Below are 72089 nucleotides of genomic sequence, written 5' to 3' on the forward strand. Positions count from 1 at the left end.
CCAGCCCTTCTTTTAATCCCCATACTCCCAAGCCAATTTTAAAAAAAAAATTCATTATGAAGTTTTATTGACATATTTGCTATGTATTGTATGTGTGTGTTCTATGTTTACAAGAATCCACTTGCAATCACTTTCAATAAAAGGAATTCTGATAATAACTCCTCTCCAGAATATGAGATCATTACACTATTCAGTGTTAAGATAATCTCCTAGATACACATTGAATTTGATGTCCAATGTAGTTGTGACTGTTTTCAGGATACCCAATGCTGACTTCCAGCATAAGGGAGTCTTGTGTTTAGTTGCTTCGGGGGTAGCCGAGTTAGTCTGTTACAGAAAAAAACAACAAATGGTCTGGTAGCACTTTATAGACTAATGAAACATGTAGATGGTATCATGAGCTTTTGTGGGCATAGCCCACTTCTTCAGATGACCGGAGTTATGAGTTGGGGATATGAAAACTCGAAATAAATAGGAGAGGGGAAGGGGAGAGAAGGAAAAGGGAGAGGGGTGGGAGACAGAGCATCATTAAGTATCTGGAGAATGGGTACTTAAACCTAAGCAGATAAAAATCAAAGTCAATAGAAAGATTCATAAAACAGGAAGGATACCACTCCGGGAGCTGTTAGCACCTTCAGTGGTTATTAAGTAGGCAGAGTCCCCACCAGCCCATATCACGATTGAGTACATTAGCATGTGAATTGAATTTGTGGCTGAACTGGGATTCCAGGGCTTCTCTGTGCAGTCTGACAGACTTGCAAGTAGCTGTCTTGTCACAAACTAGCTCTACAAGCCAAATACACAGAGAAGCCCTAGAATCCCAGTTCAGTTCAGTCTATAAAGTGCTACCAGACCATTTGTTGTTTTTTTGTGTTTAGTTGTTAGTCAGCTTCCTCGCACTACCAGATAATAATATTTCTGATACCCTTGCCCTCAAGAGTCCAGACCATTACTGACTCCTGCAGTCAGATTAATCAATCAAGGGATTAATAAGTACATCAACACATTAGTAAGGTTACAGCTTCTTATGGTAAGGACCATGTCTGTCTATATTCTGTATGCCATTGAGTATGCTTGTGGTATTCATCAAATCATGAAAGAATTTCACCTTCACCTTCCTGTAGGCTGGTAATATCTTTGGTAGCAAAATACTGCCATTGGCTATTAATTCAACAGTCTACCTGCGATGTATGGTGCTCTGATTTTTGTGGAAAGTGTCATTGCCTCTTTAGAGCAGTGTCCATGATCTATTGTGTTACCTGATACTAAAAATCTAGGAAAGAAATGTAATTGAAGCCTTAAGAGCCCACATATTTGACCACTTGACACACAGTGCCCATTCCGTGGGAGTTCAATATGTATAGCAGCTATAAAACTGGGCCATAATATGTTTTTTTATTGTGCATAATGACCCAATGATATGCACCACTTAAGACTTCAAGAAATTTGCATAGATGCAAGGAAGTTGCTGCAGATGGAGAGACCACCTGAGGGGATATGTACTTCCCCAGTGCATTGTGGGGTAGGATCCTGTGGGCAGTAGGTGAGTGTGTAAAGTAGCTTGGGATAAGCTAAGAATAGGATCATTGGCCTATAACTATACAGATTCAGTTGCCCTGAAACCCCAGCAGGTGGCTGGGGAGAATGGATACTATTTTAGCCTGTCCAGAGGAATGGAATAACACTCAAAAAGGGCTTCATTGCAGCTCAACAGCCTCCATACTGACTGGAAAATAAATTCCCCACCACCGCCCCCAGCCCTCACAGAGATATGGTGATGTGATTTATGTAGGAAGGGTGAATTTTACCACACAATATCTGAACTATGTCAATGCATTCAGCTGTTCTCTTCTTTATCACCAATATAAGTTAAGGTCGTGAATTTGCTGCCTCCCAATGATTTAGTTTCAAACTCCCATTGTGTTGCATATTGCATTGTGCCAAATCATTTTATGCTTGTTAGAATGATATAGATATTAAAATGCTCTTCCAGCCCATGAATAATAAGTAAACATTTCTGGGTTTTTAGTATATATCTGTAATTCTGGCATTCCATTTTAGCTCTAACTGAGAAGTTCATTTTATTTTTCATGCTAGTTACCTGCCACAGTTTTAGTTATTTTTTAGCCATTTTTTGTGATTAATTAGCAAGCAGAAATCTTGATGAACAGCAGGTATTTTTATGTTACCCATGAATGGTTCTATCTACAGTGCATGCTTATTTCTATTATCTTCAAAAAATCTATGAGCAGAATGCAGCTGCATGCTGGGTTATTGACAGGATTAAAGGAAGCACACAGATAAAAGAAAACAATGTGCTTGGGGAAATAACTCTTTTTGCCCATAAAATATAAATCACATATTCATAATTGGAATGTGCTTGGGGATTTCTGTGCTTACTACTATATGTATATATCTGCAGCTTTATTGCATTCCTCCAGGAAAAAGGAAAGAAAATGACTTTTATAAGAGAACTATGAATTCCTCTCTCCCCACTGACTGGTATCGTCTTGTATAAATGGAGTCTAACTGAGGTACTTTACCTGCTTCTCAGGACAAGTGTTGTGACTCATTTCTGGGTTTAAAGAATTATGTTGCTATCAGAAAAGCCTGGGTAGTTTGATGAAAGATCATTTCAATTGTACTTCTGCTGCCAGGGCTAAGAAGAATGAGAGATTTGGTGCACCTCCAGCCAGTTCTGTTTTTGCTGTACCCTAATTTTTTCCCCACAAACCTATACAATTTCACAAAATTTACAATTAATTTAACAAACGGCTACAATTAAGAATTTGCAAATTGCTTTTGGGGTTTTTTTGCCAGAAAATAAAGCCACACATTTTTCCAAGTTATTTCCCCAGCTCTCAATACAATTATTAGACAATTATTCTGCAGATATTTTATGGGCTTTTATCTCTCTGCATTATGGCCAAAATTCTCAGACTTGATGTCTAAAGCTGGACACCCCATTGAATGGAAGCTGTAATATTCAATACATTCATGTGACCTACTATGAATGTAGGCACCCAAGTTTAGGTACCTGTCTTTGAAAGTTTTGGCCACAGTCCTCTCTGTCTCTTCATTTGCCTTTTATTTGGAAACTCTTTTTTTAAATAAAATGTTATACTGTGAGCATCCACACCAATGCTGCAATTTTTAGGGAGATATCAGTATTTTCATAATAATGACTTTGAGTGGTTAATAACAGAGTTGTTAGAAATGTGTTCCAAGTCAAAACATTGATATATAAGGTCTGCTCAGTCCACGGGGCAAGAGAATGTTCCAGTAAAACTTAATGCATTTTACTTTTTGTTAACCAAAGTTGTTGGGTATATCTGGGGAGTTTTTCAGGTCATCAAAAATGACAGGATAATGATGACCAAGATAACAGTTTTTTCCACTTTCCTTTGCCAGTGACAAAAAACCTTGACTTAAAACTGTATAGGTGCTTTTTTTTCCCCTAGCAGAAATTTACCAGTCATGCAAAATTATCCCAGAGATTATGGTGGAATAATGCCACAGCGAAAGTTAATAAATTGGGATCAGCGATCTGATTATTACATCTAACCAAGGGAAAATTTGACCTCTGGTCTCCAGATATGAAAGACAACTTAAAACTTATTCCATTTGCATTTTAATTGAAGAAAAAAAAGAATAAATGTGGTCCAATTTCTGACATTCTTTGAACTTTGTATTATTTTAAAATACAACTTGAAAACTAGACTCATTGAGTGAGATTCTCACCACTGCTTTGGATCCTGTGCTGGGTAAAAGGGTCAGACTGATGTGTACAGAGCCCTAGTCAACTAGATTCAGCTCAGGGAGGTAACTGCATTATGTCTTATTAAATCCCTTTGCAAGATCTAGCATGCAAGGGGCAAAAATGTAGCACGTGAATATTGAGGACAGATTGCTGTAACTGGCACAGCTCTGAGGGGCTAAGTTTTGCCTGGAGCTGCTCTGGCCCCTGGAACAGCCCAGCATCAGGGGTCCCATGGGGAATGTCTCCCCAGCAGTGTTATGTCATCATAACTTACGTTATTCAAAAATAACATAGTGCGTGTCTATACTACAAGTCTTTATTTCAAAATAATGTTGAACTGGAGGACTTCTTATTCTGACTCATGGTACCCCTCATTTCATGAGGAGTAAGGGAAGTTGAAGCAAGAGTGCTCTTCCTTTGACTTTCTGCTGTGTAAACAGTGCCAAAAGCCAAATTAAGCTATTTTGACTTAAACTACGCAATTGACATAGCTTAATTTGACTTTAGCCCTGCTGTGTAAATGTATCCATAATGACTTAAAACTACCTTAGCCTCCCTCTTCCTGGACTGTAAATGCTCTGCAGTGACTCTTAGAAGACCAATATATAATTTTGCCCATTGTATTTATAATTGAAATTAGTTAAGACACTTATTAAATGGTGTTTAATTTTATACTTTCAAGTATTTTGCTTTTGCTCAGCAAAATAAAACTCTGTTAGACAATTAGGCAAGGTCTACACTCTCAGGGTATGTCTACACTGCCATCCTAGTTCGAACTAGGGTGGCTAACATAGGCATTCGAACTTGCAAATGAAGCCCAGGATTTAAATATCCCGGGCTTCATTTGCATGTTCCCAGACGGGCACCATTTTTAAATGCCCATAGTTCAAACTACCTGCCCACGGCTACACGCAGCACAGGGAATGTCAAATCAAGATACGCAACTTCAGCTACATTAATTGTGTAGCTGGAGTTGCTGTACCTTGTTTTGTGTTTCCCCACCACCCATACAGCAAGAGGCCAATGGGAACAAATGTTCCTGTCAGTTTCCCTTAATCCTTGCACAAGCAGGAGTACTGACAGCTGGCAGAGGTGCCCTCTGAATGAGTTTGATTTAGCGAGTCTTAACTAGGCTTACTAAATTGAATTTCGGAAGATTGATCATGGCAGCGTTGATCTTCTGTCTAGTGAAGACATAGCCTTAGAGTCATTTCATGTACAGCTAAATCCCAATTGGATCTAAAGAAGATTCAGACAGTAGAGGTCAAATTCACACCTCCGGTAATTCAGGTTGAAGGCAGCACCATCTGGCAGAACCTAGAGAGTGTTGGCATTGTGAATTCTGTGACAAATGTCAGGAAAGGTGATAAGATGTATTTTATATATAGGGTTGTTGAAAGTAAAACCTGTGATTGGATATAAGCCAGAGATTTAACATCTGAGGACTCTGTAGAGGCCCACTATGTTGCTAAGAGACAGTTTAGCAAAGTCCAAGAGAAGGAAGAGAGGCTAGGATTACTACCAACAAGTGGGCTTTTTTTTTCCAGACTACTCCATTGGACACTGAATAAGTCCAGAAAAAGGGAAGGTGCACAAGGTCATTCAGGAAGTCAGCCTAATCCTTTGTGACTGTAACTGAATGAATGAAGCATCTCCCGATCTCATCGCAGCATATCTTGTCTTGGATCATGAACTGCATCTGTATCTCTCATGAGCTAACCAAGATTTCTCCTGCCTCCCAGGACCTTGCTTAGCTCATAAGAGATACAGATCCCTCACACCTCTTAGACTGCTTTCCTTGCCCAAGTACTGATCTAAGACATCTCCAGAGCAGCAACCTGATCCTCAGCACACGTTTACCACTCATTATACCACCAACCAGCAGGCAACAAGTGATGCAGTTCTTGGCAAAGTGGTCCTCCAGTCAGTGAATCCTTAACTCCAACCTCATCTCTGGAGTCAGCATGACCAAGTACTTGAAAAAGAAAAGATAGTTACTCACTTTTTTGTAACTATAGTTCTTCTAAATGTATTATTCACATCCATTTCAATACCCACCCTCCTTCTCTTCTGTTGGAGTAGTTGGCAAAAAGGAACTGAAGGTGGGGCCAAGAAGGAACTGAAGATTATATATTGAGCACCAATACTAGTCCAAAGGGTTCCACAACCCAGTAGGGGATGAGAGGGAGAAAATTTTTCTGTCGTCAGTGCATGCTATGTGCACGCACCTGATTGGAATGGATGTGAACATCAATCTCAAAGAACAATCATGAGAAGGTAAGGAACTGTCTTTTTTCTTGCAGTAAATAATTTTTATTGCTGTCAGGTAATAATACCATATCTATTCACAAAAATATTTTACAAATTTCAAAGTAAATATCTTTTCCACTAAAACTGCCTAAAATCTTGTAAGCAGCTACATTTAAAGTTGGCAAGAAATAGGACTGTAGCTGTTAACAGAGTGAAAGTAATTTCTGAAGCCCTTTGGTGTTGGTTGGCAGTTTTCTTCTACTGTGTGTTCATTTGGAAATCCCCCAACATGTCAACCTCCTCTGTGGCAATTGTGATCTGTGACTGGAAAGTATTCAACAAACTGCAGATACTAGCTATTTTGTCAACCGTAAATGCCAGCTCCAGCTGCTGCCTCAACTACTGTATTTTTCGTAAAGAATGTTTGAAAAAAATAAATTATGGATTACCTAGGCAATGTTTATAGTATAAGGTAGATATTTGTACATAAATTTCCATATATATATGGGTAATATTAGTTAGGTCTTATATATAATGCACATTGAAAAGACTGAGATCAACATTTTTCTGTTAATGCTTTGGCATACCATTGACAAAAAGCATGATCTCCAAGTTGTTTCTACGATTTCCACACCCATGTTGTATGTGTACTGCATTGCCTATGCTAGTACCAGTTGGAAAAGTATTTTAAATATGGCACCTTTTATATTTATTAATAGTCAGAAACAGGTCTTAATAATAAGCAGATGACTTTTCACTTGATCATAATAATGTGTAATATGGATGATCTTCAAGAAATTAATGGGTGGTTTCATAAATACAGTTGTCACCATTAGAATGTCACCAAGGGCCAACTGTTTGTCACCACACAATGGAATCTGTGATAGATACCACAGTTATATCCGACAATAAATATAGATGAATAGCTCTGGTGTCTCAGATTGCAATATGTGGTACCTTTTGGCAGAAGCTGACTTTTTAATAGCACTACAGAATCCCAATAAACATTTCATATCCTTCTATCACAATTGACACTCCTGCTGGCAGAGAAGAGAAGCCAAGGCAGAATAGTCATGGACTTGGAATCTTTACCACAATCCAACATAGCAACAACTCATGTTGGCAGGACAGTTAAAATAATCTCCCCCTATAGTAACACTGAGGCTCACAAAGGATCTTAGTACTTTGTAGTTACCTCATCAGTCGTGCAGATGAAAAATGACCTGGCCGTTCACCATCTCAGAAAGGAACAGCTGAAGTGACTACAGAATCTCCATGCTGTGACCAGTGGACTCTCCTCATTTCATTGCGTTGTTTAAAAAAATGCAACATGAAAATGAAAGCAGAGTGCAAAACATGGCACATAATCAAATTGCCTGCTCTTAATGGCAGATACCATACTATGTTTGTTTCATTGCCAGAAGTCACAGAAGGAAAGAGTATTACACTTTGACGTTCTAGAGTATATTTAGGAAGAAAATAAACTGTACAAAGGTTTGGTCACATCAGTCTGGATTGGAGTCAGAGTGAATGCTTAGACTTCACTCTTGGGCTATGTCTAGACTGCAAGCTTCTTTCGAAAGAGGCTCTTTCGAAAGATACTTTTGAAAGAGCCTCTTTCGAAAGAGAGTGTCTAGACTGCACGTTGAACTTTCGAAAAAGCGGCTTGCTTTTTCGAAAGAAAGCATCCAGTGAGTCTGGATGCTCTCTTTCGAAGAAGCCCTATTTACATTGAAGAACGTCTTCTTTCGAAAGAGGAACTTTCGAAAGAAGGCGTTCTTCCTCGTGAAATGAGGTTTACCGCCATCGAAAGAAAAGCCGCGTTCTTTCGATTTAATTTCGAAAGAACGCGGCTTGAGTCTGGATGCAGGGGAAGTTTTTTCGGAAAAAGGCTACTTTTCCCGAAAAAAACCCTGAGTCTGGACACAGCCTTGGAGACTATGTTGCTCTTGGGAATGAATGGCTGTGTCTACATTAGCAAGATTTTGCGCAAAGTGGCCACTTTTGTGCAAAATCTTGCCGCCTGTCTACACTGGCCGCGAGTATTAGCACAAGAACACTGACGTTGTAATGTACAAAATCAGTGCTTCTTGTGCAAATACTCTGATGCTCCCGCTCAAGGATAAGTCCTCTTGTGCAAGTGTTCTTGTGCAAGAGGCCAGTGTAGACAGGTAACATCAATTTCTTGCACAAGAAAGCCCGATGACTAAAATGGCCATCGGAGTTTTCTTGTGCAAGAGAGCGTCTACACTGGCACGGATGCTTTTGTGCAAAAGCAAATCTTTTGTGCAAAGACACATGCCAGTATAGACGCTTTCTTGTGCAAATACTTTTAACGGAAAAACTTTTCCATTAAAAGTATTTGCGCAAAATCATGCTAGTGTAGACGCAGCCAATATGTTCAGAGATGTTTAAAGGAGGAATTATCAGCACTGCAAGGGTATTTCTTGGCACATCCTTAGTGCCACTCCATTGTATCAAATAGAATTGTGTCATAGGTAAATTTGTCTTGTTGCATTCAATTAGGCTTTAAAGACTCACACAGACAATGGGTAAAGTAAGCACATCCTGATTTAGCAGATGGTTGAATCTATAGAGTGAAAAGAGGAGAGTGACAGTCAGTTCAAATGAGCCTGAATATGGTCTGTTTTTAAAAAAGAACCAGTGAGAATTGATATAGCAAAGAGACTAACCTAACTCTAGCCAAGAACAAGAGCAACAAAGAAGTGAAAAGTGAATAGACATTGCAGTCTCATCTGGGAACAACCATGATGTAGAGACACTCATAAATGCTTAAAAATGACACTTCAATGTAAAAAAAAAAAGTCAAATTTAAGAGCTTGATTCTCTCCTGTGCTTGAAATGTAGCTGGCAGAAGGAGCAGGGTCACCAGGGAAGCATTCACAGCTCCCTGACTGTCAGTATCAAAAGCTCTAACTTGTGCCAACTGACTTGGGATGCTTAACAGACTCCATGGCAATGGATCATAGGCCTAGTGTAACTCCTCCATTGACCTCAACCTCCTACATGCCCAGATATGCTCCTGCTTCTTGCTCCAGAAAGTCCCATCACTAAGAAGAGGTAGCAGGGTTCTCTTGTACACTTGTACTTGCAGGAAACTCCTCTCTCACCTGGGAATTTTCTTCTGGGGTTTCTGTCCCCTTTGCCTCTCACAGATGCTGTTCAGAGGGACCAGATAAGATTAAAGCATTTACTCAAAAGTATATACTGCACCAGGGGCACAATATGTAAAACTAAACATAAAATTATTGGCATAATATGCAATGAAAAGAGTTAATAGCCACTGTAAATTCATAAATGATAATTCTGTGGTAAAAGAGCCTTTGATATGAGGTCTTGTATCAGATGCTCAGTATGAGGCCTGAACTAATATAGTGGGAAAGCTTTGCTGATATGAAGTGAAGTTAGCAAAAGTCAGGCTGTGTGCAGAAAATAGGCTCTGCGGCTCTGTCTGTATGCAGGCTCACAGAACCAGCCAAGAATGGTGCTGGTATAGCTGAAACGTACATATTCCTGAGACGTGCCAGGCATAGGACACTCTGGTTATGTCTACACTACCAGGTTATTTTGAAATAAGTTATTTCAAAATAATAACTCTCAAAATAGCTATTTCAAAATAAGCTTATTCTTCTTCACAAGCAGGAGTTATTATTCAAAATAACAAGCCCATTATTTTGAAACTAGTCAATTAGCCCATCATAAGATGGGATTTTCAGGTCTCTCCTCCACATCGGTCTTCTCTCCTGAGCCTCTGGTCTCTCGCTCCGTCTCTCTCTCTCTCTCTCTCTCCCTCCTCTGCCTCCTGCCTCTCTCTCTGTCTCTGTCTCTCTCTCTTTCTCTTCTCCTCCCCCTCCAGCCTCTCACTCGGGGGACCGCGGAGCCCAAATGGCTGTTTGGGCTCCACACTCCCTGTGCTGCATGGGGAGCACGGAGCCCAAACGGTCACTTGCACCACTTGCTTCCACGTGACAGCCCGGCTGAGCGGCGCAGAAGTCAGCCAAGCGCCACGGAGGGAAGCGAAGGGTAGGTGGGGTGGTGACGTTCACTGCCAGAGGGCAGAGCCTGGAGCCGCTGTCACGCTGCACATCACCACCCCATCCCTCTTCTCCGCCTGCCGAGGTGCTCGCCTGACTTCTGCACTGCTCAGTCGGGCCACCATGGGGGAGCAAGTGGAGCAAGCGGCCGTTTGGGCTCTCCCATGGCGGCCCAGCTAAGTGGCGCAAAATTCAGCCGAGCACCATGGCGGGAGGCAAAGGCGGGCAGGGCAGTAATGTACACAGCCAGGCCCCACCCCCAGGGCATGTACGTCACCGCCCCGCCCCCCTTCCCCTCCTGCCATGGCACTCGGCTGACATCTGCGCCGCTCAGCCGGGCTGCCGCAGGAAAGCAAGCGGCACAAGCGGCTGTTTGGGCCCCGCGCTCCCCATGCAGCATGGGCCGCCCAGAGGGAACAGCCAGCATTTCAGGCAACAGCACCGCCCAGAGGGAACAGCCAGCATTTCAGGAAACAGCGCCCCCCAGAGGGAACAGCCAGCATTTCAAGCAACAGCGCCACCCAGAGGGAACAGCCAGCATTTCAAGCAACAGCGCCACCCAGAGGGAACAGCCAGCATTTCAGGCAACAGCGCCACCCAGAGGGAACAGACATCATTTCAGCGTTACAGACACTCAGACACTGGGCTACTATTTTGAAATAACAGGCTTGATAGTGTTGTTATTTGGAAACTAGGGGAATTTTTTCAAAATAACTCCCCAGGGTAAACATGCCCACATGCAAACACATTCCAAAAAGGTGGTACCAGAACACCCTGATACTAATTATGGTAAGCTACCTCCCAAAGATAACGAGAATATGCTGGTCCTCCTAAAGATAAAGTCAAACTGACAGTGTGATGGATAAAGATGTTTTGATTGAACCAACAAGTACATGTTACGGGTGGCAACAAACCATGTCAGGAGGCAATAACTGACTTTTTCAGAAGGGCAGCACATAACTTGTTTGTATTCCTGTATAAAATGGAGTCTCTTTGGGGGGCAGTGGAAAGCCCTGCCACTGACTGAGCTGGTCCATTATGATAGGTATACATAATGGTGTTAGTAATCCTGTAGAGTCCAGTAGTGGTGGGCAGCCTGCAGCCCATGGACACCTTGTCTATCCCCCTCTCCCATGCACCTCTCATGCACTGGAGCCCTGAACTTCCTGCTTCTCTCCCTCCCTCACAGAGCTGGAACCACTTGAATCAACTGATTATGGCATTTCAGTTCTGGGAGGGAGGGGAAGGAGTGGAGATGGAGTGCAAATCAGCAGATATATGGTGCTCCGAAAGTGCTGGGAGAGCAGGGGATGAGCAGTAAGAGTGGGATTCCATTGCCCCAGTATGTGAGAAGGGTATAGGGGAGGAGGGCAGAGAGCAGGTGTTCAGGCCACAGGTGGCCCACTAAGGTAAAGGAGTGCCACTCATGAGGCCCACTTAATAATTGTGATTGTCCATTGCTGGTCTACAGGATACAAGGACCATGCTTCAGTAACATGAAATCTGGCCAGGTGACTTCACTACCAAACAGGTCTCTGTTTTTTGAGCACTTTGATTGGAACCTACTGTATAGGCTATCTGGTTAGAACCAGTGTAACATGCAGGGGAGAACTCACAAACACAGCCAACGTCTCCTTGTGACATCTCCATTCCTGTTGGTTAGCAAACATTAGGTATGTCTAGACTACATAGAATTTTCAAAAGAGGATCTTACGAAAGTGAAAGTAGTCTGGATGTGGTTTTTTTTTAATCCCTTTTTCAAAAAAAACCTGTTCTTCCTTAAAAAAGGAGGTTTATGCAGTTTTTTCGAAAACATGCTTTTTCCCTGAAAAAAACAGGTCCAGACTACTTTCACTTTTTTAAAGATTTTCTTTCGAAAGTGAGATTGGAAGAAGATATGCAAATTCTCACAGATGTGGATGAAATTCCTACGCCCCCTGCTCATTTTAACAATTCGGCCAGTATTCCATCACAGCAATCTGCATGGAAGTTTTTATTGTTGCCATGATTTTTTCATCCATTACTGGTGAGCCTTCTTGATTAATATCTAGAAGAATGTATTTATGCCAATCACCTTATAATTTCGTGATACAGTCTCTCTCTTCCTTATTTTTCCTGTAACTGCATCTCACTTTCTCTTTATCCAGTTGTTCAATTTCTTTTCATTTCTCATTCAGCCATTCAGATTTTATTAACCTGCATTTATTTTTCATCATTTTATTTAGTCTTCAGTATTCATCTTTTTTTACTGTGATCTTTGTGTATTTCTGGCATTTTATAGCGGCATCTGTGTCATCTGCTGCTCTCCCACACCCATCAGAACTGTCATTGTCTACTACTATGGAATAAAAACAGATTTTTGCTGCTTATATCACAGTTAACCTCCATATCCGCAGGCCATTCAACTATCTGCAACTTGTGGACATGCTCCATGGCAGAAGACACTGCCCCTGGGATGTTTACCCAGAGTAAGTACTATAGCTCACTGACATGTTAACAGTTCAGTACATAAAGGCAATTAATGAGAACAAGAGGTGAGTGTTTTAGTGAAGGTACCTGAATTCTAGTAGAATTATTTTTGGTTGAAAAATAAAGAGAACAGCTCACTTCTCAAGAACAAGCAAGCAAGTAAGCCTTCTCTACACTAAAGAAATAAATGTATAATATACCTCTGTGGATTCCCAGATCTACGAGCCACTGTGTTTCCTCTCTTCCTTAGCAAAAGTGATTTTGCTGGCCTTTAGATCATGTCAGCTCTCTGGCACGCCAGTCTGTCAGCCTCACTAGCAAATTCCAGGGTTCCCCCCAACCCAAATCTCACCTAGCAGCTAACAATCAGTGATCTCCAGCCCCCAAGGTCCTCAGAGATGTTTCTTTGCAATACACAGCTGCTACCACTATGCATTCACAGTGCATATGAAGATTGCTGCTCTGTTAAAGAATGAGTAAATGACAGCTTAATAATTTAACTGGGGTTAACACCCTCTGCTCTTCAAACACTTCACTGAATAGGTTTATACTAAAAGTAAAAAGTGTATTATCAAAAGAACATAGATTAAGTGATACCAAGTAAAAGATAAAATGGTTATCAGTTCTTTCAAGCTTCAGGCTGGTTCCCTATACCAGGTCTGGGTCATCTTGTTTTCTCCACACTTTTGACATTCACAATGGGCAGGCCAAAATGGTATGGGTAGTTTCACCACAGAAGATGGAAAGGTTGTGCTAATAATGCCATTCCTTTTCTTCAGGTGTGAGTCACTGGTGAATCAGATTGGCTTGCATGGACTTGGAAGGAGATATAGAAACTGGGGTTATGGTACCTTCTTGTCACAGTTATGTTGGCAAAATCCATGAAGACATCTGGGCCCAGTGGCATCTCTATGTGATCCCGTTCATATTTGATTACTTTCTGCAAGCCCCATCAAAACTGGTATATGTGTATTGCTTCATTCCACTCTGTAACTGCTGGGCCATAGGAGAATGAGCCTTAAACTGGGAGTGCGTTTCATGGAACCCCATAAACAAGCCTTAGCTGGCTATCTGATGGATCATTGGAATATGGCTCCTTCTATAAACCCCGCAGACCCAAGTTTGAAATGAGTGGGTCATGACAGAATTGTAACTAAGAATTTCTATTACCTTTTTATAGAACTCTAGGGGCTCGTCTACACTGGCCCCTTTTCCGGAAGGGGCATGTTAATTTCAACTATCGTAGTAGGGAAATCCGCGGGGGATTTAAATATCCCCCGCGGCATTTAAATAAAAATGTCCGCCGCTTTTTTCCGGCTTTTAGAAAAGCCGGAAAAGAGCGTCTACACTGGCCCCGATCCTCCGGAAAAAGCACCCTTTTCCGGAGGCTCTTATTCCTACTTCAAAGTAGGGTGCTTTTTCCGGAGGATCGGGGCCAGTGTAGACGCTCTTTTCCGGCTTTTCTAAAAGCCGGAAAAAAGCGGCGGACATTTTTATTTAAATGCCGCGGGGGATATTTAAATCCCCCGCGGATTTCCCTACTACGATAGTTGAAATTAACATGCCCCTTCCGGAAAAGGGGCCAGTGTAGACGTAGCCTAGGGGTTTCATCCTCATTTAGTTATGCAGGATTTTTCCATGAGATATCTAATTTATCTTGAAAATATTCATGCAACTTTTTTCTAGTAACAATTACAATGTCATAGTGTTACTAGAGGCTTATAATTCTGATCTTCTCAGGTATTATGGCTGTCCTTTATTTTTATTTTCATTGCTTTTCTTAAATCCTTTTACTGTGGAACACCTTTGCAGCTTGTGTGTCAGTGTGCCATTTCACAATGTTCTATAAAATAATAACATTCCTCTGTACTGTCAACATTTCAAAGAGAAACTACTAAGTACTGTTGGCAGTACTGGAACCGAGTTTTGTCCAATATACCCGGTATATGATGCAACAAAAAACTATTATGTTTGTGTGCTATTTTTTTTAATTACCTGATTTTATTGCAGTTACAGCTGAACGCAAAAATTCCCGGTGTTATTTGCTGAATTGCCTAAAAATATTAGTGTTTCTGTACAAACTCGTTTTTGTTACTCACTATTTTATTAGTCAGACAACTGATGTGGACCCCGAGGCACCAACTGTAAAGCATTTGTTCATTTATGACTCAGACTAGCTTGTTTTCAAACCAATTTCATACTTAGTCAATGTTAGAAGCAGTGGTCTGACCCCTAGTGCCATGGGTAACAAAACGTAATACTTTTGCATCCTGGACAAATGGCCATATGCATTCTGGTTTTGTTTGTTTCAAAAGGAGCAGAGATAAGAGTAAGAAGACCCTTTCACCCACATCCCTTGTCTCAGTTGTAGATATGGATACCTGGTTGCCAGCAAACTGTTGGTGAAATATCAGCTTGTCTTCATTAGTGGCTTGGGGTGGTTCTTCCCTGTCAGCCTAAGGGAGGCCACTCCTACTCACTATGCCACATAGGGGCTGATGGAAGAGGCAATGGGAGAGAGACATATGGGGTCATCCCTCCAGAATTGCTGAGCCACATGGTGTGGCTGGGCCATCTTCCTGCAGAGCAGTTGAGCAGATAAACTGCAATGTGCATGGAGAGGCAGAGCTGCAGGAGGGCCCTGCATGGCAGTTCACAAGCAGTCTTCAGAGAGCTGCAGCGGCACAGGAGCCAAGCAAACAGAGCTGTAAACAGGGGAGTTTGAGTGGGAGTTCTGTTGGAGGTGAAGTTTGTATCTGGTTTTGTATTTGTATTGTTTGTAGGGGCAGTGTGCTGGGAGAAAAGCTGAGCCCTGATTAGGGGGCGGGGCTTCACTGATTTGGGGTCCTATAAAGGTAGCCTTCTATTCAGGCAGCAGCACAGATAGCTGCAGCAGCACAGGAGCCAAGCAAACAGAGCTGTAAACAGGGGAGTTTGTAAAGGGAGTTTGGATATTGGAACTTGTTTGGAGTTTGTTTTTGCTGTGGAGAGGGTGTTCTGGTTTGTTTTTGTGTTGGATTTTGGTGAGAAAGTAGATAAAACACAGAGGCATTAGTGGCCATGGCCCAAGTAGTAGAGAACACAAGGAGGGTGATTGGATGTGGTAGCTGCAGTATGTACATGATTCTGGAGGGGGTACCTGAAAGGAGTTTTGTTTGCATGAAGTGCCGCCTGATAGAGCTGATGGAAGAAAAGATCCGAGGACTGGAGATGCAGGTGGAAACTCTGGTTGAGTTTAGAAGGAGGTTTGAGCAGATGATGGGGCAAAGGCATGACGTTGCTGAAGGGGAAAGCTTAGATATGCAGATGGAAGCAGGATCAAGGGCCTCAGAGGGGGGACTGCTGGGCGAAGAAAATGGACAGTGGAAGCATGTGACTCAGAGGATCAGGCAGAGGAAAAGATGGGTCAGTGAAGGAAAAATAGAGCTCAAGAACAGGTATGTGGAGCTGGAAAATGAAGAAGGGGTACAGCAGGTAGATAATGAAGATGGAAGGGTAAGGAAGAAGAGAAGAGTGGCTAGTCCCATAGATAAAGGGGAAGACTTAATGGAGACAACACCAATAATGAGCATTAGGATTACAAGGGAAAATAGGAATGGCAAGGACTTGCAGCCAGAGGAAGCTAGAAATAGACCAGAGAATTTCACTGTCACTAGGAAAAGGCTGGTCTATGTGATTGGGGACTCCTTATTGAGAAGAATAGGAGGCCTGTAACCAGAGCTGATCCAGAGAATAGAAGGGTGTGCTGTCTGCCAGGTGCTAAGATACGAGATGTGGAACTGAGGTTGAAGAGAATTATTAAGGGAGCAGGAAGGAATCCATTGATCGTCCTTTATGTAGGAACAAATGATACGGCTAGATTCTCGCTGGAACGAATTAAGGGAGACTATGCTAGGCTGGGGAGGATGCTCAAGGAAATTGAGGCTCAGGTGATCTTTAGTGGGATTCTGCCTGTTCCTAGAGAAGGGCAACTAAGATGTGACAGGATTATGATGATCAATAGATGGCTTAGGCAGTGGTGCTATAAGGAGGGATTTGGGATGTATGGTAACTGGGAGGCATTTATGGACAGAGGACTGTTCTCTAGAGATGGACTTCACCTAAGTAGGGAGGGAAATAGACTTCTAGGATGGAGGCTGGCTCAACTTATTAAGAGAGCTTTAAACTAGGAATTTGGGGGAAGACGGTTGGGAGATGCCCAGGTAATCTCTACGCCAGATTCTAACACTGAGAGGGAGGAAAATGAAGTAAGAAAGGATATAGCTGGGGGTAGGAGAATGAACATGAGGAAGGGTGGGGTGGATACTAGTCTAATAGGTCATATTGGAGGTATAACGTCTGTACCAAATTGGGTAAAGAATGTGAATGAGGCCAAACACCAAAAATTAAGATGTTTGTACACCAATGCGAGGAGCATAGGTAACAAAAAGGAGGAACTAGAGCTATTGGTGCAGGAAGTGAAACCAGATATTATAGGAATAACAGAAACATGGTGGAATACTAGGCATGACTGGAGTACAGGTATTGAAGGGTATGTGCTGTTTAGGAAAGACAGAAATAAGGGTAAAGGTGGTGGGGTCGCATTGTATATCAAAGATGAGGTAGATTGAAGTAGGACCGCTAATTACTAAGGATGGAGTGGAGGTTAAGGATAATCTAGGAATGGCCCAATATTTGAACAAATACTTTGCTTCAGTCTTTAATGAGGCTAATGAAGAGCTTAGGGATAATGGTAAGTTAACAAATGGGACTAAGGATAAGGAGGTAGATATTACCATATCCGAGGTAAAAGCCAAACTTGAACAGCTTAATGGGAGTAAATCGGGGGGCCCAGATAATCTTCATCCAAGAATATTAAAGGAACTGGCACATGAACTTGCAAGTCCATTAGCAAAATTTTTTAATAAATCTCTAAACTCAGGGGTTGTACCATTTGACTGGAGAATTGCTAATATAGTTCCGATTTTTAAGAAAGGGAAAAAAAGCGACCCGGGTAACTATAGGCCTGTTAGTTTGACAGCTGTAGTATGTAAGATCCTGGAAAAAATTTTGAAGGAGAAAGTAGTTAGAGACATTGAGGCTAATGGCAATTGGGACAAATATTTGCCAACATGGTTTTACTAAAGGTAGATCGTGCCAAACCAATCTGATCTCCTTTTTTGAGAAAGTAACAGATTTTTTAGATAAAGGAAATGCAGTGGATCTAATCTACCTCGACTTTAGTAAGGCATTTGATACAGTATTGGTTAAATTGGAAAAGATAGGGATTAATATGAAAGTTGAGAGTTGGATAAGCAACTGGTTATAGGGGAGACTACAGCGGGTCATACTGAAAGGTGAACTGTCAGGTTGGAGGAAGGTTACTAGCGGAGTTCCTCAGGGATCAGTTTTGGGACCAATTTTATTTAATCTTTTTATTGCTGATCTTGGCACCAAAAGTGGAAGTGTCCTAATAAAATCTGCAGATGACACAAAGTTGGGAGCTATTGCCAATTCAGAAAAGGATCGGGATAGCATACAGGAAGATCTGGATGATCTTGTAAATTGGAGTGATAGCAATAGGATGAAATTTAATAGTGAGAAGTGTAAGGTTATGCATTTAGGGATTAATAACAAGAATTTTAGTTATAAGCTGGGGACACATCAGTTGGAAGTAACGGAGGAGGAGAAGGACCTCGGAGTCCTGGTTGATTATAGGATGACTATGAGCCGCCATTGTGACATGGCCGTGAAAAAGGCTAATACAATATTGGGATGTATTAGGTGAGGTATTTCCAGTAGGGATAAGGAGGTATTAGTGCCATTATACAAGGCTTTGGTGAGACCCCATTTGAAATACTGTGTGCAGTTCTGGTCTCCCATGTTTAAGAAGGATGAATTCAAACTGGAACAGGTACAAAGAAGGGCCACTAGGATGATCCGAGGAATGGAAAACCTGTCTTATGAAAGGAGACTCCAGGAGCTTGGCTTGTTTACTTTAACCAAAAGAAGGCTGAGGGGGGACATGATTGCACTTTTTAAATATATTAGAGGGATAAATACCGGGGAGGGAGAGGAATTATTTAAGTTTAATACCAATGTGGACACAAGAACAAATGGATATAAGCTGGCTAGTAGGAAGTTTAGACTTGAGATTAGACGAAGGTGTCTAACCATTAGAAGAGTGAGGTTCTGGAACGGCCTTCCAAGGGAAGTAGTTGGGGCAAAAGATCTATCTGGTTTCAAGATTAAACTAGATGGGTTTATGAAGGGGATGGTTTGATGAGATAACATGATCTTGGTAACTAATTGACCATTCATTATCAGTGGGAAATAGGTCAATGGAGGGATGATAGGAGTTACTATAGAGAACTTTCTGGGTGTCTGGCTGATGAGTCTTTCCCACATGCTCAGGGTTTAGCTGATCACCATATTTGGGGTCGGGAAGGAATTTTCCTCCAGGGTAGATTGGCAGAGGCCCTGGAGGTTTTTCGCCTTCCTCTGTAGCATGGGGTACGGATCACAGCTAGAGGATTCTCTGCATCTTGGGGTCTTCAAAGTATTTGAAGGCTTCAATATCTGAGATATAGGTGAGAGGATTATTCTAGGAGAGGTGGGTGAGATTTTGTGGCCTGCACTGTGCAGGGGGTCAGACTAGATGATCATAATGGTCCCTTCTGACCTTAAAGTCTATGAGTCTATGAGTCTTCAGCCCAGCTCTTCAGTTGGGGCACACATAGTCACGCTCAAAACCTCTGGTTGGGCAGACAGCAGACAAATGCTGGCCAGCTGTCTTAAGCTGATAGGCTGCCAACCCAAAGGTGGGCTTGGCAGCAAGGAGTAGGAGGATCCAACCCCACCCCACTCCTCTGGGTCCCAACCCAGGGCTTTACTGGGTCAACAGTGATCCTGCCACTTCATACTAACCAGGGTTTAAGCAACACGACCAGACTGTTTGGTTTTCTTATATGTGCGGTTCCGTTGTTTATGAGTTATCAATGTGCTCAGGATATTTGGCATCTGGCAGTCCCAGTTGTCCCTTGGTATACTCAGCAGCTGGCTCTCACTCAAATGAGCTGGGGGCCCTGCTTCTTATACTTCCTGTCCCACTTCCTAGCTTCTGATGTGAGGGATGGGCCCCACTTGATTTATCAGCCCACTAAGTGAAAGCTGCTTGTCTATTTTAGTCAGATGAGGCCTTTTCTCCCCATGGCTGCTTTTTTGAAATCTTTTACAGAATCTAAATATAACAACATATGAAGTAGCAAAAACAAAGACAGCAACTACAACAGTCTTCACATAAATAAACATGTGGCTGGAGCTCCAGCTCAGATACAAGTGTTACCCTATGCCACCCACATCCTGGCAGCCCTACATATTTCCCCTGCTTCCTATAATAGGTCAGGGATAACATTACCCAAGTCGAAGAGCTGAGTACAACAGGTTGAGCAGAGAGCAAATCAGAAATTTAGAGAAACAGAAGTAACTGGATACATGAACAATGTGAAAAAGCAGAATATGCGAAGAGAAATGTGACATGGGTGGTTCGTGAGATGGAACTCCTCAATGGAAGACAAGAATAGACAAATAACTGAGAGTGAACAAGCACAGAATCAGTAAGAAGCAGAGAATATTTTGAAGGCCTGTACAATTTTCAGAACACAGAAAGTGAAATGGTCCTGGAGAAGCTTCCCAATACAAACGAGGGAGAGCAGAAGCCAGAATGCTTAGCTGAAGTAAAGCGTTTAATAATAAGTTTGAAAAAGGAAAAAGTGCTAGTGAAATCCACACACCTGCTGGTTGTAGTTCACTGTCCCATCTAGTGGCACTTAGACCACTTACAGAGAAAAAAGACTGAGTTGGTTCAATAGTCTTAGTTGAGAGCCTGCTGACTTTTAGCTCTAGCTGTAGAGGCTCATGTACTAACCTCTGAAGATCCCATGTTTGGTTCCATCTGTCGAGGCATTACACTAGGATGTGAATACATAACCACAGAGCGGTTGCAAACAGGCAAAAAAGCACACTCAGCAAAGATGAATTAAAATCTCTTCAACAAGATTTACAAACAAGAGCAAGTGCTGACATAATGGGTGAAAACAATAACAGTATCAGTCCATAAAATTGGAAATAAGAGTGCATGGAACAACTATAGAGGAATCAGGGTATTGAGAATACCAGTGAAAGTATTCACCAAGATATTTCAGAGAAGAATATAGAGGTACCTGGAAGCAATGTTTGCAGTGGAACAAGCTGGATTTAGATCGCCACAATGTAGAACAGGTACTTGGGAATAAGAAAAATATTGGAGAAGTACACAGACTGCATCCAAACTTGTTATAATGTTATAGGAAAAACTTAAAAAACAACAAATAGTCTAGTACCACCTTAAAGACTAACGAAACATGTAGATGGTATCATGAACTTTTGTGGGCGCAACCCACTTCTTCAGATGGCCCTGTAGATGATATCATGATTGGGTTGTGCCCACAAAAGCTTATGATACCATCTACATATTTTGTTAGACTTTAAGATGCTACTAGTCTGTTGATGTTTTTTAAGTTTTTCCTGTTACAGACTAACTCAGCTACCCCTCTGAAGATAATAATGTTATATATGTCAAACAGGGTTTGGTAGCATTTGGCCTAAAAGATTATGGCATATTTTGTGAAAGTATTGTGTCCCTGAGAAACTGATCAAGCTGACAAAAAACATCTATAGCAAGTTGATGAATGTAATGAGAGTAGACAAGAACCTGACAGATTGTTCAGGATAACTGTGGGAGTGAAAAAAGATGCACACCAGATTTATTCAGCTTGGAAACAGTAATGACTGTAGCGCTGAGAGAAATTAGAGGAGTCATGTTATGTGCGAGGACAGTGAGGGCACATCTACACAGCAGGGCAAAAGTCAAATTAAGCTGTGCAACTGGAGCTACATCAATTGTATAGCTTAAGTCAAAATAGCTTAATTAGGCATTTGGTGCTGTCTACACAGCAGGAAGTCGAAGGAAGAACCTCTTCCTTCAACTTTTCTTACTCATTGTAAAATGAGGGTTACAGGAGCTGGAGTAAGAAGTCATCCAGCTTGCCATTATTTCAAAATAATGACTTACAACATAGGCATGCTCTTTGTTATTTTGGAATAATGCCAGTTATTCTGAAATAACACCATTGTGTAGACATAGCCTGAATAACCTTAGTTTCACAGACAATACTGCCCTCATAGCATTGACCAAGGAAAATCTAAAGAAAATAACTGGCAAGGCAGACTGGGAAAGCGGAAGATTCAGATTAAAGATCAGCATGGAGAAGACACATATTATAGTTATTAGAAGACTATAGGAAAAAGATATGATCAAACTCAGAGACAAAGAACCAAATATGTGAAAAAATGTGTAAGCTGGAGGACTGGTATCTAAGAACAGAAATTGTAAAGATGACATTAAAGAAGAATCAGACAAACCTCTCTGGCATTTGTAATATTCTAAATTCTGGAAGGCTAAAGATATTTAGATAAAAATGAAAAATTAGCATATGAGACAATTGTGCTGATACTGCTGTATGAGTCAGAATGCTGGAATATGAGGAAAACCAACAAATGAAAGAAATGGACTGGAGAAATGAATTGGAAGAGGGGAACACAGAGTTTCAAGGCTACACAAAATGAAGGGATAAAACCTAGCTACAGTGAGAAATAACATCTAGTCTGCAGCACTTTTCCAGGATAAGGGAGGTATCCCAGAAAAGCAATGCTGTGTCCAAGGAACACGTCCAGTTTTCTGAAAAAAAAATTCAGGAAAGCAGATGCACTCTTTTGCAATTCCTGTAAACCTTGTTCTACGAGGAAGAAGGAATGTGTCAAAAGAGCGGGATTTTTCAAAATTTGGCACCATGTAGATGCGCCAAATTTCAGAAAACCCTCTTTCAACAGAAAAGTGGGAAAAGATATTGCAGTTTGCGATTTGCGTATCTTTTTCCAACTTACCTTTGTAGTCTAGACATAGCCTTATAAAAGATCAAAAAATGACTTATGTTTTGCATATGTGTCTAGAATAGACCTGACAAAGACAGCATATATAGTGATATATTCCATGTTGCTAGGAACTAGTAATAGAGGAAAGATCATGGATACATTAGGTAAACATGGTGAAGTACGACAATGAACAAAAGCATTTGAGGATGAACAAAGTAGTGACACTGATACAAGATAGAAGTGGTGGAATTATTTCATGTTGCCCCATCCTCACTCCCGATTTCCCAGACCAAAACCAATGAAGCAGATGTCCCTCCCTGGCTTTTTGTTTTGGTAGTTTTCTGAGTTCCCTCAAAGCTGTGATTAATCATCTAATCATCAATCCCCACCCAGTCAGTCAGCTCCAAGCACAAAGCCCTGAGCCTTTGAATGGGTGGAGCTGATTGATCACCTGTGAAGCTTTGCTGCCCACAGTTTAGAGCCATGGTCACCAATCCATCGATTGTGATCGACTGGTCAATTGCGAGGGCTCAACCAGTCAATTGCAAGGCGTTTGGGGGCCTCCACCCCCAAGAAGCCCCACTACCTACCTCCAGTGATAATGGAGGTAGTGCCGGCTTCCTGTGGGGTGGATAGAAGTCCTGCAGCTCCTGGAAGTGCACTGGCTGCTCCCCTCCCTCAGGTCTGTGGCGTGCTGGGAACTTGTGGAGGAGGAGTTGGCCCAGAGTTGCGCGCCGGCTCTTCCCTCCTATGCAGGGGGAGGGGAAAGGAGTCCCGGGAGGAGATGGGTGCAGGGGACTCCCTGCCCCCTGCCCCCAGCAACACCCTGTCCCCTGCCCCTACTGGCACCCTGCCCCCACCCCAGCACCCTGCCTCCACTGGCACCTGCCCCAGAACCCATTAGCACCCTTCCCCAGTACTATGTCCCCTGCTCCCACCAGCACAGTTGGGGCCACATTAGTGAGGCTTGGAGAGGGGGGGTTGGAGGAGTTTTTTTTTATCTGACTTGTGTGGCCCTCAACTGACTTTTCTGTGGGTCAGTGACCTCTGACTCAAAACAGGTTCCCTGCCCTTCTCAGAAATAAAGACAATGCAGAAACCTTTTGTGTTTGACATAGTATTTTATTTAAAAATGAAGCCTGGCCAACAAACCCCCAATTGGAGCCAAGCCCCCATGTGGCCGTATCATAACACTCCTGCACCCCTCCCCCAGACCCTAAATCTGAGCCTATCATACACGGGACCCCCCTTCCATGAGCACCTCACATCCCCCAACCCAAATTCCTGCACCCTCACATCCACAGGCCTGTGGCTTGCATAGTACCCCAACCCTCCATCTGACCCCAACACTCCCCAGCCAGGAGCTCCTTCCCTAAGCCAGTGTCCCCTTCTCCACCCCTTCCTGCATCCAAATTTCCTCCCAGAGCTTGCACCTCTCACCCCTTCCCACACCCACATCCCTCATTCCCACCCCAGAGCCCACACATCGGTTACGTCTACACTGGCCACAATTTCCGGAAAAGCCATGCAAATCAGGTAAGTCAGGATAGGGAAATCCGCGGGGGATTTAAATATCCCCCGCGGATTTAAATAAACATGTCCGCCGCTTTTTTTCCGGCTTGGGGAAAAGCCGGAAAAAAAGCGTCTAGACTGGCGCGATCCTCCGGAATAAAGCCCTTTTCCGGAGGATCTCTTATTCCTACTTCAAAGTAGTACCCCAAAGTAGGAATAAGAGATCCTCCAGAAAAGGGCTTTATTCCAGAGGATCGCGTCAGTCTAGATGCTTTTTTTCCGGCTTTTCCCCAAGCCGGAAAAAAAGCGGCGGACATGTTTATTTAAATCCGCAGGGGATATTTAAATCCCCCGCGGATTTCCCTATCCTGACTTACCTTATTTGCATGGCTTTTCCGGAAATTGTGGCCAGTGTAGACGTAGCCATCCTGTCTCAACCGAGTGAGGGTATGGCTAAACTGCAGGAGTTTCTCGGAGTCCAGAGATATCCTGGAAAAACTCTTCTGCATCCAGGGATGCGTTTGTTCTTCCATTTATTTTAGTGGAAAAGCAAACATGCTCTTTCAGTAACCCCTGTATTCCTTGTTCCTCAAGAAATAAGGGGGCTTCCCAAAGAAGGGTTTTTTCTGACCTTTGGTCCAGTCTAGACAGGCCAAATGTTGGAAAAACCCCTTCTTACAGAAGAATTGCAACAAAAAAAAGCGGCGGTGTAGAGTATATAAGGGCTGGGGATAGCAAGTGATAGAGAGGAGGAGAATGGGGGGGGCTTCAAGGAAGGGGTAGGGTTTTGGGGGAAGGATGAAGCAGTAGATCTTGGCTTGTTCTGACATTTAGAGTACATCAAAAAATGAGGAGTAATATTAGTTTGAACCAAGGGCTTTGGTTCAAACTAATGCATCCTGACGTGCACTTCCTGCTTCGAATCAGCTGTGATTCAGACTAGCGCGCTGGGTGAGATCTTGCTAATGAAGCGCGGGATATTTAAATCCCAGCTTCATTAGCTATTTTGGTACACTACCTTTGCATTCCTAGTCCAAATTAGGGAGCAAATGTAGACGTACCCTTAGAAAGTAAGGATCTTGGGTGTAAAAAAAGGTTGGGGACCACTGGATTACAGGTAACACTGGTAGGGTATGTTACACTCCTCCTGGAATGAGGTGTAACAGTTAATTCGAACTAAGGACTTAGTTTGAATTGCCGTTTCACTGCCACGTGTAGCTGCAGGCAGTTACTTCGGACTAGTGGAGGACCCAGTGCAAGCTGGGACTGAGCCGTTCCAGCTCGTGCCAGGTTCCAAACTGCTGCAGCTCTGCTTTCTAAATGTACTAAGAGCTGCAAGTTTGCACCATTCCCAGGAGCTAAGCCCTTTATTCAGAGCTGGTCTTAGGGGTGGGCTGTGACCACATTTTGGCCCAATCTCTGGCATCCTCCCGCCAGGTTTCCCTGGTTACTCTCCAAGCCCCCCCCCCTTTTTTTTGGCTTGATAAATTTGTGTCTAATATTCTTTTAAAAAAAAAAATCTCTCAGTCCTATAGGCAAGCCGGGCAGTCGCCCAGGGCCTCCAATTGGTTAGGACCAGCCCTGCCCTTATTAACTAATTGAGTAGTCAATGGAAATTCCATCAACTACCCAATTACCTTATTAACTGATAGTTAACATCCTTAGTTTATATTTTCAATTTTATCGTCATCTTAATAAAGTATTTTTGTTTGGGAATGGGTACATGTATAAATTTTAACCTATAATATTGAACTCAACAAGCAAAAAATAAATGGATCCCTACTTTGTCTAGGAATGCTTCATATCATCTTCAGAACAGGAGTCAGAAGAAATGGGTTCCAGCTAGAAGGGGTCAGCCTGAAGACATGATTTGGCTGTAGGCTAAGGGCTTTGCCTCTCAAAAGGGGACTCATCTCTGGGCAATGGTAGATGGCAGGTTTTCTGGGAGAGCACTGCCTAACCTGAGAAAGAATTGCCCGTGTTTCAATTGTCCACCTTAAAAAGACTATTTTTGCCCCCTCTTCTAGGGCTCTGAAAGTACTTCCTTTCCAGTGCCCTACTATCTACATCATAGGTAAACTGGGAACCTCAGTTCATGTGTAGTTCACAGAAATTTCAGTGATCTTGTCCCCTAAAATCTCCTTCTAAGCTTTTTGCTTTTGTTATCCTCCCTCACTTTCCTTGTAGCAATGAAATTCTAATATGGTAGCTATACTACTTCCACTTCAACTTGAAATGGTTAGCCATAACATTAATTTAATCTACCAGCCCTAAATTCATTCTCCATGAACATTCAGTGCAATGTGAGAAATACGTTAACAAAAGCAAATGAAAAGGAGTACAAGGAAAATGGCAAATCAAATTTTGGTTTCTAATTTGCCAAAGGTTTGCTAATATTTTTCTCTTCTATTTGTCCAGCTCTTCTTCTGTATTCAAAAAGTATTAGGATTAGAAACTAAGAGAGAAAAGTAAAAGTGTAGCTTGCACACCACTTTTTCATTGTAAGTGTTAGTCTTATCAATGACTAGCACTTACAATTGAAAATGTCAGGTTTTTAGATTCCTGTATTTTGAACATTAACAGTTGTATAGATATTTTTTCTGCAACTGTCTTGTACAAACAGATATATTTACATATCACTCATGTCTAGCCAAGGTCACTCAAGGTCATATAATTATAAAATTCTTTATACACAGATAATTCAGCATCCTGATTGCCTTTGCACAGTGTAATGTGGGGTGAGAGAAACAGATATTCTGAAAAATAGGTAGTTAAAATGTGAAAGACCTAAAAGTTTTCATATATTTCTGTGATTTATGTGACCATAAATATTTTCATGCGACTGATTAAAAGAATCTTATATCTGTCACCCACTTAGTTATCAGTATAATTATGTACAAGACTTTTTCTTAAAAAAATAAAACTATGGGAAAAGGGGTGATGTGTGATAGTTTTGCTCAAAGGTTGATGAAAATCAATAGATAGCAAAGCATTAGTCCCTTCTTAATGCATGTTATAATTTAACTGACCTTCCCACTTTATCCTCAAAAACCTGGAGCCAAATCCATCTCTGGTATTATACTATTAACAGCTGAGATCGATTTGGCGCCTGAGAACTGAACAAAGCTATTTATTTGAATACAGAAGAACTGTTTAATTCTTCTCAGTGTAGTCAGTGACCTTCCTCTCCTCCCCCAACTACACGGCTGTGTCTAGACTGGCAAGTTTTTCTGCAAAATCATCTTTTTCCGAAAGACTTTTGCCCAAAGGGGCCAGTGTAAACAGCACAGTAGTGTTTTCCGCAAAAAAGCCCCAATCGCGAAAATAGCGATCGGGGCTTTTTTGCAGAAAACTGCGTCTAGATTGGCCACGGACACTTTTCCGCAAAAAGTGCTTTTGCGGAAAAGCATCCTACCAATCTAGAAGTGCTTTTCCTAAAATGATTTTAACGGAAAAGTTTTCCGTTAAAAGCATTTTCGGAAATTCATGCCAGTGTAGACGTAGCACATCTGTATGTAGAAAGTCCACTCCACATGTGCATTTCTCTCACCCTGCATGCAACACAGGCCAGTGGCCTATGTGGCACTGTTCTCACATCTCCAAGTTCTGGGAGGGTTCTCTGAGTCAAGAGGGAATGGGCTATTCATATTTTGTGGCTCCTTTTCAAGCCATGGCACACTCCTTTGAGTGGGTGGTTCCCAAGGGTGAGAGTGGATAGGAAAGCACAAGCAGCAGAGCTTCAGGAGAAAGAGTGAGGTTATGTCTAGATTACAGAGTTTTTCCAGGATACCACAGGTATCCCGGAAAAACTCCGCCTCATCCAGGGAACATGTCTGCTCTTCCGACAATTTTTGCAGAAGAGCAGATGCTCTCTTTCAGAAGCCCTATCTTCCTCATTTCACGAGGATGAATGACTCTTCTGAAAGAGGAGGCTTTTCTGAAATTTGGCCCAGTGTAGACAGGCCAAATTTCAGAAAAGCCTCTTCCATAAAAAAATTGGAAAAAGATACACAAATTGCAGAGTGCAATTTGCATATATTTTTCCGAAAAAAACCCATGGTCTAGATGTAGCCTGTGAGGATAAATAACCAGGGAGATTTAGTGCCTCTTGTCAGGCCATGAGAAATTCAGAAGATAAAACCTGCTTTTTCTACAGAGGTTAAGGTGGGAGGGGCACCCCACTCCTTTGAACAAAGCTTCTGGAGGAAGCTCAACAAAAGGAGTCTTACAAAGATTTCTTCCACGCAGCCCTGTCACTTTTTTTTTTCTGCCACAGGAGGGAGTGATCTGGCCATAGGCCAAGACACACACACACACACACACACACACACACACACACACACACACACACACACACTCTCACACTCTCTCCCCCCCCACCCCCCCCCCCCACTGATAGATCTATAAATAAAGCTGCACTAAAATGTTGCTGGCTGGCATGACAGGTACATATTTGCCTGCATGTGTATTCAAAATGTCAGTGCTTTTTTTTAAAAGTTAATATAAAATTCATTTTTAAAAGCCTTATTTCAAAGTAGAATTGTAAGACTCATTCTCGCTTGCAACTGAGAGCTCAGACCTTGTATGACCCTTAAGCTATTATAACATGATCCAGAACTACTAGAGGTATGTCTACACTACAGCGCTAATTCGAACTAACTTAGTTTGAATTAGTTAATTCGAACTAAGCTAATTCGAACTAACGCATCCAGACTAAAAAACTAGTTCGAATTAGCGTTTTGCAATTCGAACTATCATGTCCACATTGAGTGGACCCTGAACTGGGGTTGAGGATGGCCAGAAGCAGTGCCAGCAGGGCATCAGAGTAGGACTTACAGCGTGGAGCTGCTGTCTCAGGCTAGCCGAGGGCTGTGCTTAAAGGGACCCGACCCCCACCCCGGACAGACAGTTCTAAGGGGTGCCCCGCTTGCAAAGCAGTCCTGGCTTGGATTGCCCGGAGTACCCACACTGGGCACATCACAGCACTCAGCCATCAGACCGGCTGCACTTGCCACAGGCTGCCATCTGGGGAGAGGAGGCAATTGGGGGGCTGCAGGAGAGCTTCCACCCCCAGAAGCCCGCAGAGCCAGCCCAGTCCTCCCCATCGGGGGCTCATACCCCATTCCTCCCTCACCTCCTTCCACTTACCCCTCCCTAGCCCCCCTTCCTGATGTACAAAATAAAAAAAATGTGTGGTCAAAAATAGAATCTCTCTTTATTGAACAAAACTGGGGGAGACTGGGAAAAGGAGGTGGGAGAGGGGAAGAGAGAGGGTGGGAGAGGGGAGGGCAACTAAAATGATCAGAGGTATGGAACAGGTCCCATATGAAGAGAGGCTAAAGAGACTAGGACTTTTCAGCTTAGAAAAGAGGAGACGGAAGGGGGACAGGATAGAGGTCTCTAAAAGCAGGAGTTGGGTGGAGAGGGTGCATACAGAAAAGTTCTTCATTAGTTCCTATAAAGAAGGACTAGAGGACTCCAAAGGAAAGGAATGGGTAGCAGGCTTCAAACTAGTAACAGAGGGTATGTCTACACTACCCCGCTAGTTCGAACTAGTGGGGTAATGTAGGCATACCGCACTTGCAAATGAAGCCCGGGATTTGAATTTCCCGGGCTTCATTTGCATAAGCGGGGACCCGCCATTTTTATAACCCCACTGGTTCGAACCCCGTGCAGCGCGGCTACACAGGGCACGAACTAGGTAGTTCGAACTAGACTTCCTAGTTCGAACTACCATTACTCCTTATTTCACGAGGAGTAACGGTAGTTCGAACTAGGAAACCTAGTTCGAACTACCTAGTTCGTGCCCCGTGTAGTTGCGCTGCACGGGGTTCAAACCAGCAGGGTTTTAAAAATGGCGGCTCCCCGCTTATGCAAATGAAGCCCGGGAAATTCAAATCCCGGGCTTCATTTGCAAGTGCGGTACGCCTACATTACCCTCCTAGTTCGAACTAGGAGGGTAATGTAGACAGACCCAGAAAGTTGTTCTTCACAAAGCAAAGAGTCAACCTGTAGAACTCCTTGCTGCAGGAGGCTGTGAAGGCTAGAACTAGAACAGAGTTTATAGGGAAGTGAGATCAAGTCATGGAGGTTGGGTCCATAGAGTGCTATTAGCCAGGGGGTAGGAGTGGTGTCCCTGCCCAAGGTTTGTGGAAGGCTGGAGAGGGATGGCACGAGACAAATGGCTTGGTCACTGTCTTCGGTCCATCCCCTCCAGGGTCCCTAGGGTTGGCCGCTGTCGGCAGACAGGCTACTGGGCTAGATGGACCTTTGGTCTGACCCAGTACGGCCATTGTAAGCTCAGGGCTCAGGGTCGGGGGTCTCAGTGGACCCCCTTGATTCTCTTGCACACCTGCTCCTGGGTGGCCAGGCTGGCAGCTCTCCTGCCCTAGACAGCCACTTTCCTGTGCCTAGTGCGGAGATCGTGGACGAGGTCCATGATGTCTGCACTAGCCCAGGCGGGTGCTCGCCTCTTGCGGTCCCGGGCAAGCTCCCGGGAGCCGCCAGCCTGGTCCCGGGAAGAGGGGGAGGGCTGGGGGGCATTGGGTGGGTGGCTCGATCCTTGCCTGGTGCAGGGTCTGCTGGCTGGGTGCTGGCAGGCTTGCACCTGGCACGGGCACCGTAGCCAGCCCGTGCCCCTTTAAGGGGTCCGGAGCCGGGAGGGGGGCAGACAAGTTTCCCTGGTGTTGGCCAGAGTGGCCACCAGGGAAACCTGGGGAGGGCTAGCCTCCCACTAGTTCGAATTAAGGGGCTACACACCCCTTAATTCAAACTAGCTAGTTCGAACTAGGCTTAATCCTCGTAAAATGAGGTTTTCCTAGTTCGAACTAAGCGCTCCGCTAGTTCGATTTAAATTCAAACTAGCGGAGCGCTAGTGTAGCGCCTATTAAAGTTAATTCGAACTAACATCTGTTAGTTCGAATTAACTTTGTAGTGTAGACATACCCTAGGAGACATGGGATTTATTTCAAATTCTGCCACTGACCTGCTCCATCATAGTGGCAAAGTCACTTCAGCCTCCCTAAGCCTCTATATGCCCCCTCTCCCTCCTCCGGCTTGGTTAGCTGGTCTATTTAGACTATAAGATCTTTGGAGCAGGTATTGTGTTGTCCTAAGCACAAATGACACTGAACTAACTACTGAGGACTGATTTTTAAGTTAATTTAAAAAAATGCATTTTACAGGTTTTTAAAATAGCTTACAAACTCCCCTCAAAGATAGCATTTGCTTAAACACTTATAGAAAGTCATCTTTTTAAAGTTATACAAAATATTATGGAACAAAAGATCTGGTCCATACTAAGCTGACATTCTCTCTTTTAAACACACCTCTCCAAGACATCAATGGACTCATGTTCTAGTCAATCAATTGTGCAATATGTGACGAGGTGTCATAGATGATTCGATTTTGTGGTGTCGAGCCAGAAATCACTACTTAAGTTAGAGTTAAATTTATACATGTGAGTGCATTGCTAATTTGAAATCATTGCCCAATAAGGTAAAACATATTGCTATGTATTTTCCATGCACATCTGGGACACCATCAGTCATTTGTATCTACTGTTTTCTGGGGGTTAAATATTAAGCAATTCAACCAGAAAGACTGTAGTAAACAGTTTATCAGTTAGATAAGCAATATCATCTTTCATTAAAATAAGACACATGTCACATAAAATTTCTGTAAAACTGACTGACCCTCAGAGCCACATATGACAATCTTCAGAAGTCCAAGAGCTGGCATGTGCTTGCTGCAGCTTGAGGCTTCAGCTCTATTCCTACTGAAGCCCCGTGACCCTCCAACCTGCAGGGCAGAAGCCATGGGGGCAGAAGGGTAGGCGAGAGGGTTGTGTATGGTCACTTGCATGTGCCCTCAGATTTTTGCCAGGGTTTTTACCCCTGCTTGGTCACATGGTGCTGCTGGGCATCTCCCTGCATAGCAGTTGCTAGAGTTGGCAAGTTGAGAGCTGTAGCCATGGGTAAAGGCTGTGGCAAAGAGGTCAGAGCTGCAGGGAGAGCCACTTCTTTTGCTGTAACCTCTCCCTGCCCAACTAGAGCACAAGGTACTTCCTGCATTTGTCATTGCCTCTCCAGGTAGAGCTAAGAGCTGGGAATTGCAGGCAAGGGCCTCTCAGAGTAAGGAGGAATGACTCAAGCTGTCGTAGGGAACTTCTGAATTATGCCCCATCTTGCAGGCACCAGTCATCTCTAGCAGACACCTCTAGCCCCACCACCTCTTTGCAGGGCAGGAGCCCTGAGTCCCCCTTCCTCCACTGCAAGGTTTCCAACTCTTAAGGATTGCCCTGAAGTCTCCTGGAATTAAAAATTAAGCTTTCATTAGAGATTATGTCATGAAATGAAAAATATAGGAATATGTCTAACCAAAATTGGCAATCCTACATCCAAGTGTGGTAGATGGAGAATAGAGGAAAGAGCTTGGGGACCTCCAAAAGCCACACAGTAGGTAAAAAGAGCCCATGTGGCTCATAAACTATAATTTGGCCACCCCTGTTCTGCAGCCTGGTGGCCAGAGTGCTAGGCTAGGCTTTAGGAAACCCTTGCTCACCTTCCTACTCTATCTAATTGAAAGCAGAGTTTTTATCAAAAAATGAGCAGAGCAGGGATTTGAACCTGGATCTAACCACCTAGCTACATTTTCTCTCTGGGTATGTCTACACTTGCAGCCTAATTCGAAATAGGGCTGAAAACATAGGCATTTGAAATTGCAAATCAAGCCCAGGATTTAAATATCCCACATTTGATTTGCATGTTCCCGGCCGGGCGCCATTTTTTGAAATTGACAAGCCCAGAATAACTGCCCGCGTCTACAAGCAGCAGTGAAATGGGTGTTCGAAATAAAGCCCTAGTTCAAAATACCTATTAAACCTTATTGCAGGAGGAATAACAGGTAATTCGAACGAGGGCTTTATTTCGAATGCCCGTTTCACTGCCGCGTGTAGACGCGGGTAGTTATTCTGGGCTTGTCAATTTCAAAAAATGGCGCTCAGCCGGGAAGATGCAAATCAAGCGTGGGATATTTAAATCCCACAATTTAAATCCCATTGCAATTTCGAATGCCTACATTTGAAGCCCTATTTCGAATTAGGCTGCATGTGTAGACATATCCTCTATGAGTGTGCCATGAACCTAAAAATCATCTCACCAAAATTTTTCAGAAACCAATACATCTCCATCACACATTTCAACTTTGACAAAACAGCATATTCCAGCTGGCGAACATGTGCCAAGGAGATCTAACACCATTCTATATTTTAGGTGGTGCTTAAATCTTTGGATCAGTGCTATGCAGCACTATTTGTGAATTCCAATATAACTAAAATGTATGATCGTTTGCTTTTAGATCAAGTCCAGATAAAGACAACATCAACCTATGAGCCTAAATTCTGAAAAATACTTTTTGTGTTCTAAAGGTATTTCAAGTGTCAGTTCCCAAGAAAACTTTCTTACTGCAGCAAGTTAGAAGATAATTTTGTAGTTTTTGCTCCAAAAGCCATATAAAACATACACCTTTCACAGTCTTTTGGGGAAACTATCTCTGTGCGCTAGCAAAAACCTTATATTTTAAAGCCAGTTAGAGTTAATACTTAAACACTCTTGGCCACATTATTTCAGCCTGGCTGGTTACAGACTCAAAGATTGATTTACATTGTGAAGGTTATCACTGCAACCAGAAGGGCTACAAACTTTTTTAGTGACATCTTAAATTCTGGATAATACAGCAAGCTGTGCATGAAGAGTCTAATAATAGCCTTATTTCAGTTAAGGTAAAATGTGTGTCACTCATATGAAGCCCGAACAGACAAGATTTCTGCCGGTACAGAATGGTTGGCTGAAATGAAATCAAACACCAGATGTTGCTCTTCCTGCCCCTCTTCACTTATTATTCATGGAAGTGGGCCAACTGAATTTGTGATAGGTTTGAATTTATAGCCCCTCCAATCAATTAACCTCCTGATATTCCTTTAACAAATTATGCAAGGCCTAGCACAACCAGTTGCAAAATACCTCTACAACCCCACTTCACTAGCCCACATGGCCTCACACTGGTCCTCCAAATCATAACTGTAATGAATACATGATATCACTACTTGTTAAATGCAAGTGTATTAATATAATTACTCTTTTCTTATTTTCTGCATGCCCCAGAATCTAAATGCCCTGTTACAAATAAAGTAGTTTTATCCATACACAGAGAGGCTGGAAAGGTGAGGTTTGTTTGTTTGGTTTTGCTTGTTTGTTTGTTTGTTTTGTTTTTCTCTAATGAGAGCTTAAATTTTAGAAGAATACCACAAATGTGAATGATGATTCTGAAGTCTAGTCTATAGCTAAAACATAGGTTCACCAAGCTATATTGCTCTGGGGTATGAAAAATACACACCCTGACAGATCTCATTAAGCAAGCCTAAGGCCCTCAGTCAAGAGCACAAGATCAACAGAAGGATTCTTCCATCAACCTAATTGCTGTCTCTTGGAGAGACAGATTTACTACAGTGGTAGAAGAACTCCTTGTAAAGCTATGTCCAGACTGCACTGCTCCTGAAAAGCAGTGCTGGTCCAATGAATGCGTCCGCTTTTTTGGAAAATTTTTCGAAAAAGTGGACGTGCTCTTTTGCCATCCCTGTAAACCTCATTTTATGAGGAATATAGGATATATTGAAAGAGCACTTTTTTCTGAAATTTGGCGCTGTGTAGATGTGTAAAGTTTCGGAAAAGCCTCTGTCAACAGTAAAGCAGAAAAAGATATGCAATTTGCAAACTGCAAATTGTGTTTCTTAATCTGACTTACCATTGCAGTGTAGACCTAGCCTAAGTGTCTACAGAACAGTGCTGCAGCTGTGCCACTGTAACGTTTTTAGTGTAGGAATGCACTAGTTCTATAGTTTATCTGCATTTCTAATACATTCTTTTTATACATTAATTTAATTAATAGAGCTTAATGCGTATTTTCCTGAAATCTCCAGACTCTGCCAGCCAAATAATATTAAACTCTCTACCCCTTCTTTCTGTAAAAATCAACTTTCACAACGTAAATCAATCCATGGGTCTCCTTGTAAAATTGTGACCAGCCAGCCTTAACTAAAACAATTGCCAGAGGTTATCTATTAACCGATAACCACATTATGTTGGAGCAGGCTAAGGCAGGGTGCAACTGGAGACAGGACGACTAGAATAGGCAGTGGAGAGATCATCAAGGCCTGGAGCTGCTGAATGAGAGGCGAGTGCTCTGGAAGAGTGATCATGCTGGGGCCACATTAGTTTGAGAAGAATAGATAAATTACAGAATATTTCTGAGCAAAGCACATGAATTTAGAATTTCTTAAACTCATCAGCATGGAAAATATTTTCCTGCAGCACTAGTCATGACCTAGTTTTCTCAATTTCTGCCTGGTATCTTACTGCGTTGAAAACAATTTATGCTTGGATATCAGATATGTACTAACATAGTGAGCTCAACTGGGGCCGCATTGAAGAAATGAAGGATTGACTCTGGCTCATTGACGTTCACACAGATAGAGAGTTACCTCAATTCAAGTACAAATTATGTCTGTTTTTATATTCTGTTCAGTCTATTCCAATCCTTTTCACACTATTCAGAATCCCATCCTATGATGACATCTGCATTAGGGCCTAATCTGACTCCCATGAAATCCTTGTGGGGGCTTTCCATTTATTGCAGTGGGAGTTTGTGAGGGGCCTATTAGGTTGTGAAGGGTTTAAAACTGTATCCAAATAAAAGCTGAAACATCATAATTCAAGATCTGAAATTATTCTTCCTTAAAGTATTAAAAATGCAGAAGTAAATGTGGGGTGAACATTAGACAAGGCAAAATCTACTGTAAACCTGAATTTGGATAGGTTATCTAATAAATAACAAGTATTGAAAATTTAACAGAGTAGTACATTTTTTGAAAGATGATGGGAAGAGAGCACTCAAAATTTTGCTTGCTGTAGCAAAAATATTGTAACCTATAGCAGATTAGGATGAAGTTCAGCATTTAATAATTCCGTAGGATATAGCTGATAATTATAAGGTCCCATTTGTACTATTTAACATGCTTTTTGCCCCATAAAACTCTTGAATCGGGGTAATAAGGTTGTGAAAGATCAGTCTTCCCTACTAAAATTTACATGAATTACAATTAGACTTGGCAATACTTGTCAATCTTACATAAAATGTATTAAAGAACAATACATTAACAGTCTAGAAGAACAGTTGCTATATATTCAACTTCTTTCAACTATATACTTTTTGATATACTTGCTAAGTAAATGTGCTTTAAAAATGTGGTAAAAATGTTTAGCTAGATTCAATAATAAGATCTGGCTACATAAATAAGCCATAAACCCAGCATAATCAACCAATGAGACTGGATTCACAGCTGGTTTTCATTGATTGAGTGGAGGGGGATGTCAATGAACCTGGGCCAAGACCAGGGGGGAAGGACAGCTTTCCTGAGATGAGAAAATGTTCACCAAGTCACTGCATGGCAAATGTACATCAAAGAAACAATTTTCTTTTTGTCATTTTAAGCTTCATTTTAAGCATTTTCTTAAGCATCCACAAGGCAAAGCTTTTCACATATTAGCATCAATGTGTAACTTAGGCCTAGTCTACAATTAAAGTCAGTGTAGATGCAGCTATGGCCCTTCAATATGCCAATATCTTTATGGCTGGCCTTGACCAACGTTTCCTCAACTCTTGCCCCCTTGCACCGTTACTCTACCTACACTACATTGATGACATCTTCATCATATGGAACTCCAGGAAAGAGACCTTTGAAGAATTTCACATGGATTTTAACCACTTGAAGGTGGATTTTAACGATTTTAATGATTTAATGATTTTGAAATAATAACTCCCAAAATAACTCGTCCACACTACAAGGCACCATCGAAACAGTGCAGAATTATTTTGAAGTAGCATGTCCACACTGATTTGAGCCTGAATCTCATTTAAAGCCTCTGGAAGCACTCTGGGGAAAGCATCAGGAGAGCAGTCACTTCTTGTAGCTGCTTCCTGAGGCTAGCTGAGACTTGTACTTAAAGGGACTCATCTCTACAGTCACTTCTCACATTCTTCTCCACTGACTACCCCACGCTGTTGCTCTGGTTGCCCTTGCAAACAGCACAGCACTCTCATCATGGAGCCAGCTCTTGGGCCTCCTGCTGTGCCTTTTGTCCACATGGTGCTGCAGGAGCATAACAACCACTCCAGACTGAGGAACCTCTTCGCCCAGGCCCTGGCACTCCTCAAGTACCAAATTCCCTTCCATCCTCCCCTGCACACTGTGCAACTCTGCTCCTGGCAGCAGGAGGCCAGTTCCAACTGGTGAGACCATATTATCATGCAGTGATGGGATGACCAGTAGTGGCTCCAGAACTTCCACATGTGGAAAGTCATATTTCTGGAGCTCTCCAAGTGGCTTGCCCCAGCCCTCAGGCAACAGGAAGCCCGGATGAGACTTGCTATCCCCCCGCAGAAGCACATCACCATCTCACTTTGAAAGCTCACCATGCCAGACAGCTACTGCTCCATCTGGAACCAGTTTGGCATGGGAAGTGCCATGCTCATTCAGGTTTGATTCTCTTATTATTTTATTAGGAGGGTGGTAAAGCACTGCAATGGGTTACCTAGGGTAGTGGTGCAATCTCCATCCCTAGAGGTTTTTGAGTCCTAGCTTAACAAAACCCTAGCTGGGATGGTTTAGTTGGGGTTGGTCCTGCTTTGTGAAGAGGGCTGGACTTGGTGACCTCCTGAGGTCTCTTGCAACCCTATGATTCTATGTTCCTATGATTCTATTGGTGGTCAAGGCCATCCATATAGTCCTGCTGCAGAGGGTCATCACCCTGGGCAATGTGGACCCCATCGTCACTGGCTTTGCTGCCATGGGCTTCCCCATCTGCAGGGGAACCATTGACAGCACCCATATCCCCAACCTGGCTCCCAACCACAGTGTCTCCAACTATATAAATAGAAAAGAGAACTTTTCCATTGTGCTGCAGGTCCTTGTGAACCACATGTGCCAGTTCACAGATATTTATGTTGAGTGGCTGAGGAAGGCGCACAATGCTCACATCTTCCAGAACTCAAGCCTCTTCCACAGGATGCACTCTGGCACTTTTTTCCCTGACTGCACCATCAGGGTTAGGGAGGCGGACATGCCCATGTGCATTGTGGGCAATGCAAGCTACCTCTTACTCTCCTGTTTATGAAGCCCTACACAGGCAGCCTGGACCTCACCAAAGAGACCTTCAACACCAGGCTCATCAGGTGCCGCATGGTTGTGGAGGGTGCCTTCAGCCGCCTCAAGGACAGATTTTGGTTTCTCCTTATCCACCTGGACTTCAGTGACCGGAACATCCCCCAGATGGTGGCAGCCTGCTGTGTGCTCCACAACCTTTCTGAGAACAAGGGGGAGGTTTTCCTGCCAGTGGGGCAAAGGCTGAGTGACTGGCCAGGGCTTATGAGAAGCCATGCACCACTGCCATTCAGTGAGCACGTCATGTGGCTGTGTTCATCCAGGAGGTTGTAATGGAGAGTTTCAGTCAAAACCATCTGTGAGACTTTCCCCCAAGCCTCCCTACAAGGTGCCTCTGCATTACCCAGTGTACCTTTTCTGACTTACGCCTTCTTTCCCCTGCCCTGCCTTCCCACCTCTCCTGCAGACCAAATAAAGAAGCATTTTCGGTTGGAAAAATAACTCTGTTATTTTTATTTGGGGAATATACAACAAGGGAGGGACTGAGGAAAGAAACTGGGAGGGGGAGAGAGATACTCAGGAATGGAGCTGGGACTGGTGCCTGCGTTGGTTACATCAGGAGGCTTCTTCTGGCAGAGAGGTACCACCACCATGTGTTCATGGGCCCTCGCAGCTCCTGGGATGGCGGGGGGGGGGACTAGGAGGAGAAGCCAAGAGGGTGGGGATGGGCTGGAGAGTTGGGCAAGGAGTTGAGAGGTGGATGCAGAGAGGTGTCTGGTGGACCACTCCATGCAGGCGACCATGCGCTTTATGACTGATATTATTGAGGAGTACATGGCCTCATGCTGGCATGACAGCTGCTTCCACACCATCATCCTCAGCTCCAGATCAGCCTGGTGCTCCTGGTAGTCCTAATCAAAGTTCTGGATGAGGGAACAGAGGCAATCAAGATGTTCCCGCACTAGGTCCTTGTAGGGTCACCTTCACTTGAAGCTCTCACAGGGTCAGGAAGATGGTGCGGGAATTGGTGGACATACTCTGCTTGCAGCTGGCCCAGCTGTGAACAATAGTGAACAATAGTGACAAGGGTAGTCATTCCAGAGACACTGCGCATGAAGCCTAGCCCTAGTCTCTGAGCCAACACTGAAGGCTATATGCTTCAAGCAAGGCCATCTGCTGCCTAAACAGTGGGCACTTTCCTGCAGGGGCACAGATGTCCCAGGGAAGCCTCACTACACCCACACCCCAGAGACAAGCAGGCATGGGAAGTGTTGGCCAGACCAGGAGCCTGTTGGCAGGAGGCTGGGTCAGAGCAGCTCGGCTTCTTTCTGTGTCCTGCATATGCCGTGTCCAGAAGTGGTGGTGTTCTGCAGAGAGAGAACTTTTATCCCCACTTTTATCCCCACTCGCTGGAGGAAGGGGGCATATTGGGGGAGGTGAGTGTGAGTGGCAGAGGCCATTTTTCAGAGAGAGTTGTACAGAGATTCCATCCTCTTCCCCCTCCCCCCCTTGTCTGGGCCTCATGCAGCGTATCAGTGTCTTCCACATTTCTATGCTTGACTGGGAGCAGATGCTAACTGAAAGTGCGGGCATGAGCCTGTGCCATGTGAGATTCCTGTGTGTGTTTCTGTGATCCCAGCCTCCTTAGTGGTGGCTTGTCGTGGGAAGGTGTCCCCCCATGGAGTCTGGAGTAAGGTAGGCCTGTGTAGGAACCTTGTGAGAAGTAGTGAGTGGTTCCTGTGTGAGAGTGTCATAGAGCTGAGTGCACCGGACTGGCACTCAATGTGCATCCATGTGCACAAGATGTTGTGTTATCCCCAGGCCAGGAAGGCCAAGCAAGGAGGGGGCAGTCCCTCATCTCCTGCCACCTGCCCCTGCATTTGTATAGGGAACAAGATAGAACACATCTGGTGGGTCTTCTCTGGGTTCATCTGAGCCCTGAGAGATATCCTGGGAAAGGAGGGACCAGCTCCAAACAGCTGACAATCTCCTGGCTGGTGGGTGTGATGTCCTGGTTGGCCTGCTCCTCCTCCTTGTGGAAGAAAACAACCTCCATCTTCTTGTTGTCAACCACCTCCGCCACAACCCCACCATTGTGGAGGCTGACAACAGACATGTCTTGGTGGGAGTCAACAATGTGGAGGGAGGGGATTCCCCCCCTTCCCAGGATGGCATCCAGCTGCTTGTAGTAACAGCAGGTCTGCGGTGCTGTCCCAGAGCAGGAACTTTCCTCCGTGGCCTTGGTGTAGGCCTGCTGGAGTTCCTTAATTTTCATCCACACCTGGTCCAAGGTGCAGCTGTGCCCCTTCTGGGCTAGGCTGGCTGCCATCCATCCATGAATGTCAGCATTTTACCTTCTGGTGCAGAGATCCTTGAGGTTTATCTCCTCACCACAGACATCAATGAGATCCAGGAGCTCTGCACCAGTCTAGGATGGTGCCCTCTTTCACTCCTGTCCAGTGGCTTCTGAGGTTGCTGCAGGCATGCTGGCAACCATGGGGGACTCAGAGGGAACACTGGGGTCTGCCATGGCTCAGACAAAGGCTGCTCTGTGGCACAGGACTGGCTGGGCTCATGTGCTTCCACAAGCTCTTTCCCTTCGGCCGGCAGCTTTAAAGTTTACAAGAGAATGAGAGCAGTGGAGTTGTCTGGCAGCAGAGTGTCCACACTTAATGCTATTTCGAAATAGCAATTTCAAAATAAGCATTATTCCTCATGACAAGCAGGGATTATTATTTTGAAACTAACCAATTAGCCCATCATAAGACGGGATTTTCAGGTCTCTCCTCCACGTCGGTCTTCTCTCCTAAGTCTCTTGCTCCATCTCTCTCTCTCTCTTCCTCCTGCTGCCTCCCCCCACCTTAGCTCTCCTCCACCTTCTGCCTCTCTCTCCATCTCTCTCTTTCTCTTCTCCCCCTCCTGCATCTCACTCTCTCTCCGCTCTCCTCTGTCTCCGTTGGGGATGCATGCTTGTCCAGGCCCCGCCCCTGGGCGTGTACATCACCGCCCCGCCCCCCTTTGCCTCCCTCCATGGCGCTCGGCTGACTTCTGTGCTGTTCAGCCGGGCTGCCGTGGGGGAGCAAGCGGCCGTTTGGGCCCCAAACTCCCCATGCAGCACGGGCCGTGGCTGTGTACATCAGCACCCCATTCCCCTTCCCCTCCCTCCGTGGCAGCTCGGCCGCGCACTGCGCCAGTCAGCTGGGGTCTGGCAGGAGCACTGGTCAGCTGGGCCCCGGGTGACAAGCAGCAGTTTGGGGTCCGCACTCCCCATGCATGCGGAGCACGGACCCCAAACGGCCGCTTGCCACTGCTTGCTCCCCCACCGGGGCCCAGCTGAGCGGCACAGCGCTCAGCTGAGCTGCCACGGAGGGAGAGGAAGCGGGGAGTGGCTGTGTACATCAGTGTTACAGACTCACAGGCCCTGGGCTACTATATATATATGATGACAAGCCCTTTATTTTGAAATAATTTTGAAATAATGGGCCTGCGGTGTGGATGCTCACCTTGTTATTTTGAAATAAGGGGAGTTATTTTGAAATAACTCCGCAGGGTAGACATGCCCTAACAGAGAGCCTCATACTGAGAAGACCTAATATATGACAAGAAATTGCAATTTCTTGCCAAGAACTACATGCTAAAATAAAGCGCCCATCCTCTTTTGAGTGAGAAATAATTTGATCTTTATGCTATTTCCATCATGAAACTATCTTGAAAAGAGATAAATTGTGATAAATTATGTGTACTGTTGTTCTCCTGTGACTGATTGCCAAGGAAATCAAGCTATTACACATAGATGGTACCTGCTGAATTGAACTATGTTTCCCAGAAATAAGACAAACAGTTAATATTGAGTCATCCAACCCCCACTGCTTAGTCTGGAAACTACATTTTTAAGTTCCATCCACCCCCATCTCTCAACAGGATCTACTTCTCTCATTTTGGAGGCCTAGCAATTAGCAGAAACACAGTTATTGTAATCCTAATTATATGTTCTAAAACTAAGTTACGTACATGAACCAGGGAGTAGCTTACTCTGTGAGGATTTGATAAGCAAACAGGTATTTAGGATTTAATGGGTCTGTAACCATCTGCAGTGATTAACAATGTTTGAGACCTTCCTTGATTTTCACAACATTCTAAATGTACACACTTTTAGCTCAAGTTAAAAAAGATGATAGAAATAGTTCTTGTATTTCTGTCTTTAATGCCTTTGGGCTAGATTGTGACTTTACAATCTACGCTGTGAGACAGAGCATAGCTACCCCATTCCAAGAAGAGCCTGGGAAATTAATTCCTACTCTATTGCCCAGCCACGCCCTCCCTCCCCCAGTTTGTGTAGGGTAGGAATAAGTTACTTCACCTCTTTTTATGGCACGTAACCATCCCTTTTCCCCCATTCTACCAGCTACTGTGGAAGGCAAGTGAGAAATGGGGGCAGAGCCAGGGTATTTCCCATTCTGCTCCAGTCCACTGTGCTGACTCCTTGCCTGTTGGCTCACAGACAAGAGATTAAGGTGAGCATGCTTTGATCTCTATAGCCCGGTCGAAATCCAGGAAATTCATTGAAGTAATGGTTTCCTTTGGGGCCAGGATTTACGTCCTGAGTGGAACAGTGGCAAAGAGGAGAAGAGTAAGAATAAGGAGCTTTACTTTCTCTCATGACCAATTGCTATGATTACATAGCACTTAGAAGTGTTATTCCTAAGAACAATTCTGAGACAATGGCAATGAATTGGCAACTTTGTGACACCCTAGATAAAATTCCTTTGGGTCTGTCTATGTGGAAAAATTAAGCAGCAAAATTATGCCTGTATAATTTCCCAGGTGAACACTTTGACTCTGGAATAAAAATTGGCTTTTTCAGAGGGTTTGTCTACATGATGGAGAAGATTCATCCTCCAGAGGTCAAACTTCTAGTGTTTGATTTAGTGGGTCTAGTGCAGACCCCCAAATCATCCACTGAGGACAGCCCTGCTGACACTCAGTACTTCTCATCCTGTGAAGAGTAAGGGAAACTGATGGGAACATGGGCTCCAGTCAGCCTCCTGCAATGTAGACATGTGGTGACTCGGTTTAAGGTAAGCTGAATCCAGATATGCATTTTGGTAATTAGTTAAGCCAACCTGCCTCGTCTAGTGTACACCAGGCCAGAGTGACCTAGGTTAAACTAGAAAAAGGTATTGGAATAACAGTGTGTGAAAGGATCCAAATGGCTTGTAAGGCTGCAGAGGCTGATTTAGAGATAACCAGAGATATGCCACTTACATTTAGAAATCTTTGTGAGTTTCTCAGCTGTTCAGAGGTTTATGAGTAAATCACATATTTAAATTCTTGATCTGCTCTACTAGTCTTTTAAACCAATGAGAGAAATACTTTCACTGTCCCCATCAAATGTTCTACAAATTATCATCATGACTCTTTCAAGTGCCATTTTCAGAGCCAGTATGTAGCAAGTTGCAAAATCTATGAAGATGCCATTTTATTGTTTCCCATAGTAGCAAACTATGTGGTAAATTCAACTCACAAACTATTGTAGGAATCCAACTAAATAAAAATAGTCTATACAATTCAGATTAAATTATTTCCTAGTGATTTTAACTTCCCTGTCTTGAAATTTAGATATGAAATCGATTTTGAACATTGTTTATTAGGGTTTTTTCTTAATAAAAGTCCATTTTTTATTTCCTTAAAAAATATTGAAACCTCTTACTTCAAATGATTTAGAGATTAACACAACTTGTTTATATCTTGCCTATAGGGGAGCAAAGCTTGATTTACAAATAACTTGTTAAAGATTACCCAAAATAGTCCATGGCACAAGTTCCTACAAAACAAGAACCATTTCTAGAATGATCCAGAAATGGAGGAAAAGGTCAGGTGGGATTTCTGCCAAACTATAGCCTTATTATTAGGCCAGAAAGATGAGGGTATTAGGCAGATTTTTATCAAAATACATTGTTCAACACAAAGCTGAAAAATGTGCATCCACATGTCAAATATTTAAGAAGACAGGAAGTAGAGTCACATACTACTACTCCTGAATGTGCTAAATCTCAGTACATCTCCTGGAAAATACTGGAGCCAGATTCTCTGCTAATATAAACAGGCACAGGTCACTGAAGTAATCTTCTCATGTGATGTTGTATCAATTTAAATCACCACAGAATATAGCTCTGAAGTGTTGAATTGTGAAGCATACGGATGAGCAATTACTTGATTTAGATAATAATGCTGGGTTTAAATTATTTCTCTTACAATATCCAGTGACAAGAATAGATCAATTATGTCATTATTAATACTATGTAATACATTAATTTTGCAATTAGAGTATTTTAGAATACTCTTTATCTAAATTTTCTCTATGCCAAGTCATGTCATCAACAGAATGAAACACTAAAAGATAATGAAACAAGAGAAAAAACAAAAGATAAAATCCTCTGAGATTCATCACTAACCCAAGGAAGTAAAAGATTTTCTGTTACTTTGGTTTTAACTCTGCAACTTTATACATTAAATCCATTACAATATACCTTTTTCAATAAGTGTTTAGTACTTTCTTAATTCTGTCTGTTCATATATATATATATATATATAAATTCTTTCATAAGATATTTCTTGGATTAAAAACTTCAGTAGAAATAGAGAGCTATGTGATTGGTGAAACTTACATGTAGAAGTAACATAGAATCTTTAGTTAGAACAAGTAGAAAGTTTGCCATTTAATTTTTCGATAAAGCAATTTGATATTCTATTCCCCTCATTCCCCTCATTGAGTTTTGTAGGTCCAGCAAAATAGGAACAAGACTACTTCACCTGTTCGCTCTCTTGGAAATTGCAAAGTCAATTCAAGGACTAAAGCTTCATTAGCTTCTGGTGATGAGTAAATTTGTGCAAATATTCATTTCACAGAAAAATTCAGATTCTGATCAAGTTGAAACAATTTGTGAATAAAAATGTTCATTTCACCACTTCCAAAAGAAAACTTTTTGACTGTTCATTTTGGAAACACATTTCATTGGGAATTTCTCTTAATTTAATTTTCAAAGCTATTAAAATATTTTAGAAACTTTGAAAATATAACAATATTTAGTTTTCAAGTCAAACAAATTTATTTTATTTTGGTTTAGCCACCAATCTGAAAAATTGATTTTTGAAACTCTATTAGTTTCTACTGCTAGTGGTTCATGAGCTATTTTACAAACAAGTTAAAAAATTCACTGGCCCCCTGAACCAAGCAAAACTACATTTATTATCCCAAGGATTCTGGGCCATTGCATCAGAAAATCATTGATGTTAGCTTACCGAAATAAATATATTATAGTTGGAATAAGGAGAACATTATATATATATTCTATTCAAACTGTGATCTATATGTTGCAGTAGGTTGACAATGATTTTGGGATGGGATGTCTCAGAATGATGTGTATATATAAAAATAAAATAAATATTATGTGAACATAACTGTTTACTTTAAGAGCCAAGTGATGTAATGGGTACAACAGACTCAGACAGGATTCATAACTAGACAGATGAAAACCTACTGCTTTGGGTTTGCTTGGTTTTAGTGATGCCAAAGTAGCAGATTCAGTTCAAAGGTGTTTATCTTCAATTTTGGTTCACTCAACCCATAGCTTTAAGCTAAGATATGATTGAATTAGAAATTTAGAGCAACTGAAAAATGTTGTCCCACTCCTTCCTCTTGCTTTTTATGTTTTCCCTCTTTTCATTTTTTTCCTTTCCTGAGTGTCTCATCAGCTCCATTTTCTGCTGCCTTATTAGCTCACTGCTGAAAAATAATAGGAGAAAGGGAGTGAGTGGATACTGACAGAAAAGAGCTATCAGATAGACCATCAGATAAAGAAAAATGCTGCAGAGAAAGAGAGAGAGTTTAGACCTAATGAACACACCAATTAATTAACTCTTTTATTTTGTCTTCTCACCACCCACTGTATGTGCTTTATTTGACTAAGTAGCATATACACCATGGTAAGCTTGTGAAATATAATACTATAGACCTTATCTTCAACTAGGAAAATAAAAGGATCCCTAACTCCACTTGGCTAACAAGGTAAAGTCTCAGTAAAGACAATATAGTTTTCACTTTTCACACAGGTTGAGTTAATGATTGTGAGGAAGTATCTGCTAATTCATATGAAAAATACAAATTGCCTTGTCTTCACTCAAGGCATGTCTACACTGTGGAGTTATTTCGAAATAACTCCCCTTATTTCAAAACAACAAGGCAAGCTTCTACACTACAGCTATGTCTACACTGCAACACTATCCTGCATCTTCACAGCATGCCTGTTATTTCAAAATGTAATGGTCTCGCTATTCCAACGTCCATGTAAACCTCATTCAACAAGGAGTAGTGGACATTTTGGAATAGTTATTTTGAAATTTGACTCTGTGTAGACAGCACGAAATTATAAAACAAGCTATTTTGAAAAAAGTTCAAAATAAGATACGCAATTTGCATAGCTCAAATTGCGTATCTTATTTTGAACTACAGTGTAGATGCACCCTACCAAACCTGTTATTTTGAAATAATGGGCTTGCTATTTTGATACAATAACTCCTGCTTGTGAAAAGGAATAAGCTTATTTTGTAATAATTATTTTGGGAGTTATTATTTCAAAATAACCTGGTAGTGTAGACATAGTCTAAGATTTTACTTTGAATTAGTTAACACAAATTAGCTAACTCAGGCTGAAGAACATATCTTTTTTTCCTAGCAAAAATACAGCCACAGTGGCCATTGCTAATCCACAATTGGTAGTGTCATTTAAGTGCATCCCACTTGTAAAGTTTCAGATTTGAACAAGCTATCCTTAAGCTTTTGCAACTCTTAAAATCCTGGTGAACGTTGTTCAAAAGATCAAAAACTAAAAAGAGATTGCTTTCCAAGCAGATTTTTTTCAGGTCTAATAATCTGTAGCACAGAAGAGCTGATAGTACTTAATCCCAGAAATAAAAGCACCAAGAGAGAAATAAATTTCTAGAACCAGCAGAAGGAGAGTGTTTTCAGGCAGTTTCAAACTGTTGAATGATATTTAAATATTGAGAATGTTAGACCCAGATGGGCATGCTGTGAACTATTCATAATGTTAAATGCTAATATTCATAAAACAACAGTTTTCACCCTTTATGGATTGCAATTCATAAGTCTATTGCTAGCTTATTATTGTTGATTTCATGCCCAGAACTTTTTTATATTTGCCATTTATTTTATATTGACAGAGTGTTATTCATTCTTTGCCCTGTTTTTTACTTGCAGTAGCTAACCACAGCCTTAAAACTAAGATGTGTGTTTTGTGAGTGAGGAGATGGAAAAGTTTAATGTTAAGTCACTTGATGTCATTGTTTTTATGCAATACAGTGTAACCCAGCTATGTCAATACCTGCTGACCAATGGAAAGAAGCCATTTTTAAGAGAAAAATATATAGAACATAAGCATCACATCTCAAGAGACTCTTACTCTCATTTAACAAGGAGGTTTTGATTACCTCATCTGGTATATACCATACAACAATGCAGAAAGGCATAGGGAATACAGTTTTCCCTGAAACGTAGAGAAAGATGTACCAAAAATATGAACACTTGCATTGCAACAGAGCTATAGAACAGTATGGCTGTGAATGTACCTGAAAGCTACACTGCAACAGAAGAGAGCACTGGAATAAGCAATGCAGGTGTGAGGACTAGAAAACAAGCTTGCAGAATGTCACTTGTTTCATATCATATGCATCAGGAATGAACAAATTAAAGTAGGCAGAGGTAGCTTTCAAGTGCAATGTAGAGTGTGGGTGGCCATAGGAGTATTCACAATCAATAACAGCACCAAAATGGCAAACTTGATCTGGTGATCCTGTACACGGGCAGAAATCATAATTGAGGTGATCCTACAGGGACTGCATTGATTGGCTGGTAGATTGAAGGGCAGGAAAAAGGTTGCTCGGCCTAGAGATGTGCTACTTTTCCAGGTTTGTAGTATTTGTTGGACTGGGATCTAGCAGCAGTTGTCTGGGTTTGGATCTGGATTCCAATGTCAAACAATCAGTGCTGAGAGCGTGTGACCAATATTAAAGCCACACTGAACATCCAGGCCTACAAACACTGATCTCCAGCATATTTACTGTTCAGCAGCTAGCCACTGAAAACTGCAGCCAGAAAGCTCTGGTTTGTATTGGCAGATTGTGTCCTGTCTCCACCAGCAATTGTGAAAAGTTTGAGTACCCAAGAAACTACTCTCCTTATTTGAGGAGAATCTGCCAGTCCTTTTGGTGCCCCAATGTTAAAGTTCTTGTGCTCAGACTGGTTTATCACAGGCTAACTGTGGTGAAGAAGAGGAAGCATGTAAAAAAAGTGTTTGCCTACTTAGAGCTGTGGCTATTGTTTTATAACCATGATTATTACCAGCCATCACTGTAATTTTAACCTGCTTTGCCCAAAATACCTCACACCTATTATTTTGACTGCTTTTATTAATTCAGAGATTTTTAGTGCTTCTCTTAAACTCCAGTTTGTCAAGTACACCATCTCAGAAAGTGTCTGAGATTTTAATACTATGGGACAATATATGCCATGGGAGGGTTATCTGTTCCTGGCTATCTGTTTGTGGCTCAAGGTTGTGTTTAATGCTTGCCTTAGAGCAATCTATTGCATGATTTAGGTCAGAGTTATTCCTGGAAGCTATCAAGATATATGGTACATATCTAGGTGCAGGCACCACTAGCCGTCATTCTTCCTAAGAGCAGGGAGCTACTGCTGCTGCTGGGTAGACAGAAAATCCAGAACCACTAGGGCCTCTGCAGGATCTCCGTTAAACTCAAGAACATTGGGCGCTCAGGCAAGAGGGATGTCCTTGCCTGTTCACAGACAGTCTGGGGGAGAAGAGAGGGTTACAAAAGGGTTAGAGATCATGTTACAGGAGGAGACATGTAGATGTGATAAAATGATATATTAGACCATAGGATCTATCCATGTGAATGGACAGAGAGAAGTAGCAGTGTCACAGGAAAGGCTAATCAGAGCTTGTTCCTTGAGGCTATGATGGAAACATGGGTTTTTAACTAAACCCTAGCCAGTCCATTGTCCATGACACACCACCTCTCTTTACCAAAAGAGGAGGCTGAAATACATCATGGGAAATGTACTTGAGCTAGAGTCAAACCTGTATCAGAGAATGGACACAGGGGATAACCAAACTACAACCCCCCATGCACCATGGTGGCATTTCCAACTCAACCTACTTTGATTTTTTTACTGAAAAGTCAAAATTTACCTGGAAAACCTGCAAATTCCTCTCATTACAAGTTTAGTTTATGAAGAAAAGGGACACATTCAGACATAGTTCAGAAGTATAAAAATAGTGTGGTTTCTGCACAATAGTTCACCAAATCTATTTTGCTCTTACAGTCTGGAATATCAGAGCTTGGACCTGTTCCTTTTGAATCCACCTGTGATAGTTTACTGTAAGCAATACAGGTACAAATACCTTTGTACACTACTTCTGCTGAGATATTTTGACACCTATATCACTACTTCCAGGACTCTGCCTTCATTTCTCTCTCTGTCAGGTGGATGATATAGCTTCAGTAATGCAGGAACACCTACATGCTCCAGTAAATGCCATATAAATAGCATTTTTTGCCTGGCCAAAAGTGGGTCATTATTACATGTTCTTTCCATGTCCTCCAGTCACTTAAAATTAGAGTACACCACTCAGCTTTCTCTTATATTGGAGTTACATTTTGTTACCCATACATTTGTCTATGGGTTGAGTAGGAGGACATTGCATTCTATTTTGAATATGCATTCTATTTTGAATTTTTGGGTGCAGGTTTCCTCCTTCCCTGTGAGAAGACAATCAGAATCAGTGACAGTGACCATGGTTTCCACTGAAACCAATGAAAGTTAGGAACCGCAGCACTTTTGAGGATCTGGGCTGTACTGCTTAAATTGCTTGTTCACATGATTTTGACAGAATGAGGGTGCAGTTTACAATCCCCAGTTCAGAAGTAGCTTTTTACTACTTTGCATGTGCATTGTGTGTCTGTGTTTTAATCAGTCCCATAGCATACAGAAGTGGTTCTTAAACAGGGTACACATACCGCTGGGGGTATGTAGAATTCCTCCAGGGGGCATATCTATTTGCCTAGTTTTACAACAGGCTACATAAAAAGCACTAGCAAAGTCAGTGCAAACTAAAAATTCACACAGAGAATGACTTACATTTTTCTATGTACCGCACATTGAAATGTAAATAAAATATTTATATTCCAATTGATTTCTTATAATTATGTGGCAAAGCTGAGAGCCAGCAATTTTTAGTAATAGTGTACTGTGACACTTTTGTATTATGTCTGATTTTGTAAGCAAAGTAATTTTGAAGTCAGGAGAAACATGTAAATATGCAAGAGAAATAAGACTTCTGAAAGAGATACAGTAGCCTGGAAAGATTGAGAGCCACTGGTGCACAGAACCAGAATGTTTACTAACTTAAACAGAACGCTCTATTCCATCAGGATGTGTTTAAGCAGGTCACACATTTTAGGATAGCTCCAAGGGAGCCAGTCTGCATAATGATAATAAAGATGATTAGAGATAGATCCAAGATTTAGATTGCACTTGAACTTCACCACTTCTGGAGCTGAATATTGTGATTCAGCTTCACCTACCATTGGCAAGGACTGGGATTTGATAGTGGCTTAGTAAAATCACCCAATAAATGATGATGCATTCAGCTTAAATTCAGGAGCTAAATGGTGGTGTCAGACCCTGACTCCTGTTCTAGTGGCCTAAACTGGAAAGACAATGTACTAATTTCCTGGGGATTCCCCCTACCTTAGGTAATCCTAGGATGACACAGGAATGCTACAAGATTCCTGGCCTTCGGATGTAGGAAGCATTACGAGGCCAAAGAGCTTTAATTGGGACATGCCTCCACCTCACAGATCTCCTGGATTTCAAGAGCAGGATGTAATAGTCCTGAGACTGCTCTAAATTATGGTGACTGGAAAATTCCTCAACCCTTGCATTGTAGCAATATGCATGTGGCTTAGGCCAACTCAACACTAGAAAAGGTTTGCTGGTATATAGATATGCCAGCAACATTGCCTCCCCCACCGCCAGTGTAGATGTCATTTATAGCAGGAAAATCTGTGCTGCTGTCACTTCCCAGAGCAGAATAAGCAATAGTTTAAAAAAGATGCTTATTCTGATATAACTATATCTACACTAAGGCTTTCATTGGTATAGAAATGCAACCCAAAAGAAAAAAAAGAGATAAAAAGCAGCATAAGCCAACCTTCATTGCTATCCCATCCAAGGTTTCTAGTGCTAATGTAGCCTGGTGTTTGGCTACATCTACACTTGCAGCTAGGCATGTGATTCCTGGCTTGTGTAGACATAGCGGTACTAGCTCTCATCTGAGTTAGCACATTAAAAATAGTAGTGGACCTGTGGCAGCAGAGGCAGGAGCAGTGGTGGCACTGCACTAGCTGCTTTCATTTGGAACCCAAGGTTTACATATTCATTTTGTACTGAGGTAGTTAGCATGGTGCCAGTCTGCTGCTGCCACCATGACTATGCTATTATTTTTAGCATGCTAGCTCAGATGAAAGCTAGTACTAGCATGTCTACCCAGGACGGGAATCATACACCTAGCTCTGAGCATAAACCTAGCTTTAGAGCTAACTCTGAGCCATCTCTGGTCTTATGCCAATAGCATCTCACTCAGACAAGTGGACCCTACCTGTGCCATAAAACAAAGGTGAATAGAGCAGTTACAACACATCTTTTTCACATCTTCTGAACTCAAAAATTGATACATTAAAAAAGCACCTCAGTACCCACCATTTTGGTACAAAAATGTGTTTGTTTCTGAGAACAAATGGGCGTGAAGGAGGCATGTTCTATATCAACCTTCCAAATTGAACATGAACATAGTTCTTTCATCAAAACTGTAAATAAAACTCATTTTGGAGGGTGTAAAATTGAATGAAATAAAATAGCAAATGATTTTATGCAAAGTTCTGCCAACCTAAATTGTGAGTTCCACATCACCATAGTGTTTAACCTGGCATGAAAATTGTAAGTGTTGTTTTAACAAAACAGACATAAAGACAACATGCAATGAACATGATTTGCAGGCTTGTGCTGCTTTTTTCCAATACAGAACTTTGTTTCATTAAATCTTTTCAAATTGTTTCTTTTTAATGGCCTATTCTCTTAGGCTATGTCTACACTACAGGGTTTTTGCGCAAAAACCCATTGAGCGTCCACATCTCAAGTGCATTTTTGTGAAGGAAATTTACAGTAAATCAAAAGAACAGAGGGATTTTTGCGGTGTAGGTATTTAGTGTTCTTGCGCAAAAAGTTGTGTGTGAACGGGCAACAGGGTTTTTTTGTGCAGAAGAGCCAATCAACAAAAACAGGTGCTCTGACAGCTATTTTGTGAATAGCAATCAGAGCTTTCTTTCAAGAGAGCATCCATGCAGCATCCATGCTCTCTTGAGCAAAAGCACATCACTTTTGCCATGCGCTTTTGTAGTGTGGATCCGCTCTTGCGCAAGAAGTTTTTGCAGAAATCTCTTCCACAAAAAGCTTCATGGGCAAGAAGCCTGCAGCGTAGATGTAGCCTAAGGGTCTAATTAAGGGTTACTGCAACAGGTTTAGGTGTGGATCTATGATGCTGTTGATGGAGGGACTATGTCAGAGGTGAGCAGGGGCAGGCATAACATTTCTAGGCATGCTAAGGAGGTAAACTGATATTTCCAAAGATGGGTCACATGGGTTCCCATTGCATAACATTAAAAGTGGTATTCCAGATATCATTCACCCTCTCTGGGCCATTAAATATTGCTGGCAGCACCTGCTGGCACTCTGTACTCAGTGACTGCTGATAGTCATATTATGCATGGAATAAAATAGTACCCTCTATCCTAATTGTGAGGGGAGAATATCTTTGGTAGGCTAGCCACAATGTGGCTTTTAATTCTCCTAATCAGGGTAATCTCTTATTGAGGTAGACATGAAAGCAAGAGGTGCATGCCATAATATGGTTAAAAGCAGACAATGTGGCTTTCTAAAAAATGGTACCTCATGGAGGCCTGTCAGACTACCTAGCAGGGCTGACCCAGTGCAATTTCCAGTGGTCATCAGTGGCTCAGTGGACTATAAAATTCAGGGTGTGTGTGAATTCTGCACCCACTGGTTCCCTGGATGGAAGACAGATTCTGGATCCACCCCCTCCAGCATACCAGGAGATAGGAGATACAAGGGGAAGTAACTTCATGAAGAACATACACTTCAAAGCAGAGTCAGGAATAGAAGAACCTATGTCTCCTAACTCACCTATCATCTAGCCCATCCTTCTGTAACAGAAGAGAAAGTTAGGCAGGTGTTTGCAAACAACATAATGTGGAGCCACAAGAAGGTATCCTCACTGCCCACGCCACTGGCAGACCAGCACTGCACAGGAAGAGAAACAATTCAGCATTTCTTTTGCTGTACTTATGTGTCCCTACTTCTGTAATTTCCACTCCAATTCATCTGAAGAAGTGGGTTTCACTCATGAAAGCTTATGCCCCAATAAATCTGTTAGGCTCTAAGGTGCCACAAGACTCCTTGTCATTTTTACGTCAGCGCTAGTTTGCTTGCCTTAGCATTGTGTACTGGACTGAGCTGCAGCCAGCCCTCTTTGAGGGGAAAGAGAACTGCCACTGATAAGGGATTGTTGAGAGTATAGTCGGGGAATGGGAAGTAAAGAGAAAGAAATGAATCCTGGAGGATTTCTTTCCCATCCTTCCTTAAGAAAAATAAAATGTACAATGTAGCAAAGATACAAGTCAATAGAGTATAGCTTTCATATTAATTTTCTGCACACCCAAATCAATATATATGATAAAGGCACAGGACTCCTTAATCCATCAGAGCCATGTGTGTGGCACATTTTGCCTGTGATAGCAAATCGTTTACGGATGAAAGGGTTACAAGACTGATTTAAGAGAATAGATCTTATAAATAAATAGCATTGCTGTATGACCTCTCTAAACTTTTGTGTTTACAAATCTGGTTTGTTCCAGTAGAAATCCTATTGAAAAAATCCAAAAAACTGAAACAGAATTAATACATTTTGGTTTTGAAATGTTTTCTTTTCGCTCCTGGTATTTGGGGGTTGGGGTATTGTTTGTTTTTAATCTCAATTGTAGCAAACTGTAGGGTTTCACCCATCAGTTATTAGGTTATTCTACAGCTTCTCCATGTAGAGTATATCATATAATAAAGTGTATGACAGCACTACTGCCATTTTTTAAATCTTAATCTTGATTTCATTACAAATGTGGAAAAGATGAATGGCAATTTTAGCTAACATGACGCATAGACTATTTGTTGCAAATGTACATTCAGAATGGAGAAAATATCTGTCTAAGACTAAGTCTATATATAAATATTTTGAAAGCCCCAGTGGTATTCATTAAATTCTATACCACAGGAAAAGAAAAAGAAAACTTTTCATGTGGTTTCATTTCTATTTTCCTCTGAAGTAAAATATAGCAACAGGCTTAGAATTTAACAAGGTAAATTACTCTAAGTTCAAGATATACTCTAGGACAAAAATAATCCAGACAGCTATTAAGCTGATACTGGTTATTTTTAAGGTTGCCCATCAAATACATCCAGATAAGTATTGGATTTTTGTACAGTCTGGAAATTCTGCATTTGACAGATTACTGGATTTGGAGATATAAATGGGTATTAGCTCAACATCAACTTGCAGAATGTGTTTTCTATAAAGATGAGTAATGTTACCTCAACTTCTTTGAATGGTTCCCCTACGAGTTTCTTAAATTCCTTGTCCAAATAAAAGCAGACACAATTATAGATACTTTTAGAATCTTCCAAGGACTATTTATTAACTTTTCTACTGATAAAGTATAAAAAAAAATCACCTAAAGCACCAAACCTTTCAAAAGACGACAAATGTATTGTGGTTAACATTTTCTTTTAGTTCCTGCCTCTCTTCCATTTCATTTTTTTTTCATTTGCATTTTATTAACACATGCTTAATGACCTAAGAAAGTAAGCAGTTTTCATTCAGTGACTAACTTTTGATGTGAATATTTCTCTTAAGTTTTCTTCTTCCAGAGGTAGTACATTGTAATGTTATAAATAAATATTGACTTATTTAATTGAACACAAACTAGGGTAGTATATTTCTTGGGATATGTTTTAGAGGTGGGTCACTCATTTAATTGAGATTAATTGATTTGGTTGATTTATAAGTAGATTTTGAACTGAAGTACCTTAAAGTACAAAACAAGAGTATTTTGGAAGCTATGGGGATTTGTATGTAAGTCACTAGATGCCTTCAAAAACTAAATGAAAAAAGCCACATCCCTGCAAATATTTCAAGCTACAATAATACTGATAATGCAGTGCCCTTTACTCTTCCTATGAGGCTTAAACATTATTCTAATTAAGCACAAAGTTTCAGTATGGTTGCTTTGGTCATTCATAATATTCTTCCAATTACAAATACACACCAAAACCATTCTGCAAAAGACTGAGAGAAAATGTAAACATTCTCATTTGTGCAAATTAAATGTTGTGGGCATCCTGTGTATTAGTAATAGCTTAAGCTCAAAAGTGGCAAAAACTTTCCATCAAAATATTTTTGAGAAAACAAGCTTACGAGAAAAGGAGTTTTTACACCAAGAGTGTCTGCTCCCATTGGAAATTTTTGAATGATTGTCAAACACTCTAACAGCCAAACACAGAAAAGTTGTTTTTGACAGAAAGTCTTAATAATTTGATTCATATATGCTGCTTCAGAACATATGAAACTGTAGTTCAGTAACCTTCTGTCCCCACTCTCCTCTATGGGCCAGGATTCTCAGACAGACTTCATCTCCAATGATACATCATCTCCCTACTAAGAGAGGAGATTGTGGTGCATAGTGGGACAAGTACTCTGGCCGGAGAGCCTGGCCTATATAGGTAACTAAGAGCATAAGGAAAACAAACTATAACTCCTTTGAGACAGTGAAGCAGTATTGTCAATTTGAATTATTTTGCTTTTTGGCAGAAATGTTTGGGTGTTTTTGCCCTGCTTCTCCCCAAGATTAAAGCAATGGCAACAGGCCCAGAGGCCTAGTCTAGTAGCTGCAACAGGCCCTGAGGCCTAGTCCAGCAGTCACAGCAGGCCCTGAGGCCTAGTCCATGCCCTGAGGGGTTGGGGTAGGGGGGTCTGGGCCCTCCCTCTCCACCGGACCCCAACCCAGGGCCCTAATGGTGGTGGGTGGTTCCCACCACTGGCTCAGCGGGGGGGAGGGAGTCCTCCACAAAACGCGCTGAGCCCACTGGGGTTTTCCCTGCCCCTTGCCCTAGGTTGCTTCCAACCCCAGCCTTGTGGCCGACAGAGGTCCCACCTGGCAATGCTGGGCTGGCTGGCGGCAGTGGCAACGTCAGCTGGTCCCGTCTCTGGGGCAGCAGCGCAGGGGGTGTCCACTGCAGCGGGGCAGGCGGCCCCCCGGAGTCGGCGTTGGGGGTGTGCTCGCCTCGGGGATGGTAGCAGCAATAGCGGCGGTCCCTCCAGCTCTGAATCTGGTGTCAGGTCCGGCGGCGGGCCTGCAGCTTGGGCCGGAGCTCCTTCCTCCCCGGCAGTCTGCCCCAACTGAGCAGCCCGGCAGCCTTTTATAGTGAGGCTGCACTTCAAGCATGCCCAGTAGGGCTGTGGGGGAGGGGCGTGCTCTACCCAATAAATGGGCTCCTCTCCCTCCTGCTCAGTGCGGGGTAGGTTAGCCCCGTCACATGCCCAAAAAGTCTAAAATTCCCACCGAGAAAAATATCCTATTTTCCAAAGAGCTCTACTCAAAAGGTTCTAGTGAGAAAAATCATCCTAAAAAATGTCTGCCTATCTGAAATGTATTTGGATTTATTGAAAATTTGAGCATTTTTCCCCTCTCCACTTCTCCCTCCCCCTCCTAAATTAAAATGTCCTCTAGCTTTGTTCCCTTCCTCCAAAATTCTCCAAGTTATTTCACAGTGTTTCTCTGTCTCTTGGGGAGGTAACAAAAATACGAGACATAGGGAAGCAGTCTGGACTGGCAATGAGAAGATGAAGCTGAGTGCAACTCAATCCTGCCATGACTCTCATGTTCTACTGTTTTAAATTATGACACTCTGAGGAGTTGAGGAGAAAGTGCCAATTGTCGTCAATGGTCCCTGCCTATGGATCTACTTTCACTCATCAAGCCATTAGAACTCTCCTTAGATAGACCATGCTCCTTCCCACCATCAGGCTACAGACCCAGCTCAGGAGAACCCAAGACTACGTCAAGACAGCAAGCTTTTTCCGGAAGAGATCTTTTGGAAAAGCTTATTTTGAAAGAGAGTGTCCAGACAGCAAAAGTGCAAGACAATAGCAATGTGCTATTTTGAAAGATAGCGTCCACACTGATTGGACGCTATCTCGCATTTAAGGCCACCTGGAACCAGTTCATGCAGGGCATTAGGTCAGCAGTTGCTTCTGGGTGCTGTTGCCTAAGGCTAGCTGAGATGAGTGCTTAAAGGGACCCCCCTGGACAGCTATTTCTCTGCTTCTGATGCTTGCTTGCCTAGCTCTCAGAGGGTATGGCTACACTAGCCACCCTAGTTCGAACTAGGGTGGCTAATGTAGTCATTTGAACTTGCAAATGAAGCCCAGGATTTAAATATCCCAGGCTTTATTTGCATGTTCCCAGGCATCCCCCACCCTGTGTGTGTGAAAAACTGAGAGCACTCACCTGATGATCCCTTCCCCGCCTCCGAGGAAATATCTAGGCCCTGGGGTACCAGCTTCAGGGTGAGGGTGACCGTGCTGGTCCTCTCCTACAGTTCGTCCTCCTCCACTTCTTCCTCCTCACCAGGGAACCCCAGGCAGGCGACGATGGGTGGGGAAGGGGCTGCTCCATCCCCCAGGATTCGGTGGAGCTTGTTGTAGTAGGGACAGGAATGGGGTCCTGCCCAGGAGTGAGAGCTGTGCTCTCTTGCCCTGGTGAAGTCTTATTGGAGCTCTTTGACCTAGCTCCTCACTTGTTCTAGAGTCCAGGGGTGGTGACCTCTCATGGCCAGAGACTTGTCCATCTGACCGTATATGTCAGCATTGCGCCACTGGAAGCAGAGATCCTGAAGGGTCTCCTCCTTACCCCATAACTCCAGCAGGGACAGGATCTCCTCCCTGGACCACAATGGTGCACACCTCTTCTGGCCCCTGGCTGGGTCCTGGGAGCCCTAGTTATGCTCCCTGTGAGGGCCAAGGAGGTCTCAGGGGGCTTGTGGCTGGGCCAAAGGTCAAAATTCCTGTGGCAGTCAGAGCCGCAAGGTGAGGTACAGCTCTCTGGGCTGGCTTCCTGCCACAAGGCTTGTTCTGGGTACCTGTAACTTTAAGAGCTGCCAGGAGACAGGAACTATAGAGTTTCGATTAGTTTGGACAGAGTGGGCACCAGGGCACCTGTGTTATTTCCTGGAGGCCTTTTTTTCAGAAGAACTCCCTCTTCCATGTCCCCACACGCCTTTTTCCGAAAAACTTTTTTGGAAAAGGTGTTCTTCCTTGTAGAAAGAGGTTTACTGCCATTGGAAAAACCCCTCTGTTCTTTCGACTTTTTGTCGAAAGAACATTATAGCAGTATGGGTGGTGCAGAAGTCAGCCAAGCGCTACAATGGGAGGCAACAGCGCTGCCCAGAGGGAACAGCCAAGGGGTGGGGCCTGGATGAGCATTCATCTCTGACATCAAGAAAGGGCGCCGGATTCAAAAGGAGGAAATCGGAGCAGATGCAGAGGAGATAGACAGGAGAATGGAGGAGGCGGAGAGGAGGTAGAGGACAGCAAGAGAGAGAGTGAGAGAAGTGCAGCAGCAGGAGGAGAAGAGAAACACAGAGTGAGAGGTGGGAGGGAGAGAAGAGAAAGAGAGAGAGAAGGAGAGAGAGGCAGGAGGCGGATGAGAGCTGAGAGAGAGTGGGCGAGGCAGTAGGAGGAGAAGAGAAAGAGAGGCCGTTTGTGCTGCTTGCTCCTGCGCGGCGGCCCGGCTGACCGGCGCAGAAGTCAGCCGAGCCCCACGGCAAGAGGCTCAGTGGGGGCAGGACGGTGACGTACATGCCCATGGGGTGGGGCCTGGACGAGCATGCATCCCTGACAGAGACAGAGGAGAGCGGAGAGAGAGTGAGAGGCAGGAGGGGGAGAAGAGACAGAGAGAGAGGCAGAAGGTGGAGGAGAGCTGAGAGAGGGGGGGAGGCAGTAGGTGGAGAAGAGATAGAGAAAGAGACACGGAGCGAGAGACCGGAGGCTCAAGAGAGAAGACCGACATAGAGGAGAGACCTGAAAATCCTGTCTTATGATGGGCTAATTGGCTAGTTTAATATAATGAGCATGACCCACATTTAAGGAACTTTTGCTCTAGCACACCTTTTCTTTTCTTCCTATGTTGTGTACCTAGCATCTTAAAATGAAAAAGAAAATCTTTGAATCTATCAACATTTCAGCATGAGAGTGGAGGTAAAGCGGAGTCAGTATTATAAATGGTATTAATACTTTGCACTTCTACACCATCTTTAATGTGAAGATCTCAAAGTATTTTGCAAGCATGCATTCACTCTTGAAACATTCATACGAGGTAAGCCTTGCTATTCCAGTTTAAAAGATGAGGAAACTGAGGCCCAGCAAGTTTTAATAAGTTGTCTGAAGTCCCACAAAAACTCAGACACAACTCTGGGAATGGAAGTCAGTATTCCCTAATGCCACACTCTGGTGTGCTGGCAGGGAGTTTAGGAATATATATTTTGGGTATAAGGCTCGCCAAATCACCTAGAAAATTCCTGGTTCGTCCCCTGCCTCTGGTCACAAAGTTAGAGATTACTGATGATCTCTGCATCTGAGAGGGAGTTTCCACATTTGTAGTATGTCAAACTAATAGCTACCTTTATTGCAATAGGCACCATAAGTATACATACCATTATGCAACAGGAAATAATTATATAAAAAGTTCTAATAACTCCAGGTGGTAACATGGATATACTCAAAGCATACAATTGCAATTGCCTAATAGAACACCATACTCACACCCTCCTGATGACCTTGAGGAGTTATAGGACCAGCCTACTCCATTGGAATAGCAGATGTCTCAGTGAGAGATGAGAAATTAGGATAGCGTAAGAAACTAAAGGCTTCAGTAGTACTTACAATGAAAGTTTAGAGAGTAAGTAAAGAAGAGATGACAGTCTTGGTTGTCCACGTTTATAAGCTGAATTGTATCATTTCTAGGCCAACCCTCAAAGCCAAAAATAGATTTCCACACCATAAGATTTTTGTGGGTACTCGTATTTAATTAGAGAATCAATTTGAGCCCCCTCTCTGAATATGCATGAGCTGTCACGTTGTGTCCCTATGAGAAGGTGGTGTTTTTATCTAACATTTAGAGAATACCACAAGTCTCATGCTGTTCCTTCTTTCTGAGTAATTAGGATGTTTTGCCCGTTCAAGTTAGGATATATTTTGGGAAGTACTGCTCTTAAATTCAGAAAATTATGTCATAACACCTACACCTATGAGGTTGTCATCACATGCCAGGCCTGATAATTCTATTTTCAGGACTTAGGATGTCTGTATGTTGTTGTGCACATTGGTATGTAGCTTTTGTAGTAGCACCTATCTCAACCTGATGTGCCAGTTTCAGCACTTTCGACTACCCATTACATATAACTGTTTACATCCTAACTTTATACCCTATTTCAACAAAGAAAGGAAAAGCTTGTATCTTATATCTTATCTCTACTGTATTATGTATCTACCATATCATATCTTATATCTTCAGCTGAAGCTAACATCTTACGGGGTAACATCCTGCAGGCCTTGTGAAAAGTTTATCAAAAATATATTGGTTTGCAAACAAGATTAGCAGGTAAGGTTAAATTTATAGGCTATGGGTGATATTGAACAGAATTGGAAACTTGCAAAATTGGGATCTTTCAGTGAAAGCCAAGGTGAAATCCAAATGACATTCCATAAAACTCCTTTTTTAATTTCCTTGTGGTCAGCTCTTTAACCACAGAACAAAATCTTTTTGAAGCAACTTAGAATGGGAGTAGACATGTTATTAAGCCCTGAGTAATTTTAATTACGCTTCCCTTGGCTTTGTAGACCTGAAGAGATTTGTCTTAAGATTGCTTACTTGCCAACTGCATTTTTCTCAAGTTTCCACAGATTTCATTTGCAGTTTCTCAACACATTTGTGTACCGTGCACTGACAAATATCACAGCTGTAAGTGCATTATGACATGACTGTAGCTGAGCAAATAGCCAATTTGTTTTGGTCGACTTGCAATTCCGAAATTCAACAAACAAAAATGTGTTCAACATGAACTGAAATAGAAAATTCCCTCAAATTTTTGATGAACTGAAAAAGCCAACTAAACTATCATTTTGTGTCAAACAAAACATGATCTGTCTGGTGGGAAACAGGGAAACTGAACTTAGGGTTGTTTTCTATGTGACAGGATCTAATCACTGTGCTATAGTACAGTTTCATTTATAGTCTCGGTTATAGTGTAGTCAGTCTCCTGTAAGAGCTGTTTTATGATCTGAAAAAAAAAAAGACCTGATTAGTGCTTGGGCCAGAGTCAGAACCTGAGAATAACTCTATAGCCTGATCTGTAGAGTACTCCCTGGAGATGTAGGTGCATTAGCTTCAAGTCATTGCGCTGTATCAGGAAGAGGGGAGACAAACTTGGGCCTTTTATACCACAACTGAGAAACTAAGCACCTTAGTCAAAGATTAGCAAAGAAACTCGTCCTTCAACTCTTTTGTGAATGGAACCAATGTCCCCTAGTCACCAAAACAACCTGGCAAATTGTCATTTTAGCAAATAGTTTGAGGTCAATAAATAGCATCAGCTGTCAAACAAAGTATTGGTGCCTCATACTGGTTGGGGAATGGGAGAAGAGGGTGAAATTGTCACAACATCAATCTGCTTAGTTTAAAAAAATATTTCCAAAGATACTTTGAATTCTGATGTCCACAGTATGTCGGTTTGTCAACATATATTTTTAACAGCATAGTCCAGCAAAACGGAAGGTTGTAGTAAGCATTTTTTTTCCTTACTAAACCACTACCAGTTTCTCCCACAGCACTTCCACTGCACAAGAGAGTGACAAGCAGGAACAAAGCTGTCAAATTAAAGGCACCTGACATGAGTGGTTTTGACAGCAACAAAACCAGAGTGTTTGATGTTTCACGAACAATACAAATGTCTTAGCATTTGTTCTATTTTTAACCCATGTCACCATCATCATAAATAAAGAACGTACATGAAATGCACAGAGAGCCAAGCCACTGTGGATCTATTTCAAAAATTACCTCCAATGGGGACTGTGTTCACCGCTCAGCCAAGTGGGAAGGGTTTGAAGACATAGGGACAGAAACAGCTGCCTAAAAGAGTACTGATCATACCCACATCACGTGCTCAAAGCTAAAATCCACAAAAGGCCTTGTCCAACATAACCAGCATCCTGCTTTCTGACAGGATTATTTTAAGCAAATGATGGCATTGAAGATTATTTACAGGAAAAAGTGTGTTTCTGCATGGAAACCCAGAAATGCCATTTGAAATTCATTTCTCTATTTTAAAATGACATGGACATGTGCCACTTGGTATACCTTTCTATAGAATGCTAATATGATGCCTCTGTTGCCAATAAAACTTTTCCACGCCTCCTCTCTCCCCACAACTATTTTCTTGTCATAAATATTTTGTCCTAAAAGGCAAGTTATGAGTATACAAAAATTGGCTAGTGGTCCTTGCTCATGTGCTCACAGTCTCATTAAAGTTTCCAAATATCAAACTGCAGAAAACTGAACTCTGCTGACCCACCATTTTCATTAAGGCCCCATCCCCCTGCTCAGACCATCCTCCCTCCCTCATTTTCACCAGGCTGGAGCAGGGGTTTGGGGTATAGGAGAAGTGTGGAGAAAGGAAGGGGCTCAGGGATGGGGTGAGAACTACAAGTTTGAGGCAACCCTGAGCTCAAGCAGCTTCTGGGAAGTGGTAACTAATCTACTCCCTCTGGCTCTGAGGAATAGGCCAAGGGGTTCTACCTGCCATCCTTACCCGCCATCCCTGAAACTTCTAGCTGCATTTCCCAGCCAATGGGAATTGCTTAGTCAGCGCTCAGAGAAACAGCTGTGTGTGTGGGTAGCATGTAGGGCTTCCCTGACTGCTCTTCTGCATAGGAGCTGCATGTATCAACTGCTTCCTGGAAGACATGCAGCAGTGGAACCAGGCATGTAGGCTGTCACCCCCACAGTGTAGCCAACCAAACTTCTAATGGCCCAGTTAGTGGTGCTGACTGGATTGCCCGAAGTCTCTTTTCAAGCAAGTGTTGTGGTCAAAAACAAGACAAATGGCAACTCTAAGTCTAACTGATTGCAATATTTGGCCTTGGAGAGGAATTTTCCCTCAGGGCAGATTGGCAGTAAACTTGGGGAGGATTTCACCATCTTCTGCAGCATGGAGCACAGGTCACTTGATAGAATCATCTGTGTGTCACTCACTTAATCAATTCCCTGACATAGCAGAAGCCTTGGGCACTGATGCACCTTTGTTCTAGTGGTTTGTGCCTGTGGTACACAATAGCTTAATCTTCAGGGAACTGTAATATGTGGGTTTAAATCTGGATGTTGGGTTTATGTGCAGGTTGCTGGGGAGGTATTTAATGGCCTGTGATATACAAGAGGTTGTAGCAGACCACCTGTTTCTCCCTTCTGGTCTCCAAGACCATGATTTGACAATGGCTTGTGTCTCTTTATTGTAGACTGTTCCAAAACTCATAAAGATGCATAAAGCTAACTCACTTAATATATCCAGAAGACAGTACATAGCAACAGTACACTGTGCTACAATACCAAATGTGAAACATAAGGATGGATATACTCTTAAAATATTTGGTGGGATTGCAGTAACCTTGAGAGGAAGGCCCACATGGATTGTATAGTCTCTGTAAAATTCCCAGTATAATTCCTCTTATCCAGTTTACAGTTCTTGCAATGATCCCCCATATGGTGCATTATGGAAGTTCAACTAGATGGGATCTACCACATTTCTCTATCTACAATTTCAGTTACTTTCTTGAAGAAGGAGACCAGATTATTCGGGCATGAAACCTATGTTGTATTACATTCCATTTAGCATTTACCTCCAGTAATTTAATTAGTCGTTCTTTCAGAATTTGTTCTAAATCCTTGCAAACTACTGCACTCAGACTAACAAGTGTGTAATTTTCTCTGTCTTAAACATATGTATGGCATTAGATGTTCTTTAGTCATATGGTACTACACACAAATAGATAAACAGTCTTGCTAACCGGCTTGCAATCTCATGTTTCAGTTCTTTGAGTATTCTGGGATAAAATTTATCCATTTGAGTCTTTCTTTCCCCTCAAATATGGCAACGTCCATTTCTAGACACTAATTTCCTTTATGCACATTATCATTCTTGCTGAAAACTAAGGCAAAGTATTCATTTAGTTTGGAGACCATACTGAGGTTATCTTTAATCTCCGTATCATCTATACTACACAGTGACGCAACCTCATCCTTTCTTGTTTTTTAATTTATATAACTAAAAACCGTTTTTAACTATTTTCTTGGTAAAGAACAATTCAGCTTGACTTTTCACAATTTTCATTTTATTCCTACATTTTCTAACTTCTCTGATCTAGGCTAATACAGGTTGAAACTCTCTTAACCAGGATTCTCTGGGCTGGCAACATCCGTGGTTCGGCACGGATGTTGCAGGACCAGAGAGTCCAGGTGGAGGACCAGTGTCAAGGATCCCTGCGGGGCCAGCAGGGCAATGGGCTGCCCACAGTGAGTTGATGGCGGGGCCACCCAGCATGTGGTAGCAGGTCTGCCCAGTGGGGTTTGGAAGACATGTGCGTGACTGCCCAGTAGGGCTGAGAGCTGTGGTAGCTTGGTGGACCAGGGATCCATGGCACGTGGCTACACAGCAGGTCCCAGATCCCCAGCATGGCATGTGCAGCTGCCCTGAGGGACCCAGAGCCCCAGTGCAGTGACATGACTACCTGTGGTACTCGGAGCCAAGGCAGCAATGGCTGCCCAGTGGGGTCAGCAGGAGATGAGGGGTTGGCCAGGAGGTTCCAGAAATTACCTCCCCTAGTCTGACAAAATCTCTCATCCAGGACCAGTCAGGTCCCGAGGGTGCCAGACGAGGGAGGTCTGACATGTAGACTGATGAACACCTTTTTCTATTCCCTATAGGCTCTCTAACGTAAGAAGTTCCTTGGGAATGTCATCTGGGTATAGCATATTTCCACTAGTGACAGAATATGCCCAGATTTTCTTCTTCCTCTATATATGGGGATTAGCCACTGGCTTGCCACCCCATAACTGACTGAAGTGCTGCTTCTAAATTTTTAATGATTAGGATATTTTATGGTTAAATTGCCTTTATTGTCTTGAACTAGTCAGTTGATGTTTGTTTTTCTTTTTGACATCTAAGTGTGTTGTGCGTTGGCTTAATGTCATTTTGTGCTGCAGTGGTCCGTGCATCCATTTCCAGTTTTGTCTGGCAGTCTTGTTTGTCCTTCCTTTCATTCTTTGGTCTCTGTGGGGTTTTGTTTTGTTTTCTTAATATATATTCCTTCAGATTCACTCTGTCTATATTGTTGTTCTTGCTTGATTCAGTTTCAGTTTGTTTTTCAATCTTTGTTCTATTTTCTGCCATATCACCTTCTATTACATTCATTGTGATATTTCTTCTAAATCCCAGCAATTCACAGGTTTTAGTAAAAGATTCCTTTACCCATTTATTTTTATCTGTTCTGACATTTTCAAGCACTTGGTATCTATGTGCTAGCAGCATTTTGAACTCTTGTTGTGTTATTTGTTTCAGCTTTGTGATATTTAAAGCCCTACCAAATTCATAGCCATGAAAAATAAATCACAGACCATGAATTCTGGTTTCCTCCTTCCCATGAAATCAGGGCTTCTGTGTGCTTTTCCCCTCTACTATAAAGATTTCCCAGAGGAACCCAGCATTTCTCAAATTTGGAGTCCTGACCCAAATAGTAGGTCACACATTTTTAAGGGAGTAATAGTATTGCCAGCCTTACTTCTTCACTGCCTTCCAAGCTGGGTGACTTGAGAATGGCAGCTGCTGACTGAGGGCCCCACTCAGCACGTATCAGCACAGAAGGAAGGATGGCAACACCATACCAGGACTTTCTTGCTTCTGCACTCCTGTTGGCGATGGCTCTCCTTCAAGAGCTGGGTTCCCAACCAGCAGCCACTGCTGCCCAGCTCTGAAGGCAGAACCATCACCAGCAGAAGCACAGAAATAAGCATAGCAGTAGTGCAAGCCCTGCAACTCCTTTTTTTGGGTCAGGATCCCTACAATTACAACAGTATGACATTTCAGATTTAAATAGTTGAAATTATGAAAATTACAATTTTTTAAACTTCTATGACCATGAAATTGACCAAAATGAACCATGCTGAGGCCCTAGTGATATTATGCCATGGACATCTCTGTTAGTTAGCTCTCTCCTGTTCTGATATGTATCAATAATGTAGTTACTACTAGTACATGGAGCCTTCCCACACCTATCCTGTTCCTTCTGTCCACACCTATCCTTTAAAGTTCTTTTCCATTGCACCAAATTGTAATGTGGCCAATCTGATTATCTTTTTTGGGATCTGATTGCTTCCAAATTATCTAATGAATAATCATTCACAATAAAAGCAGAGGGGGAAACAATGAACATAAAGGACAGTTGTAGACTAGAAATGCTGCTGTTGAAGTAGATGGTAAAACTATCCTTTTGATTTCAAACAATGAATCAGGCCAAGAATGTATATTTCGGTCCTAGAATGGTAACTTGATTTTTACTATGAAAAAATACTGTATTTATCGGACCATTTGAAAAACACCATTGGGAGAGTATTATAAGGACTGGCATTGTGTTTGTTCATTTCAGATTCTGTTAGTCATTTTAGAGCATATTTCTGCCATTTTTTAAAACAAGAATTTAACCACTTCCTTTTTATGTCAGAGCTGGAGACCTTTTTTTGCACTTGAATGGGTTTTAGTGGTGAATGAAAACTCTTCCAGCAGTGTTGCAAAACCTCCCACTGAGGGGCATATTGTCTGTTTTGCCTAAGGCATTAAAATTTCTGTGACTGGCTCTGGCTAAAAGACAAACAACAAATGTAAAGAAACAGCTTTTATGTGTGGTGCAGAACATACTGTATGCTTCACATCAGTCACACTGTGCTAAAAAGTCTGATTATACATTTATGGTTCTGTATAATTATGGCCCTATTCAAACTTGGATCAGAACCATGCTAATGTTATTGTGTTTAAACACTGCTATTTCTAGGAAGGTTTTAACATAGCCATCTCTGTGAATCAGATTTTTTTTTTTGTCAAACATGATACAACCATTTTATAAAATTACTGCTAAGCTATTCTATAGGGATCTGGGTTAGATGCATTCTTAATATTCCATGATGCAGGCGGAAGAGTAAACACCACATCAATGAAATTTGCAGACAATACTTAAACTACATAATAGCTTCAATAGGAGAGCTTGAGGGACACCTCACTACCACAATGTCCCATAGTATTGTGTTCAGGGCACACATCTGAGAAGTGGGTAAATTATGTCTGCATCCTTTCTCCACATCAAGCAGGGCAGTGGGGAACTTAACCTGAATCTGCTGTATCCTAAATGAATACTCTAATCAATGGGCCAAAGATTATAAGCCCTCTGGTTGTTTTGTGTGGGGTTAGGCAGTCAGATTGGGCTCCCATAAGCAAGAGTGGAAAAGGAGTTTCAGGGGATAGCCGAGTTAATCTGTTGCAGAAAAAAACAACAAATGGTCTGGTAGCACTTTATAGACTAACAAAACATGTAGATGGTATCATGAGCTTTCATGGGCACAGCCCACTTCTTCAGATGACCGGAGTTATGAGTAGGGGATATGAAAACTCGAAATAAATAGGAAAGGGGAAGGGGAGGGTAGAAAAACAAAAAAAGCAAAAAGGAAGGGGGGTGTGAGACAGGGCATCATTAAGTATCTGGAGAATGGGTACTTAAACTTAAGCAGATCAAAGTAAATAGATAGATACTAAGACAGGAAGGATACCACTCTCAGGGTATGTCTACACTACCCCGCTAGTTCGAACTAGCGGGGTAATGTAGGCATACCGCACTTGCAAATGAAGCCCGGGATTTGAATTTCCTGAGCTTCATTTGCATAAGCGGGGAGCCGCCATTTTTAAAACCCCGCTGGTTCGAAACCCGTGCAGCGCAGCTACACGGGGCACAAACTAGGTAGTTCGAAGTAGGCTTCCTAGTTCGAACTACTGTTACTCCTCGTGAAATGGGGTTCGAACCAGCGGGGTTTTAAAAATGGCAGCTCCCCGCTTATGCAAATGAAGCCCGGGAAATTCAAATCCCGGGCTTCATTTGCAAGTGCGGTATGCCTACATTACCCTCCTAGTTCGAACTAGGAGGGTAATGTAGACATACCCCCAGAGATGTTAGAACCTTCAGTGGTTATAAAGTAGGTAGTGTCCTAGCCAGCCCATATCTCTATTGAGGCTATGCCCATGAAAGCTCATGATACCATCTACATGTTTTGTTAGTCTATAAAGTGCTACCAGACCATTTGTTGTTTTGGAAGAGTGGAACAGAACCCCTAGCTTGAGGACCTATTGGGTGTGAGTTAGATACCTAACTAAGGAATCTGCATGCATGCTGACTATCAGAAACATATGTGTTTGGGGTAATTAATGGTGGAAATTTAGACACTGAGGGACTTTAGACATTTGAAGGGTTAGACAACTATAAGAAATGTTGGGGCACTGAGTGACACCTAAACAGCTAGGCTTTCAACCTGCAGATTACAACAGTCCCATATAGTCTGTAATTGGACACAGACAGACAGATCACACCCTGACCAGGGGGTTCCCTTACTCATAACACAATCCGTGATTATAAAAGTGTGATATTGGATATTAAAAGTAGTGGTGGGCAACCTGCAGGCTATGGGCCACATGTGGCCCACTGGAGTTCTACGTGTGGCCCATGAAACATTTTGTTTTACTGTTGCCCATGGTTGCCCATCACTGGTCTACATTCACATGGATACAAATCTATAAACAAAAAGTATACACGAAAGAAACAAATTGAATCTTCCTCTTCTCTTCAAATGTAGTTTCCTGAAGTTGTAGGAAGCATATGGATATGATTTTTTTCTCTTCAACAACTACAAGAAAAATGCAGAGAGTAAGCCACTGTTTATAGCATTTGTAGACTTAGCAAAGGCGTTTGATACAGTCAGTAGATCAGGACTGTACAAAGTGTTAACTAAGATTGGTTGTCCACCAACTCTACTCAAGCTCATAAGCTCATAATATATTTTCATGAAGATATGAAAGCAACAGTGTAATATGATAGATATGATACATGATACTTCTGAACCCTTTGTAGTAAAAAGTGGAGTCAAATAGAGATGTGTCCTTGCTCCTATTCTCTTTGGTATATTCTTCTCAGTCCTATTAAATTGTGCATTTCTAAACTCACACAGTGATGTATTTCTCCACACAAGGTTAGATGGTTCTCTTTACAACCTGACACGACTCAAGGCTAAAACTAAGGTCAAGAAAGTTCTCACTAGAGAACTCCTATTCGCAGATGATGCAGCGCTTGTCACACATAATGAAGACACGCTACAGGCACTGATGGATTCTCTGTCCAGAGTTAGTAAAAAGTTTTCTCTCGACATAAGTGTGAAGAAAACTGTTGTGTTTGCTCAAGGTGTCTCTCAACCACCCAAGGTCATTTTGAATGACAGTCTATTAGAGGTGGTTCAACAATTCTGTTACCTTAGGTCTACTGTCACCACAAATCTCTCCATGGATGAAGAACTGAACATCAGAATTGGGAAGGCAGCCACAGACTTATGAAATGAGCATGGAACAATCCCAGACTGACATTGAAAACAGATACTGATATACCAAGTGTGCGTATTAAGTGTCTTGCTTTATGGATCTGAGAGCTGGACTACCTACTCATGCTAAGAGAAAAAATTGATTAGTTTCCACCTGAACTGCCTTCACAGAATCAAGAATATTAAGTGGCAAGACAAAGTTTCAAATGTAGATGTCCTATCAAGAGCTGGCATATCCAGTCTCATAGCGATCCTTAACAACAGAAGACTCCAGTGGCTTGGCCATGTGAGGAGAATGAGTGATAAACACCTTCCCAAAGAAATCCTCTTTGGTGAACTAAGAAGTGGAGTGAGGGCAGGAGGAAGGCCAAAGTTAAGATTCAAGGATATATGTAAAAACACTATGAGAAGGTTTGACATCAATCCAAGCTCTTGGGAATCTACATTATCAGATCACAACACCTGGCTACAATTATTACAACAGGTCACGTCATTTTTTGATAGGACCCGTGTAAGTTATGCAAAAGAACTCCGCTTCAGAAGGAAAAATTCTCAGACTCATGAAAATGAAAGTAGATTGGCATGTAACTATTGTAATCGACAGTGCAAATCTAATATTGGACACAAGCTATAAAAGAAGTTGCAAATCCAGGCATAATCATAGATTGTCACTGCCGCTGCTTACCACTATCTCTCGAGATGAATGGGCCATATATAGGAAGCATAGCTCATGAAGTAAGCAGACTCTTTCCCCGACAGGGAAAGTATAAAGTTTGTATGTAACTTTGACATTTTGAGAACAAAAAAAGCTCAATGTGCATAGCAGCTCAGTGGATTCAGTGGTAAGAGGACATGAATAACAAAAATGTCATTGCATCAGTCATTGGATTAATGCTGAAGCTGCCTGCCTTTTACTATTAAGGTTATGACTTATACAGGACAAACTCCTCATCCATTTTATTTATCAATGCTAGTCATATGATTTACGTGCTTTAACTTTACTAATAGAATTGATGTTTTCTTTAGACATTTATATTTGTCTGCCCCAATGAAAAGATAGTCACAGTCACTTCAAACAATGAACTGTGCCACAACTAGTCTATATTAAATTAGACTATACTTAATCCAATGTAGTTTATCTGGAGGTAGTTTTGGAGAATAGTTCCTTTCTTTGAAGAGGCAGTGGGTAAAAAATATCCAGGGGAAAGCCAAGCTGGAATGTAATAAGAAAATCAAATGGTTTCTAAGTACCTAAAGGCTGGATAGTCAAAAGAGGCAGATAAGAACCATTAAGTAGAAAACAACAAATGGTCAAAACTATGTAGCACTTTAAAGACTAACAAGATGGTTTATTAGGTGATGAGCTTTCGTGGGCTAGACCCACTTCCTCAAATCAATATGTGGAAGAAAATTGGTACAACCATATACACCAAAGTGATACAATCCAAAAAATGAACGCATGTGAAATTGACAAATCAAATTTTAGAACAGAGTGGGGGTGATGGGGGGAAGGTTAGTGTCTATGAGGTAATGACATAGGTATGATAATAGGGGAAATTTCTGTGAGGTAATGACATTAGGGATGATAATTGGGGAAACTATCTTTGTAATAGCGACGAGGAGTCCTGTGGCACCTTATAGACTAACTGAAGTGTAGGAGCATAAGCTTTCGTGGGCAAAAACCCACTTCGTCAGATGCATGTAGTGGAAATTTCCAGAGGCAGGAATAAATATGCAGGCCAGGATCAGGCTGGAGATGACCAGGTGGATCCAATCAAGGAGGATGAGGCCCACTTCTAGCAGCTGATCTGGAGGTGTGAATTCCAAGAGAACAGAAGCTGCTTTTGTAGTTAGCAAGCCA

The sequence above is a fragment of the Pelodiscus sinensis genome, chromosome 1, assembly GCF_049634645.1.
Source record: "Pelodiscus sinensis isolate JC-2024 chromosome 1, ASM4963464v1, whole genome shotgun sequence".
Lineage (NCBI taxonomy): Eukaryota > Metazoa > Chordata > Testudines > Trionychidae > Pelodiscus > Pelodiscus sinensis.